Raw genomic sequence first — 72,089 nt, 5'->3', positions numbered from 1 at the left:
GAAAATATCAGGTAAACACAAATGGAAGACTATTTTACAAACTACTTGGCCTCAAAACTGTCAAGATCTGAAAAATAGGCAAAGCCTAACACCCTGTTATGGAACAGAGCAGACTGAGAGACTGGTGATTAAATATAAGGTGGTGTCTCGGTTGGGATCCTGGGACAGAAAAGGGACTTTGTTTACAAAAGTCAAACTTGGACACTGTCTGGACTTTAGTTAATGATCCTCATGCTAGTTTTGGACTTATCACAAATGGGTGACGCCGGCATATGGCAAGTCCATGTACTGTGCTGGCAGCATTTCTCTAAATCTAAAAGTATTAAAACTCTTTGGACACTTTTAAAAGTTTATTTAAATAATCCACAGCCCTCCGATATGATTCATCAAGGAAATAAAGAGAGAAGGCGTAGATAATATCACTAGTGAAAGAGGAGACAGCTACATATCCAGCGGACTTGAAAAACATAGGAAAATGCCATCGAAAAGTTTAGGTGCAAAAATAATGAGTACCGTTATGCTGAAAATAAACTAAAAAAAAAAAGTTTAGGGCAGGGATGCCAGACTGGCGCCCAGCCTTCGGCTCAGGTCATGACCCTGGCGTCCTGGGATGGAGTCCCACAGCGGGCTCCCTGCTTCTCCCACTGACCCTCCCCCATCTCAGGTCCGTTTTCCCTCTAATTCTCTCTCTCAAGTAAATAAATAAAGTCTTTAAAAAAAGAAAAAAAAAAGAGTTTAGGGCATTATTAGCATATAAAAATGCCACTGATTTCTGTATGTTGATTTGTATCCTGCAACCATAGGGAATTCATTTATCAGTTCTAGCAGGGTTTTTTTGTTTTTGTTTTGTTTAGTGGATTCTTTAGGGTTTTCTATATAGAGTGTCATGTTGTCTGCAAATAATGAAGACAGGTGGCCAAACAGACACATGAAAAGATGCTCTACATCATTCATCATAAGGGAAATGCAAATCAAAACCACAATGAGATACCATCTCATACAAGTCAGAATAGCTAGAATCAAAAACATGAGTAACAACAAGTGTTGGTGAGGATGCAGAGAAAGGGGACTCTTCCCGCACTGTTGGTGGGAATGCAAGCTGGTGCAGCTGCTCTAGAAAACTATAGGGAGGGTCCTCAAAAAGTTAAAAATAAAACCACCCTACACTCCAGGAGTCTCACTGTTGGATATTTACCCCTCCAAAATAAAAATAAAAATAAAAAATACTAATTCAAAGGATACATGTGCCTTTATGTTTGCCACAGTGTTATTTACACAGTAGCCCAACTATGGAAGCAGCCCAAGTATCCCTTGACTGATGAGTGGAGAAGGAAGATAAGGTATGGATGCACAATGAAATGCTGTGCAGACACAGTGAGAATGGAATCTTGCCATTTGCAACAGGATACATGGAACTAGAGAGTATAGCGCTAAGTGAAATAAGCCCATCAAAGAAAGACAAATACCATATGATCTCACTCAGATATGGAATTTAAGAAACAAAACAAGCAAGCAAAGGAAAAAAAAAGTAAAGAGAGTCAAACCCAGGAGAAGACTCTTAACTACAGAGAACATACTGAAGGTCACCAGAGGGCAGGTGGAAGGGGGGATGGGGGCAACAGGTGATGGGGGTTGTGAGCACACGTCTCACGACGAACACGGAGTCATGTACGGGACCCCTGAATCACACAGTGAACATCTGAAACTAATATAATACCGTGTGTTAGCCCTACTGGAATTAAAATTAAAAACCTAATTAAAAAAAAAAAAAAAACTTTAGGGCAATCATTTTGAAAGTTTAAGGGAAATAAAATTCCTAGAAAACATGTAAGTTATAGTGGATGAGATGAAATATGTACAGAAATGATTATTTAACATGAAAGAAGTTGAATCAGTAGCTTAAATGCATTCTTACAAAGAAAACAAGAAGCTGGATATCTATAGAAGTGATTTCATTAAGATTTCTCACAATAAGCAAATCATTCTGTAGAGAATGAGGCAGCGTGCCTTCTTTTGATTATGAGAACAGCAGAACATTCTTTCCCAAACCAGACTTGGGAAATAATACTGAAAGTAGCAAAGAAGAGATAAAGATTGGCCAAGTGCAGAATGAACCTCAATTAATTTTTAAATCTTTAAGAAAACATAGCAATCCAGATAGTTCAATTCACACCCCAGAACTATTAACTTTGGTCACATTGAGTTTACCCAGGATTACAGGTGTGACTTCCAGTGAAGAAATCGGTAAATGATTTCTCTCCTATTACCTGACCGAGGTGGGTAAAATACATCCAATTAAGTCCTTCGGGGCTAAGCTGGACCGCACGATCTGAGTAGCACCTGCAAGCAGCCTTCCTGGGCTTCTCCTAAGAGGTGGGGAGAAGCACTGGGCTCTCAGGGTCCGAAGACTCAGAAGCAGGAAATACAGTCCTTTCCTCCAAGGAGCTTGTGACAGACGTAGGGACACAAGTCACAAACAAATTACAAGAGACAACAAATATCGAGAGAGAAACACCAACTCAAGAGAGACATGGATGTGTCGTTGGGTAAAATAAAACAAATGGTAGCTAACGGGTGTTCTCGCCTCTAGGCTTGTCACATCAGCTACTTCCCTACGCAGGAGAGGCAGATGACAGCTGCTCAACATACCTTGGAAGCCCCTACAGTGAAAAGAAAAGGAAAGGAAAGAGGGAAAGGAAGGGAAGGGAGGGGACAGGAAGAAAATAGGAGAAGAAAAAAAGAAAAAAAAAAAAACCCTCACTTTTATCCCCTTTGTACAACCTAGGGTACAATTATTATCTACTGAATAGATGCCAAACACTCTGCTTCAGTTGAGAGGTACCAGTGAGTGTGTGTTGTGGGGACGCTGGGTGTTGTGTAAGACTGAGGAATCGCAGATCTGCACGCCTGAAAGAGATAAGACATTGTATGTTAATAATAGAAATAAATAAATAAGAAAAAAAAGAAAGGAAAAAAAAGAAAAAGAAATATACTGGTGGAATAGTAGTGGTTGGGTGCATTTACTAGAGATTCAGGAGAGAGCCACAATTACTAATCCTTAAAAAGTATCGTGTATCTTGACATTGAACTACACGGAATGATGCATTTTTAAGTACTAATGTGATGTGACATGACACGTGTCAATAGCAAAGAAAGGACTGTATCAGTTACGTGATTTTAAAAAGTGGTTAGCACTAAGGGATCTGTGCATAAAGGCTGAAGAAGTTAGTAGTAAAAGATATAACTGGATTTACTTCAAATAACAAAAGTAATATATCTTCAGTATGGAAGGAAAAACACACAAAATAAGAAGATGAAAAAAATCAAGTATAATCCCCCTATCCAAAAAAACCTGCTCTTTTTATCTTACTCTATTCCATTTAAATCTCTCCCTGATGTACCTGTCTTACGGCACACTCATTTTTTTCTGTCTACGGGGATTTAGACAGGTAACTAGAATGATATGTGTGTATATGTATGCATGCAGCGTGGATATAAAATTGAAGGGCCTTCCTTTCTTCCTTTCTTTCCTTTTCCTTTTAACTAAAAAGCCATTTAAAATATAGATCTGTGGTAGAACTCTACCAATTACAAAGAAGTGGAATGATGAAGCCCAAGGCTAAAATTGTAGCCCCTGTCACTTGCTTATATCTTTAATCAGTAATTAAAGGGTTTTGCTGATTTCATTCAATAGTAGCTTCTTCCTTAATGGCCCGTAGCCATTCCGCGAGATCAATGATTTAATCATGTCATCCTGCCCCCAGCTTGATCTGAAATCCTTTTGTAGGATCCTTTACAGTTTAAAGAGGCTTATTTTCAGGTTAGAATGATCTGAAGGGTTCAAGATTAAGGTCTAAGAAAAGCTCATGTATTTACCCAGTATTGATCTGAAGCCTGGAATATACATATGAACATTGCTTCCGTCCATGACTAGGAGGCAGTTTCCAGAGCACAGCGAGGACGGCGTGTTACAGAAAAACCCTGTCTTCCAAACATTTTAAGGGCCCGATCATTTCTCTTCTTTGCTTTAATGCTCTCCCACAAATTAGGTTATCTTTAAAAATGCATATGCTTGCCATCAAAAGACAGCTTTATCTTGGTGTGGCGTTGATGCTGATATTGCCTTTGCTACCATCATCTGGGAGAGCTAAAAAGCTTTCAGTATTTTTATATAATTTGAAGGTGTGATTATTTTTCATAGGACTGCATTTTTTCCTTTCTCTTCAGAGAGGGCTCCTATAGAAAAATGGTATAATAATAGATCTGGATTGTCATAAAATATGATAATCACGAAGAATTTTGTGCTTTTTGTCAATGTCGCATAAGAACCAAAGTTCATCACTGCAAGCCTTGAGGCAGCAGAAGTGATCTTTACAGTGGTAGGTAAACCAGCAAAACTGGTAGGTAAAAATGAAAATGTTCCAATTTAAATTTAAATTTGGGCTTTTGCCATTGCTCCTTCCTCTTTATTTATTGCCACAATTCTTATTTATTTTTATTTTTTATTCTTTTTTTGCCATTTTATTTTATTGTATTTCTTTTCAGTGTTCCAAGATTCATTGTTTGTGCACCACACCCAGTGCTCCATGCGGTAAGCGCCCTCCTTAATACCCACGACCAGGCTCACCCAACCCCCTACCCCCCCCCTCCAATTTGCTTCTAATGAAAACCCTTCTCATTCCATTCACAGACCTGCTACGTGAATGCATGTTCGTGTGATGTTTATATCATCTCAGGGGGAAAAACATATGTTCTATGCAACATTCGTATATAGGTTTGTGTATATCTATTATGTGAATACATGTGCTTATGTATATAGCAACATATATGTATATGATGTATATATATCGCATATATAATGTATACACATATGTAATATGTATAAATATATATGTGCACAAATTTAACGTTGTACAGGATTTGAAAATATTATCTTAGTAAATTTTTGCCACAAAATGGCCTCCAGAGCTGTGCGTTAGTATCTGCACCTTATAACTGAGAAAAGACGGACTTGTGTAGATCCGTGACGTGTGCTCAGTGGCCCGTGGTAAAACGTCTTCCCTGACTCACGGGCTTCCTATCAACGCTATGAATGGCCTTTCCGCCCACCATGCATTTAGTTTTCCTCCCTCAGTCCCGTTTCCTCAGGTGTGGCTGGTCCGTGTGGGTCCACCACGAGCAAGAGTGAGATTTGTTCAATTAATTAATTAATTAGGTAATTAATTAGGTAATTTGTTCAATTAATTAATTGATGAGGTAATTAATGTAACCCTGATCATCACTTTTTTAGCCTGGATGTTTCCTCTAATAAACCATGAGTCCCATCGGCTAGGCACTGTCGGCGGGACTCAATGCCAGGATTCCCCAGCAGGGCTGTTCACCATCCCATGGGTCTCATCTCAAGTGTCCCCCATGTCCCTGGCCTCCTCGTACAAAACATGACCTCCAGGTTGCATTTCCTCATTCAACTCTCACTGGAAAATGACCCTCCTTGCGTGTTCACTTTGTGTGATGAGTCTGGACTCACCCAAGGGTACGTTCCCTGGGATTCCCAGCCCAGGAATGCTGTGGGCCTTGCCTGTGGCCAGAGTTCGGACAGATTGTTGTAGACTTGAAATAACATGATGTGTCTCCTTTTTCTTAAAAATAGGATTTCATCTATCTATTCGAGAGGATGAGCGAGTGAGCTAGCAGAGAGATGAGTAGGGGGGACGAGCCCACTCTGTGCTGAGGGCACAGCCCTGCGGCGCTACCCTGCCACCCTGCGATCAGGACCCAGTGGAAACCAGAAGGTGGACACTTAATGACTGAGCCCCCCCCCAGTCACCCCCCAGCCACCTTGTCTTTTGTTTGTTTTTAAAGAAAGTATAAACCTGAAATATTTTGAACCACAAAAACGAGACGCCTTTTGGAGCCCGCGTCTTCCCTGCTGGGTCCTATTGTCACTTAAGACCAGCACGGGCGGCATCGCTCGCGTTTCCTCGGGAGAAAAAGGAGGCCCCACGGAGGAGGAGGTGTGTGCGTGCTCTCAGTGGTTCTTGAGAGGACAGTTCTCACTCACCATTCGCACACATGCAGGAGAAGCTCACGTGTTTCAGAAACTTGCCGGAGTTACCCGTGTCATTGGAAACAAGATGAACATAAGTCCAACGTGACCCTTCCTCAAGAGGGCAAGGAACCAGGTTGGCCGCATGCTGTAGGCCGCCCCCAACAAGCCCCTGGCCTGACTGGCTAGCGGCTGCGCCCCTGGGCGGGAGCGGGTCGGGTCCCTGCCCCAGGCTCCCATCCACTCAGGCCCACAGCGACTCATCATTGCATTTGTCTCTCCCTAAACTAAAAACAGTAAGATGACAATTTTACCAATATAGATGTTCTTATTACTTAGAAATTCCTTAGAAATATTTAAATATTTAACTGTTGGGAAGCTTTTCAGGATGCCCGCATCCCATGGATGGTTTTCCACATGCTCACACCCCACGGGATTTGAAATCAGCAAACCCTGTTGACGACGCCTCCTGGGTCTCCTTCAAAGGTCAGAGCTCTCACTGGAAACCCTGCTCTGAGTAAAGGGATGGGTTAGAAGGCAGAGCCTCACAGACCTGGATTCCTCAGTCTGGTTATATGGATTATACGGATGATACTTCCCACAGTATGTTAATTGCTTTTCTCCTCTTAGGTGGTGTTTCCATCATTCACCAGCCAAAAAACTACCTAAAAGTTTGTCTGCCGGTGGGAGGGCTGAGGCTCACATGGCAGGGCCTTTTGCCTCCAGCCAAAGTATCTCCCGAGTCCTGGCCCACACTCATAGGAGGGATCTCAGCACACTGGGCGCTGTGCGGATGGGAGGAGCAGCAAAGTGTGAGGTTATACCATATACTTTAAGAATTCGTTAAAGAAATTCCAGCTCTTCAGCTTGATGGAAAACAGGCCGAGGAGAACATAAAAACTAATTTCACGTGTCAAAGAAAATCAAGTGGAGTAAAGAATTAGACGCATGTTCTCAGACCTGAAGGATTAACCAAGACCAAATGCAGCTCTGGGAAAACGTTCACTTTAGTTTAAAACAGAACTATTAAAAAGCCTAAATCGTCCATGGTGGAAAAGAGGAAGTGAGTTTCCTTTTGGTAGAAGAAGAAAAAATTACGTAGTAAACTGCTGTGTGAAAAGCAATGTATTGGCCATTTTTGGTGTTGTTTTTTTCCATGATGTGCTAATCAGGAAACTACTTATATTCTCAACTTGGGGGGTGAGAAACAGACTCACAGATGCAGGAGAAATCGCCTTGGTTCATCCAGCTAAGCAACAACAGAAGGGCTCAGCCTCTCCCTCCTACTCTGACCTGACCCCCCCCCCCCGACACCGACCACCGCTCACCTGCAAGTCAGGGCAGATCCCAGGGACTGTTCCCCCAGGAGGATTTCAGAACACGGTACGGATGGGTAGACCGCACGAACTCAGGTTTGATACTTCCACGGGTCCCGGCTCCTGCTGAGCTTAAGGCTTTGGTGTCCCATCTGCGGCTTCCTTGGAGGTCAGCGAGGGCGAGGACAAGCAAGCTTTGCCGCATGAATACTGCGGGCTGACGATTAAATAGGGTAGCTCAGTCATCAACCAACCATCAAAAACTCTAATTCCAGGTTTGTAATTTTGGAAATTGAAAAGTAACTTTACTAAAATTCTTTTTTTTTTTCTTTCTTTCTTTCTTTCTTTCTTTCTTTCTTTCTTTCTTTCCCTTTCTTTCTTTCTTTTAAATACCTGAGGCATAATATCAAGAGTTATACTGGCCTGAATCTGGCAAAAGGGACAAATAAAATCTGATCTAGATTGGGTTTCAATTTCACAAATATTATTAAAAATCGGCAGTTTATTCAAGTAACATCCAGTAGCTCACAGAGACAAGGAGTCAAGAGGGAAACAGGGCAATGAGTTTATTCTATGTTTGATTAATGGATGAATATGGGCTTGCTGTTCTGCAAGGGAAATTGAGGTGAAGTTGAAGTTTGTGGGAAGAGAAAGCCCGTCTTTGAACAAAAATGTTAAGTTATTGAGAGAATTAGAGTCTTTGGGGAGATATTAATGGCTCCCAGAGTCTTATTTTCACTTGGGATATCTCAGTGAGAATAATGACTGCAGAGCGGTCTGGTATCTGGGAGCCACGGGGCAGAAGGGGTCTCGAAGGGGGGTGGTTCAACATCTCCAGAATCCAAACATTTCTAAGATTTGCTACAGATTATTTGCACAGCACTCAGCCCATAGAACAAACTCACCTGCTTAAATCGTATCAGCTACCTCTGGCAATACTGGGGGGAAGCACAGAAGTACCCCGGGACTGTGCCCTCAAGCCCCTGTGTTGTAGCGAGAGGAAGAAACGAAACAAAATAAGAGAACCAGGATATCTCAACAGGTAAAGGAAGCGATCAATGATTGGAGATTGAGTAATAGTAACAGGAATGTCCAGTAATGGACCGTGTCTTATGTCACCTGTGGTGCCGGCTCAAGGATCAAAAGTGGGTATTATCCTCATTCTGCTGGTGACGTAGAAGAGGCACAGCGGCTCATTCGCTGAGAGCCGCTCAGTGAGTTGTCGCCCTCGGCCCGCAAGAACGACAACCAGCCTGGCATGGTGTTAATGCTTCGTCTCTTTATTTCGATAACTTTCTTAGCTTATATGTGTCAGGGTGACCAATAAGGGGCCAAACAATGGGGAGAGCCAATGAGAGTCCTGTTATTATACTGATTAAATTTGAAACAGCCAATGACTATGTCCTCCTTCAGGTGGGCTTCACCAGAAAGTTCGGTGTTTACTTGCAGCATATTTTGCTGGCAGTGAGCCAAACGCCATCTTGTAATGGCGGGGACTTTCCCGGCCGGAGGCGGTCCCCGACATCTCCCCCTTTTTTGTTTTATGGCGGAGATCGTGCCTGTCTTAGGTCGTCAGTAGCAGAAAACATCCTTACCCGTCATCAGACACAAGATATCGATGATCTCTGTCCTGTCTTAGGTTGGTATGTTTCTCTACTGATCTTACCCGTCTTTGACTACCGATCTAGCATGCTTAGCCACATCTGGGGAGATGCCCCAGCCTCTATTGACATAAGGGCTTGTACTATAGCTCGGCTCTGCTCTCGCTGCTGTGTTCTCCATTGGCGAACTTTTCTGAATAGAAGCAGAATGCCAATAAGAAGGAGGACAAGAAGACCAATTGTGCCAGCCCATTGTTTGGTAAACTGGAACATATTGCTGAATGTTTGAAATAGCTCTGGGAGGGAAGTTGGTTGCACACACGTACTCGTGTGAAATTTTGAAAATCGTCAGAAAATCGTCAGACCAAGCACCCTGCAAATACTGGGAGAGCTGTCGGGAGACATTCTGTAAGTCACTCATATTAGCATAGGCTATGGGAGTTACACAAATTGCCGGGAAGGGCGCTACACATCCCAGTCCCAATAGGGCCCCCAATATGTCCACTTGTTCTTGAACCAAATCCACTCTCTGGTTGACTGTCAGGATTCCTGCTTGCAGATGTGCATTGATCTGAGTCTGTGTTCGAAGGGCAGCCGCCTTTCCTGCTGCAAGGGTGTTCACAGCTTCCGCAGTGGGTCTAGTTGCAGCAAGCGAGACTGCTGCTGCCGTGGCAGCTGCTGTAGATATAGGCAATGCTCTCACGATGGCGGCTGTGATACCAAAGTCTCTCTTCTTTCTGGATAGCACCACCGGTAACTTGTCCTCTGGAATGAAAACTGGGATAGGAGTAGGGATACGCATAATCACAGCCAGCTTGAAGGCCGTGACATTCCAGCACTGGGAAAGATAGCAATTCTTAGTGCAATTCAACGTGCTTGCTAGCATTTGTTACGAGGAAAAGGAACGGTGGCGAGACGCATATGGGAGTGGGCTGATAAGTAATATTATTGGGACAAGACACATTAACTGTTGTCTCAAAGGTACTAGAGTCATTTTGTTTATAAGAACAGTTGAGGAATTTGCCACCATTTAACATGGACACTGCTGAGATATAAGTACATGCTCCTAACAAGTTACAGACCTGCCATGCATCAAAGGGAGAGGAGGGAATATGAGAAAAGAATTAGTCACTGGTAAAGGATATAGCCATGCTTTAACCACTGCTCACAGCTCTCTGGCTTGAGTCTGCCGCAGGAGGTGTAGCATCCCCAGCGTTATCATCAGCATCTTCAGCATCATGACTGGTGTTTGGAGGCAAGCCTGCACGCACCAGCCGCTCTGGGATCCAAATTGGAGCCTCTTTTTCCTGTGGAAAAACACATACAGACCCCCTACTCCATACTAACACTGGATCTGGTCCATTCCACTTTCCTGTGAGGATGTCCTTCCAAAGTACTAAAGGCTTAGGGGGAGCAGCAGCAGCACTTGCATGTCTGTCTGCAGCTGATTTACCTGTTTTATCCAACGTTAAAAAATTCAAAATAAAGAGAATGGTGTTGAGCTTATCTTTAGGGGACCTGAAGGTGTCCCCTATTCCCCCTTTTTGTTTATAAAGCGCATTTTTTATTGTAAGATGCGCGCGCTCCACAACACTCTGTCCTTGTGGGTTATAGGGTATTCCATGTATCAAGTGAATGTCAAGTTGTTGTAGGAAGGCTTTAAAGGGTTGTGAGGTGTAGGCTGGACCATTATCTGTCTTTAACTGGCGTGGCTTTCCCCATGCCGCGAAAGCCTGTAGGCAATGGGCGATAACATCTCTGGATTTTTCCCCCGTATGCACTGAGGCGAAAATTATTCCAGAGCAGGTATCTACAGAGACATGAACATATCTTAACTTTCCAAATTCTGAAACATGTGTGACATCCATTTGCCATATATGATTAGGTAACAGACCCTTAGGATTAACCCCCAAAGACGGTGCAGGTAGTAAAGTCACGCTGCAGGAGACTACTATGTCCCGTGCCTGTGCTTTTGTTACGTTAAATTTGAGGCGAAGAGTTAAAGCATTCACATGGAACAGCTTATGATAATGTCTCGCCTGTTGCACCGGGTCCTCAATGGCAAAGACAAATTCTCCTCTGGTTAAGGAGTCTGCTAACCGATTACCTTGTGTCAGGGGGCCTGGTAAGGTTGTATGAGCTCTTATGTGGCCAACAGAAAATGGAACCTTCCTGTCCCAAACTAATGTTTGGATTTCTTGTAATGCCTTAGAGATAGTAGACCTGGCATTAATAGAACCCACATTTTCAATGATAGAGACAGCTTGCACCACATATCTACTATCTGATAAAAGGTTGAAGGGTTCTTGATGAAACATTTGAAATGCTTTTATCACTGTGAGCAGCTCGGTTTCTTGGGGAGAGGAGCTTTGAAATAAGAAAGTCCAACTCTCTTCTTTGGTAACTATAGCTCCTACTCCTTGCTTAGATCCATCAGTGAATATAAGCCTTACATTACTGAGGGGTTTATGGTGAGTGATCCTAGGGTATATGATTGGATTGGATAAACTGAACTGTAGCCATGGATGTGATGGGTAGTGGTTATCAAATTGAGCGCACGTTATAGTTATCAAAATGGCCCAGTCATCATCACAGGCTGCTAGGCACTTTATTTGTTCCTGCGTATATGGTGTTATTATAGTATCTGGTTGTTTACCAAACGCTGCTATACTAAGTTTAATCCCTTTAAGTATAATTTGCGCAATGGTGCTTGGGTACCAAGGCAAGACCTTTCTTGGAGAGTGGGCCAAACTAACCCATGATATGGGGCCAGATTGCCAAAAAACTGCAGTGGGAGCTCGTTTTTCGGCAAGGACACAAAATAGCAAAGGTTTGGAATAGTCAATTCTGTCTATCTGAGCAGCTTCTAGCCTTTTTTGGATCAGATTGATGGCTGCTTTTGCCCCCTCAGTCAACTGACGAGGAGAGGTGAGGTTAGGGTCTCCTTTAAGTGTCTCAAATAAGGGTGACAATTCCTGATCAGTGAGTTTTAGGTAGGGCCTGATCCAATTGATATCTCCTAACAATTTTTGAAAATCATTTAATGTGTTTAGGTGATCTGTCCGCAGGGTTATCTTTAAAGGTCTGACTTTAGTATTCTCTAACCTAGTTCCCAAATACACTTTAATGGGCGTCATTTGGACCTTTTCTGGTGCTATGTGTAATCCGAATCTCTCAAAATGTTTGAAAAGAAAGGAAAGGGCCTTCTCAATATACTGTTCTTCTTTATGGCACAGCAAAATATCATCCATATAATGATACACAATGAGTGGGGGAAATTGTGTTCTCACCTCCTTTAGGGCTTGATCTACATATAATTGGCACATTGTAGGGCTGTTGGCCATGCCCTGAGGCAATACCACCCATTCATAGCGTTGATCCGGACTAGAATGATTAATGGCAGGTACTGTGAAAGCAAAACATTGGGTGTCCTCGGGGTGCAATGGGATGGAAAAGAAACAATCTTTAACATCGATTAGCACAGAGGGCCAACCAGAGGGCAGGGCTGAGACTAAAGGCAGCCCCAGCTGTACCGCTCCCATGGCCACCATCCTTTCATTAACCGCTCGTAAGTCATGTAACAATCGCCACTTCCCGGACTTCTTTTTAATCACAAAAATAGGCGTATTCCATGGTGATGTGGAGGGCCGAATATGCCCGGCGGCAAGTTGCTCTTTTACCAACGTGTGGGCAGCTTCACATTTTTCTTTAGGCAGGGGCCACTGAGAAACCCACACGGGTTTACTGTTTTTCCATTGAATTTTTAGAGGTTCAGTGGCCCCTAAGAAAAACCCAGCCCTGGCCCACCTATTCTTTGAGAGAAGTAATTAGTCAAGGGAATAGGTTCAGGAGTGCCCTGCAGCTGTTTCCCTAGGCCTCCCGTTCCAGGATAACCAGACTTAGTCACTAAGGCTTGAGCTTCCTCACTATAGAATAATTCTGTAGTCAACTTCAGGTTCATTTGGGTCAAAACAGCCTGTCGCCACAATGAAATGGGAATCTTAAGGACATATGGCTGCACAAGTCCATGGTGGCCTTCATCATCCTTCCATGGCAGTGTAGCTGCACTGCACATGGGGCTATGAGCAATCCCTAATCCTCGAAGTGTTTGATCAGCCTTTTGCACAGGCCAATCCTTAGGCCAATCAGCTTCATTGATGATACTGCGATCCGCTCCAGTGTCCAATAAGCCTATGAATTTCTTGCCTCTTATCCAAAGAGAGTAAAGGGGTCTATTTTCCATGCCTAGCGTGACGCATGCTAGAGGAGCTCCAGATGAACCGAGCCCCTTTTGTTCCCACGTAACCTCATGGCTTCCAAAAAGCTTGTGACAACTAGGCAATACCAGGATCTGAGCTATCTTATCACCTGGACTAATAGCTGTAATTCCACGTGGGGAAGATACCAGGATTTTCACTGTTCCTTTATAATCAGCATCTATAACTCCGGGGTGAACAATGAGTCCTGATAACGCCGTGGAGCTCCGTCCTAGCAAGAGGCCCACGGTGTCCTCAGGTAATGGACCCTTAAAATCTGATTCGACTACCTGGGTCCCCATCTCTGGAGTCAATATAAGTCTGGTGGTGGCACGGATGTCCAATCCTGCACTCCCTGTTGTGGCTCGCCTTGGCTCGTCGGCGGATAATGCGAGCGAGCCACCTGTTGGAGCACCCCATACATTTGAGGGCCCTGGGGTGTGGGGCCCCCCTTTCCGTTTTTTGACCTTCTTGGAAGCAGAGAGTTTCCTCGTATATCCCTTATTGAGCGACATTCATTTGCCCAGTGGGCACCTCTCCCACATCTTGGGCAGATACCTGGTTTTTTAGGCTCCTGATAAGACACCTTTATCTCTGGGCACTCACGCTTAAGGTGTCCTGGCTCCTTGCAGTAATAACAAACTCCAGGAATACCCCTATGTTTATATTGTTGAGCTCCCTGTAATCCTTGTAAACCTTGAGTGATAGCTGCACCCATAACCTGCCCTTGAATAACACTGTCATTGATATCCCTGCAAACTTTAATATATGTACTCAAGTCTTTGCTTTTCCAAGGTCTGATGGCTTCTTTACACCACTTATTAGCTTGCTCATAAGCCAGCTGTTTTATCAATGGCATGGCTGCCTCTACCTCCCCAAATATTCGACCAGCTGTTTGCATCAGCCTCGCTACAAAATCAGCATATGCCTCATTTGGTCCTTGTATTACCTTAGACAGCTGACCCTGTAAATCCCCACTGCCTTGAATGGTTTTCCATGCTTTAGTGGCCGCCGCGGCTATTTGCAGATACACTGCAGGGTTGTATTGTATTTGGGCCTGCTTTCCCATGTACGGTCCCATTCCCATTAACATTTCTAGGTCCCACTGAGGATTTCCAGCCGCTGCATTACGGCGGGCAGTGTCCTGTGAGTATTCTTGCCAGGCTGTTTTCCATACTAGATATTGCCCTCCTGACAAGGTTGCGCGGGCTAGATTGCCCCAGTCCTCAGGGACTAAGTTCATTCCCGCTATGGTCTCCAACAAAGATACTGTAAAGGCTGCCTGAGGGCCATACTGCATGACTGCTTCCTTTAATTGCTTAACTAGTTTAAAATCAAGAGGCTGATGATACCGCTGGTTGTTTTGGTCCTCTAAAACCGGAAAGGCAGAGGCCAGGCCATGATCTCTCCAGCTCGAAACCCTGCCACTACCGCATGTGGTGCAGCAGCTACAAGCTCCTTGGCACGCCATAGGATTATACGGCGGAGGGGCACTAGGCATTGCTGGAGTCGACAGTTTCAACTGTTCAAACTTGGAGTGCATTTTACGGTCTAACTCTTCCCCTGACATTTCTTCTTCCTCTTCACTAGAACTACCCCCCTCTGAGGCACAAGAAGACCGCTCTTTAGATACTTCAGATCCCATTATGAACACAAAGACAACAGACCCAGACGTTAAAGACACTAACCAACACATTGACTTCTTACACGCATATACTTCAGTCGACCTTTACTCCCCGCTTTACCGCGGAAGAAAATCCCGGCTCTATGGCCGCCCCGCTTCTTATTGCGGTCTTGTACAAGATTGCCACCACTTTAATAGTGGTTCCTTCCCCGCTTACCTGCGGTTTTTCTCCTTGCAAGGTTTACTTACTCATTAACTATTCCCGGGTCTCAGCACCATTTGTCGCCCTCGGCCCGCAAGAACGACAACCAGCCTGGCATGGTGTTAATGCTTCGTCTCTTTATTTCGATAACTTTCTTAGCTTATATGTGTCAGGGTGACCAATAAGGGGCCAAACAATGGGGAGAGCCAATGAGAGTCCTGTTATTATACTGATTAAATTTGAAACAGCCAATGACTATGTCCTCCTTCAGGTGGGCTTCACCAGAAAGTTCGGTGTTTACTTGCAGCATATTTTGCTGGCAGTGAGCCAAGCGCCATCTTGTAATGGCGGGGACTTTCCCGGCCGGAGGCGGTCCCCGACAGTGAGTGAAAACGTTGAAGTCGTAAGTGAGGCCGTCTGACCCCAAAGCCTGTGCTCTTTGCAGTCCACCATGGGATCAGGAGCTTCTCTGACTGGGAGGACCACAGACTCTGCGGCTGTTGGCTGCTGGAGGCCAAGCTGTAGACCACTGTTGATGGACACGCTCTCGAGGCAGGCCATCCTGAATTCCCCCCTCAGAACCATCTCCATCCAACTTGCTGCTACAGGTAACTCTCTTGGGCACAGATGGTTCCCTACATATTGCGAACCCCTAACAGACACTGGATGAATGCTCATTTTCTTAGGGTGCCCTACAGAAAGTGCTGCCCACAAACGCCTTGTCCTCCAAAGTAGACACCACCTTCAATGATAGGTGTGGGGGATGTTGCTACACAGAGGCTGTTTTTTCCTTACTGCTTCTTTTCTTTCTATTTCTTGACTACATTTAGAGTGGTAGGAAACAGAATGAAAGTTTTAAAAGCTAACTAAATTTTTTAAAAAATCTCAAAACTTCCAAGTTACTGTTCAGAAATTGTTTTTATTTTTCTTACTGTTTATCTAGGCATTATTTCATAGTATTTACTCAGTTCTAAGTATAATCACATAACAACTTCAACAGATAGTAAGCTCTCTCTAACTCATCCACACAATGGGTGACCTTGGCAGGAGTTGCCTCTAAACACCACAAATCTCTCTATGGAAGACCAAAACGAGCCAGTCTGATAAAAATTTAAGAGGATTTTATTTTAATTTATGTGGCTATTTAGTATAAAAATATTCATGTAAACTCCTCAGAATTGTTTTTCAAGATAATCTCATCCTTACCAGAAGTCTGGTAAGGATTGGCTTTGAAAATGTCTCTTATCAAAATATTTCCTACAGGTATTGACAGAGTTCTGTCTTTTAAGTCCTTCAAACAGTCTCCTTTATTCTTTGATTTACTCTCAGACCAGAAATTCATGAAGACTTAGCTATCTACCTTCTGACAGCCAAGTCTGGTCTGATTTGTTTTGTCTTCTTTGCATGACAAAAATAGCTTCTCTGGTTGCATTTCCTTCTAGGGTGTTCTTTAAAATTCTGCAAATTGGTTCTTGTGAAGAAGGCACACATATTTCCTTTGTTTGAGAAGGAAAAACAAAACAAAACTAAATAAAACAAAAAACAAAAAACAAAAACCAGACAAACATGAAAGAGCCAAAGACAGGAACAGGGAGGGGCATAGAGAAATGGCAGAGTCTCATCCTCACCTGAGGTGTGAGCTGGTGAAGAACAGGAAGTGGTGGCAATGGGAGCCCACTCCACACAAGAGCACTAAGTTAGCTGAGAAAGACCAACTAGTGTGTTCAGCACAATGATCATTAACTTTGAAAGAAAAGAGGGAAGTGTATGAGAAGTAGAATCAGATAACCTTTAGCATCTTCATAGCAGTTTGGACAAACACCTGTTAGACACATGCCTGTGCAAGACCATAGGCTAGGTCTTTGGGGTGCCGGCACGGTTCTTTATCCTCCATGAGTTTACAGTTTAGGAATGGGGAAGGAGATGCTTACAGATGATGTTACCACACGGATGTGAGTCACAGAAGTTAGAAAAGCACATTAATGAGTCTCAGAGAATCCGCACATAACCTCATGCATTGCAAGCAGAGGAACAAGAAAGCAACCAAATGCAGAGCCTGGAGAGAGAACATAAGTGTAAGAGATGCAAAATAGTTTCACCTCATAATGGAGAAGGTGGAGGAGGTAGGACTAGGGAAGACCAGCCAGAAAAAGTTGAAATTTATCCAAACATTGTTCTTATTTCCCTCTGTTTAACACTTAATCGAGGAATGTCAACCTATTTCCTGTGATCACCTTGGTCTTTGGAAGATATAAATACGAGTACAAGAAACCGTTCCTGTCCACAGGTGCTCACACTATATTTGGAAAGACCATGGACACAACCGGTTGCACATTTCTTCCAGGCCCTCTTCTAGGCTCTTTGCCTGCATTATCTCATGAAGACTTATGAGGTCATTATTGTTGTCCCTTTCATTCAGATGAATAAACTGGGGTATAAAGTATGTAAGCCATGAACCCAAGACCATGTAGTCATTAGGGGGATAGAGCTAAGATTTGAAGTAAAACCATATGGTTTCGGAAATCTCCCTTTTCCTTCACTCACACATGTTGGTCTTTAGGTACATATATGACAATATAGTCCTACTTATCGACTTATGAGAAATACAGACTCAGATACTCATGCCAGCACATACCCACACACAAGGATGGAACATTCAACTGTTTTCTGTAAGGTTAAGCACAAACTAAGCATACAGGACCCGACACACTATTTGGGATTTCCCACCCGATCCGACTTTTGCCCATCACAGACCAGCTGCCTGTTGTAAGCCTGTGAAGTTTTATTCACTCTTCCACACATAACACAAATCCTGCTTACCCTGTGATATTCTCTTGAGCCTTCTGCAACAAATGACTTAAGTCCTTTCTTCTCCCAAATGATTGTGTATGTGTCATTACTGTACTCTTTAGGTTATGTTTTCATTGTATTTTACTCCTGACTGTCAACATTCAGAGGATACATTTTTGCTTCTCTGTCCTTATCAGATAGTATGGTCCCTGATACAGAACCAGTGCTCAGCACAAGCTGGTTGAGGGACAGGAGCTCCTCGGTGTTTCCTTACAGGGGGATGGTGGTTGTGATGGCCAACACTCTCTAGCCATCCAAACAAACATTCATTCCAAGCTCTGGTTTTGTTACTACACGTTTTAGATCTTGAAATGCTGCCTCCTCTTTCCTCATTATTTTTATTTTGTTTTTGTGTTGGTGGTTTTCTCTTTACCTTTAGTTCAATCCAAATCAATATTAAGTCCTATAAAATTTCAAAGCTGTTAAAAGGCTCTAGAGATAAGAAGAACAGGTGTCAATTCTAACCCCAGGAAGTTCATGAAATAGGAGGGGGACTGCTTGTTCAAACAGAGCATGGTAACTGCTAGGGAAGTGGACAGAGGCCAGTGACACACTATCTGAGGGGATTAGAAATAACTATTCACAAGAGTTGACACTTGAACAGCATGTTGAGGAATGAGCTGTTAACCAGGTTCTCAAAGTGGGTAGGGCAGTTTCCAAGTTCTTCGGGTCTTTATGTAGATCAGTCTTCCATACCTCAAACACACAGATTTTATAAAAATACTCAATGAATCCATATTGGCACAAAATGAATTTTTTGTTTTAATTTTTGAAGGAATTTTCGGGGCACCTGAATGGTGCAGTTGATTAAGTGTCCAGCTCTTGGTTTTGGCTAGAATCTCAGGATCATGAGATCGAGCCCCATCAGCTCCCCAAGGGTCCCCATCAAGCCCCATGAAACCTGCTCAATATTCTCTCTCCCCCTCTGCCTCTCCAACTACCCCCCTGCTCTTGCACACACACATACCCTCTGTAAAAAAATGAGTATAAACGTTAAAAATTTTTTAAGGAATTTTATAGCTCAGCTCTTAAGGTATTACTTATGGTTGTCTATGCACTCCCAGGAATCATAATAGGTAATTAAACTATGGAAGTAAGAAAAAATAGCATCTGAACCAATATAAACATAATGAACTTTTTAAAGATTAGGAATTATAAATATAGTAAACAGTAAAGTTGACATAATGCATATATTGCAAACATAGCATTTGTTGATTGAAATTTTGCTGGCTTTAGTTTCAAATTTTGGATGCAACAGATTTTCAGTACTCAGTCACTTAGGTGAGCCCCTAGGTTTTGCAAATCCCCTCCTAGATTGCCTAACAGGTGCTTAGGCTATGCCTGGAGGACGACGGGACTCTGCACAGCCCAAAGAAAGCATGCAATGGAATAGACATGCAAAATTGTCTTCTGCATGAGGAAACTGTGGAGGTTTTAATATTACTATAAAATAAGTATAAAGACCATTTCCCCAAATTCACAGATTGTCTCCTTAATGATAATATCTGGTTAATATTAGACTTTTGCTTCTCTTGCTATAAATATCTAAAATTTGGTTTCTGGATGGTTTCCTTTTCTTTCTTACTTACCTGCATTATCTTACACACTGTTTTTCTTTTAGAGATTCTAAGCATTCTGTGCCTCCAGCCAAATGCACAATGTATATACAATGTATATATTTACTTTGTCTCTTGACTCGGTGTCTGTGTCAAGCTTAGAAGTAGATCTCTTCGTCATGATGCTGTTGCTCCTTTTCCCCACATACCACTTGCCACCCCATCCTGCCCACTCCCTCTGACCTCATCTCCCGAAGCCCTGGCATTATATCTTTGGCCCATGAGGAGACAAAGCTTAATGTTTTTACTTCTGGAAACCACGTTGCTTAGCTTGGGAAAGGCTTTCTGATTTCAGAACACCAGGAAAATGGTCCCTATAGAAAAAAAAGAAAAATTATTTTCTAACATTCTGCTTTCATTGCCTTAAATAATCTTCTGATCAGAAAATCCACCGTAATCTGAGTGATATCAGTTTAAGACTCACTCCTTGACTTCTTAAAACATATTTCAGAACACTGTTTCTTTCTGTGAAGCAAGCTGTGTTTAAATGTTATTACTGTAATAAAGAATATGGTTGTGTCTCTCTATTTAAGAAGAGTCACTTAAAATTAAGAGCATACTACGTATTTTGAGTGCATTAAATTTTTGGATAGTAAAATGACATGCAAGGATTCTGTTAAACTACTAACACTCTCCATGGCATCACGTGATGAGATGGTTTTTACTCAGATAGGCATGTTTTTGGTGATTGTGTGACAGCACATGACATTTAAAAAGTAGCCTGAATTTCATAATAAAAGAGAAAACAATGGTTGTGTGGACACAATGATCAACTGCAGATTTATTATTATTATTTCCATGCTCTGTTTTCCAAGTGACGCAGTTACCAGTGCAGTTTCGAGGTCTCTCTTTATAATGAGAATCCTATGTAAACAGTCATGATTGTTATATAGGAATAATTCCAGAAAGGAGAAGGATCAGAGATCACTGTAATGTTGCCAGGCTTGTGACTTGAGGCAGTGCAGAGAAACTCGCTGTGAATGGATCACTTACCACGTGCGGGAGCGTTCTTTGATCCTGTCATTCTGTCTTCTTTCTTCTTTTATGAGTGCACACATCTTCTCTCTCTGAGTGCACACATCTTCTCTCTCTCTGACTGCACACATCTCTCTCTCTCTGGCCCCTCTCAGCCATTCTCAGTGACCACTGCCGTCGGAACAATGGGAAGAGCTGTGTGATGAAAACCATGGGACTTACAGACACAAGGAACCCCTACTGCTTCCTGTCCCATTAAGGTCCTCCACATGTCAAGGGGACAGGAGGCTAAGCCATCTCCTCCCATGATGACAAAATAATCTGCCTTCATATTCAGGTCACTTTTTGATCTTACCAGCATATTTCAAGGACCATATTCATATCTGAGGGCATAGACATAAAATCTAAAATAAAAGTTTTACTTGTGTAATGTTTTGCCTATATAATTATATACCTAATGTTTGATATGTTGATTTGAAATATTAATGACTTTAAACTTTCACAGTTTAATATGGCTTGCAGAATGTCAAAAAAAAAGTAAGTATGGTTTTGAGTTTGATTTAAATTTTTTAAAAATAACACTCTACCAGGTCTTCATTGTACCAATCATCAGTCCCTCAGTCCTAGAAGAAACCAAAAAATGAAGATTTTTTTTTAAATGTGCAAGAGCTTAGTTAGAAAATTAGAAGTGCAACTACTTGACTTATTAATCAATAATAGTGTTGAAGAGGCAAGATGACTATAATTGTGCAATTAATGTAATTCAGCTCTTCAAGCACACTTGTGAAAGATCACTCACAGGCAGTGTACACACCCCAGGAACCATGAGTCCCGGCTTCGCCTTTGCAGAAGTGACTTCGGACTGCTTGCCACACACTGGGGTTTCCCCTAGAGCGAGTATCTGTTCTCCTGTTCTTTATTTTCCCGAAATAAGAAAGGCGTGATTTTTAGATATCATATTGGAAAAAAAAAATCAGCATGCTGAGGCTGTGGCAATCAGATTAAAAACCAGGAAAAAAAAAAACTGGCTATTTATTATCAGAGTGAAAAAAGGGGGAGTTATTAGTGGCTGAGGTGTTGAGGAAATGGGGTGGCTCAGTGGCTGTAATTATCGCCAAAACCATATAGACAAGGACAATATCATCTGCCTTAAACATAAAGACCTCTTTCCAAGGACCCTTTTATCCCATTTACTTCGGATTCAAACATTCACTTCATGTCACTTGCTTTTACAAAACACCCACGTTGGCTCCTGTTGCCACTGACTGAGAGAAACCTGAGGAAAACACTCGCTTTGGGGGACGAAAGAAGCTGAAAGGAGAGGACTGTTTGGCATCAGTTTGGAGTCGCAGGTGCGGGGACCAGCGGGAGCCCCCGGCACCCCCCCAACCATACCCAGTATCTCCGCATCAGCCCCAGAGCCCTGGGCTGTGTCTGCAGAGTCCGGGCCTGGTCTTGGGTTAGTCTGTGCTTCTGTTCGCAAGATACATCCCAAGCTCTCAGAAAAGCCTAGAAGAGGTATTTTGGCGGTGGGGTGGGGGTGGGGGGTCAGTCTGGGAATGCTCACAAAGATTTCCATGTCAATTAATGCTAATTGCGTCTACTTTTTGTGCTATTTTGGCTTACAGAAGGCTTCATAGGAAAGTTCTGCTTTTTTGGATAGCAGTGGAACCCTGTGTCTGGTTGCCTGTTTGTAAAAACCAGTAACATGCTCAAAACCAGTCCTCTGCTGACCTTTCTCCTACCCGATCACTGCGATGCTGAGGTGGAGACTTTTCTGTCTGACCCACACGGATTTTCAGGTGTTCTGTCCCCACCCCTTCTGGCCAGCAGCTGCACAAACCCCGCTTGAGCTCTGTGACTCGGCTTGGACGGAACACACAGTGCGGCAAGTCCCAATTCTATTCCCTACATGCACACCCTATACATTTTCAAGGTCCAGACCACATGCTTCCTCCAGCCTGACATTCACGGACACCATTAAACAGGACTGTGCTTCCCAGCCGCTGCCGGCCGTGTCTCTGCACCGCCCGAACGCCTTATGTCTGTCACCCGCTGTTTGCAGCATCACTACCGATGTGTCTGTATTTTGCTGTTCTCCTCCTCGGCGGTTCCGGTACGTCATTCCGCACATGTGTCGCACGGGTGGTTGCTGGTCAGAAGATTCTTGTTGGGTGAACGAGTTCATACAAGTAATTATAAGAATCCTCCCATGTGAGGTTTTACATATATTAAACTATCCGAAGGCTCCCACCTTCTCTGACGTATTCCTAACAGGGTTCCTATAAACCTAGGACTATAAAAGCAGGTCATGAAAACTTACCCAGAAGAAAACTTAGAAGGGTGAAGAGCCTTACAGATTGCATCGTTCAATTCCAGCTACACTTTCCGGGAGCAGAAATGAACGCCCAGAGACGAATGACGGTCTTCTTAAGGCACGGAGGGATGGGAAATCCTTGTAACTTCACACGGTTACTCTCAGGGAAGATCCCAAGGTTCTGTTTTAGAAGAACTGGAGAAGTCTGGATAAGTTGTTACACACCCACAGGTCCTTAAAAGCCAGTAGGAAAGAGAGGGAGGAGCCACAGACAGGCCTGCGTCTGGGTGCCCGTGCACTCAAGCGCAAATGACAACCTGGCCTTGTTTCCTGGTTCCTGTGCTATGGCCGCTCCCCCGACTCGGGCTGGTGGACCCACAGCCACCTCTGGGGCCAGCGTCACAGGACGATGGGCCATCCCGAGTCAGTCCAGCGGATGCTCAGAGGAACTGCCCTGCACAGCGTCAGGGCTTCGTCAGGACTCCAGGCCTGCCCGGGCCCGTGGCCTCCTTTCAGTGGACTTTGGGAATCTTTATAACTTCTGCCTATAGATCCGACCTTCCGTACTGTGATCGACTCCCTCTGCACATCCCAACGCAGAGAGCTGGAGGCCGTGCACAAGCGTCCTCGGAAGCCAGGCCACCAGCTGCTTCAGCACATGTTTGGACGTGTGGTGATGACTGCCAGCAGGGGCTTCGACCACGGGCCCGGGGCCCTGGGGTGAGTGCAGAGGCGTGGGAGAGGCTCAGAGGCCTGGTCCCGGGGGGTGGGCGGGGGGTCCGGGTGGTGGAGGAAGGGCAGGACACGTGCAAGACCCCAGGCTGAGGAAGTGGCGTCAGTGGACACAGGAGTCCCTGAAAACAAACAGTTGGCTTTCGTGTTCACCAAGGGCCATCCTGAGCCCGACATTAGTGACTGGCTTGTTCAGTTTAAACCAGGACGCTGCACGTAGGTTCCTAACCCGCTGCTGCACGCCCGTCAGTTCAGGGGCTTGAGACAATGGAGGCTATAGACGCGGAGACAGACGGTGGTGGAAGGCACCTGTCCCAAACCCCCTGGTGGACCAGAGGCGAGCGTGGACCAGTGGCAGCATCACTATGCCCGTGCGGACACGCCCATGTCAAACCTGCCCACCCTGAAACTACGGGCCACACTCACTCAGTTCTCCATCCCCACGGGGGTGTTGCTTACCTACCAGCTTCCATTTTAGGTGCAGGCGTGAGATAGTAAACTCTCCGAGCACCTGCTTGCCTTCAGTCCGTTAGGTTCCGACTCCTGGTTTCAGCTCAGGTCATGATCTCGGGGTCCTGGTATCAAGCCCCATGTGGGGCCCACACTCGGTGGGAGTCTGCAGGAGAGTGTGTCTCCCTCTGCCCCTCCCCGCTCAAATAAATAAATAAATAAATCTATCTTTGAAAAATGGGGGAAAAAATCTGTGAATGTCATGGACCCTTCATTTTAGTAGGAGAAAAAGCCAATAGATAACTCATAACTCATACTCAGATAAAATAGTTTGAATTTGAGAGCACGGCTGAGAATGGCTGGAGATCCGTCAGGTGCGTGGGGAGGAGACAATCCTGTGGGGTCAACACCAGCAGCAGTGGCTGCGGTCTCCCACCAGCCATGGTCACAGATGCCGCAGGTTGGCACACAGGTCTTGTTCATCACAGGCCTCCCTTTGCTTTGCTTTTGGAGAAGTTGAGAGTTAGGTGTGCGGCCCAAATCCTGGGTGCCCGTGAAGAACGTACAGTATGGTTTGTTGTACCAAGCTCATCACAACGTTGTATATTTTTCAAGTCAAAGTCCTGTTTTTAATTCCATTTATTTAGAACATCTCCCACCCTGTAAAGTTCATTTGGAGAACATTTCATGCTCCGTATAAATTCATCATTGATATCAGACATGGCCAACTTTACAGACAGTGCAGTTGCACATTTAAAAGTGAAAATGGGCACTGATTTGTAGTTCAGGAAGTGCTCGTCATATTCAATTTCTGCGCCTTTGTAAGTCTCTTACATTTTGCTTGCTTAACCAAAACTATAAATATGCCCTGATTGTGCAAGCAGCAACTAGGAACCCTCCAGGAGACAATCAAGTGGGTATCTGGCGCAGCCCCACTCCCACTGGCAGAGCCCAGGTTACCGGATTCCCCACGGACCCCACGTGGAACACTCTTTCTTCCCCTCGTAACCACCACACTCTGTGATCACAAGCTCGTTGCGTTGACACTGCTTCGTTCCTTGCACTGACTGTCTCTTCCCGCCCCCTGTGTTTGGAGACACATCTACACTGAGTTGCCAGCCCTGTCTTCTCAGGAGCACCTTCAAATTCCAAAAATCTTGGTGGCTAAAATTAGCATTAAAGAAAAAAAAAAGTACCTGGGCAGGATCTGCTAGTCTTGCTAAAGAAATGGAAATGGGAGTGACCACTTCTTTACCATTAATGTCCATATGGTAAGAAGCAGAAGATAGTGCTTGAGAGGGATTTTGGCCACTTTTTAGACCAGCTGTAAATTATGTCCAAGTGGGAGCATTACCTACAGGTCATAGGGAAGAACACAGAGGTGGCTCCCCTTCCATGAGATAAGCCTCAAATGCCTTAAATACAAAATATTTACAAGAAAGAATTATAGGGAGGTGCCTGGGTGGCTCAGTCCGTTGGGCGTCTGCCTTCTGCTCAGGTCCAGGTCTGGGGTCCTGGGATCGAGCTCCACATTGGCTCCCTGTTCAGTGGGGAGCCTGCTTCTCCCTCTGCCTGCTGCTCCTCCTGCTTGTGCTCTTTCTCTCTCTCTCAAATGAATGAATAAAAATCTTTTAAAAAAAAGGAAGTATTATAGAGTTAAGTGTAGAAAAATCCACATTATCGAAAGTCTTTATCATTTATATAAAAGTTACATAACTTTATAACTCATTTCAAAAGAGGTTTATCCTTGTTTTTTTCAACATGCAAATCAGCATCATAAGAGATGGACACGAATGGGATTTAAAAGTGACCCTGAACCCCCCAAATGCAGCAGTCCTTATTTCACACTGACATTTGTTACATCAGACGGAGGCGTGGAGAGAGGGAACGGCTCCCTTGAAGCGTATCTGGCGCGCTGACGTTTTTGGTTTGAAGTAGTCACTGTGGCTCTGACTCATGGCGCAGAGATTGGCGCGTCCGACAGGCAATAGTTTTCAAATTCTGATTTCGGAAGGACACGGATCGGAGGTAGCTCCCGGGACAGCGCTCTGGAAGCTCTTTAATGGACACTTCTGGGGACCAGGAAGAAAACTCTGAGGCGTTATGTGCAGATAAGGGTGCTGCACGTGGGGACTGAAGTGGGTCACTTACTGAGACGTTTGGGGAAAAATGTCAGTCTGTGGGGAAGCAGGTAAGCAGGGTTAAGAGGAGGAGAGAAACCACCTTGGGAGGACGCGTGTTTGCAAAGAGGGAGCGTCGAGTGAGCCCCACTGAAAGCAACGTCCCCCTATTTCTCTAGCTGGGCTGTGTGTTCCGTCCAGGATTATAGTTCCTCAGTCTGGGACAGAATTCAAAACACAAAGACAGGAGAATAAGAGCAGTTTTTATTAAGAACAGGAGCAGGATGTACAGGGTTTAATTAAAGCCACTTAGAAAGCGGAGAGCTAACACAGACCCTGTCTGGTTTTTCAAACGACTCTACCCTGCCAGCTGTCTCCCTAACGTGTTATTAAGTTACATAACCAGTGCGTGTTCTCGCTGTAACCCTGAGAGCTTTGCCGTGCAAACAGGATCGTGCACTGGCTATGTGTTTGCACGTGAGTCTGCAGGAACGCACATCGCTCCGGGGGAGGGAGACCTGATGGCACCTTGGAAATTGTTCAACGTGGGGGCCGTCCCTCGTCCTAGGGCCCAGCTTTCTGTTCTCGTCCATCTCGGTGTTGATTCATTCAAACATTCAGAATGTCCGTGTCCCCAGTCCTCGTGCTGCTGGGCTGGGCTGTGAGGGCGCGGAAACACGGCCCGGCCACTTTCCACACGGAGCCCATGGTGGGTCAAGCAGACACATGCACACAGCAAAGCAGGTTGTCCCAAGAGATGTACGTGGGTCCTTTGTGAACACAGAAGAGGAGGCCAATGTCTTAATCAGTTTGGGTTACTGCAACAAAACATCCTAGACTAGGGCCTTAAAGAACAAACATTTATTTCTCACTGTTCTGAAGGCTGGAGGTCCAAGGTCAGGGCACGAGCCCAGGCAGCGTCAGGGAGCGACCCCTTCCTGGCTTGCCGATGGCCGTCCCCTGCGGTGTCCTCACGGGGAGATGGGATGAGGGAGCTCTGGGGTCTCTTACGAGGGCTCCAGTTTCATGCGTCCGTGGCCTTCAGTTCATAACAGCTATCCTGACAGAATTTCTGGGTGACATAAACCTTATTTGGATGTTGAGAGAAGCAGCTTGCGTAATAGAAACAGCCATGATCTTATAGTCAGAGACTTGAGTTTAAATCTACCTGTGAGTCACCCGACATTTGAGAAGAAAATTTCTCCAGACCTTCTGTTCACATCCGTGCAACGCCGTCTAGCAGGTGTGGGCCTTTGACGGCTTGAACGTGTGACAGAAGAGGCAGAGGGCGCACGGTAAGTGCTCAGGAATGCGCCACGGAGCTAATACTGGTTATGATTCTAATAGGCAGAGGTTAACAGGTAGAGAGCATAGGGGAGGGAAAGAACGTTCTCAGAGAGGTAACAAGCCATGCAAACCCTCAGATGAGGCAGGGAATGGCCTCTGAGCTAAAGGGCCAAGATTCAGCTACCCCGCCTTCCACTCAAGCTGGGGGGCTGGGAGGGGGGCTGAGCCCTTATGAGGGAAGCAGGTGGGGATGATCCTGCTTTTTACACTGAAGGGAATGGACGTTGTTACAGGGACAATAAGAAACTTGAAGAAGAAAGCGGTGTGATCAGACTTACATGTGAGAAGGACACAGGGAGTTCCGTGTGGAGCGGTCCGGGTCGGCGAAGCCAGGGCCGGGACGACAGCCGGCAGTCACGGGACAGTGGAAGGGCCGTCTGGGTGGGCAAGCCTGGCACAAATCAGACAGCTGCGTCATGAGCATTATTGCGAGGTGGCTGCGGAGTGTGGGACAAAGACATCGGGAGGGACCCCGGTGTCCAACGCATCCCACTGCTGGAGCCGGTGCCTAAAGGGAAAGGAGATATCGTGAGTGAGGGGAGAAGATGACTCCGTTTTGGACAGGTGGAGTTAGAGCTGCTGTCCGGTGTCCAGGTAGCAGGAGCACAGGAGAGAGTTCTGGTTATGCTCGGGGCCGCGTGGATGGGCCGCGAGCCCGTGGCCACGAGGTGTGGGGCCTGGCTGAGGCAGACCCATTGCGGTGGTGCAGGAGGGATCTTTCGTACGACCACAGTGGAACCAGATGAAATTTATGTTTTAAGGGCACGTCACAGCAATCATCAGTTTGCAGTCACAAAACCGATTCAAGGTTACCACGGATGTTACCAGACAGGATCTGAAAGAAGCTTCGATCACTTACCCCTTTTCATTTTGTGCCTAAACCACTTGCTTACGAAGGACCCATAATTGCTGCATTACTACTCTTTGGTGTGGAAGATCACTTCTCACTAGTGGTATTAAATATATGACTATGTTTTAATGTTGGTGTTAATAAAGTCATATTTATTGTGGAAAAACACATTTCCAAACCATAAAAGTTGAATAATTGATATCCAAATCTCTTGACAAGGACAGAACTCAAGCCTGTCTCATGGTAAATCCCACACCTGTTACCCCTGTCCTGGCGGCTTTCACGTTGGTTTGCTAAGGCAAGAGTTATAAACCAGAATCTGTAGTTATTTCCCGACACAATGTATAAATGTGTGTCTTAGTCTGGGCCCTATTTTTGACTTTTTGGTACGAAGTACCTTATAGGACAATTCACAGATGACTCAAAGCTCTTGGGATATTTGGGGAATTGGTATTCTAGTCAGGGATTGGGTAGAAGAGGAGAAACCCAAGGAAATAATTAAGGATGCCTGTCCATTGGTTCTGAAACTTGGCCATGCAATGCTCTGGGCCCATGGCTTTATTTCACATCATTTCATACGATTTAATTTTCCTCAATGCACTCGCTATTATTTTTGAGAGCACTAGACAATAAACTGGCATAGACATTGAATCTATCACCAGTTATTGAAAGACAGATTCTGAAAAGTTCCCGGCACCTGAGGGATGCTGAGAATCAGAGGAAAGTGAAGGGATGTGCGGAAAGGCCACGTGGACAGGAGGGCTATGCCTTTTTTTTTTAATTATTTTTTTAAGATTTTATTTATTTGACAGAGAGAGATCACAAGTAGGCAGAGAGGCCGGCAGAGACAGAGGGGAAAGCAGGCTCCCAGCTAAACAGAGAGCCTGATGCAGGACTCGATCCCAGGACCCTGAGATCATAACCTGAGTCAAAGGCAGAGGCTTAACCCACTGAGACACTAGGAGCCTGAAGTCTATGCTTTTGAGCCCAGCTATTTTTAGTGGATTGATGAAACCGTCTCCATTATAAGAATTTCATTTTTCCAAGGGATGACATATTGTGTTCTCAAGGTTAATAGGCTGGGTGGCAATCTGGTTCTGAGGTTAATTAATATAATAATTAAGAAGAAAACATTTCAACCATGTCAGCCTGTGTCTCATTTGAAAATCTAGAACCTGCAACAATGAATTTATTTCTAGTAGTAATTTCTCCCTCTAGAGAGCCTACGCCTTCTAGTTGCATGCAAATTAAAAAGCTGTTACTGCCAAGAGGTTCATGCGCTATCCTTGATTAAAGGTGTCCATCACTTTTATCAGTGGCTGGATTATGTCTTCCTTCTCGTGCCTTTGTGTGTTTAGAGATGAGTTTGCTGCATGAGTAACAAGTTCCTTGCCCTGAAAGAGTCTGTCACTTCTGGGGCTGGCATGACTGCATGCAGCTTGCCAGATGTCGAACGAGAATCCGACCAGAGAGGTTGTAGATACGGCAAGAGGAAACCAAGGCTGAAACGTAAGCCTTTTGGTTCATTCACTTATTTACTTCCCCATGTCATGTACATATTGCCACTTTAATGTAGAAATAAATGGGAGAAATATGGGAATTCATCAGTTTTTCTTTCAAATATTTGTGGGAATTCTGATTTGAATTTAAAAATACAAATTAGTGACAGACAAACAAATGCTGTATTAAATTTCCTTCCCGATACCAGTTACATTTCCTTTAAAGCTGTTGGCCCTGGGAATCACAGTGTCTGCTGAGAACAGTCTCCGCAGTGCGGTCACCTTCAGAGATGCCTTCGGACAAACTCGACTACGGCTTTTCCAATGAGAAGCACTTTTCCCCCGTGGGTATGCAGCCATCTCGGGAGATATTTGGGATTGTCTCAACTGGAGGTAAAGGGGTGCCCTGGCACCTAGTGAGCGGAGGCCAGGGATGCTGCTGAACACCCCACAGGGCAGCTCCCTCCCCAGTCCCCACCCCCACAGGGAATGGTCCACCCCAAGATGCCCGTGTGCCATCTGCATTATACCTTTGCAGGTACATTACTGCACAGAGTTAATGCTCTAGTCCTGTCCCTGTTAGAGTTTAAACTTAGAGTGCAGGAACCTGATAACAGGGATAGGAATATGCTCCGTCTTAATAGGGCCAAATTAAATAAAAACTTCCATCTGGCTTCCATGCTGAGGCCTGCAGAAGCCTAAAGAATATATTTATTATGGGTTGTGCCGCATCTAGCAGGGGAGAGCTCCAACTGAGTATTTATTGAATTTGGCACAGGCACTAGTTTTTATTGGATGTTTTCATATAATTTTATTAATTCAACTTTAACCATATTCCAATATTTTTGGTGAATATGGGACTTTAAAATTAGTGGGCCATCTGTTTTAGATGTTGCAGGGAATTTGCTGCCAAAAATTGGAAAGATGCAAAATATAAGATGTGTCCATTGTCCCAGGAAAATAAGTAAAATAATTAAAATATTGCATTTATTCTTGTCCAAGTTAGTTTTCAAAATTTGAAATTTTAATTTTTGCTAAGAAGCCTTATGAGCATTGAAACCAACACAAAGCACATTTTGATGTTTCAGTGTTTCTACGGAGATGTCTGTATGTGTGTTCTCAAATGTGTGAATTCCTCGAGATTGAGAACACTCTTCATTTGATACAGAATTTACTAATAATGTGGAGTGCATCACGTATCTCTTAAGTCGCCGAGACAACTGTTAATATACAAGACATGTGCGCATGTGTTCACTGCAACTCACTTACACAGGCCGGAGACGTCTTGTTGCTTGAAATGTGCGGATTCGGCCAATGGACTTGAGGCGTACCATAGTGTTTAAATACATGGCGTCCCATGCAGCTCCCTCGGGCTCAAGAGTTGTGAGAAAGGCAGGTGATCTGCTCAAGTCTTACTTCTGTAGGCGTTACCCTGAAGAGCTTCTTAAGTACAACCCCGGCCCCTCTCTGTCTGCCTCACTCTGCGTGCTCTTTCTTGCATTTGTTACTTCCAACAGTATTTTCTATACATGTTCACTTATTTTCTGTGTCTTCCCCATCATACATGTGTAAGCTCCCTGAGAGTTCATGTTATGTCAGGAAAAAAAAAAAAAAAAAAGAGATTTAGGGAATCTCTGCACCCAATGTGGGGCTCAAACTCATGACCCTGAGATCAAGAGTCACATGCTGCTCCAACCAAGCCAGCCAGGGGCCCCTGTGTTATGTCGTCTTAGTTGCTGGATCACCAGAAACTAGAGAGTGTCTTGCACTAACAAAATGCTAAAAGAAAGTATACTGAATACATTTTAGGGTGAAGTTTCACTATATATATATAGATATCTGCAGAAACAATTGTGTTTTAAGGTATTGACCACTTGCTATGTGTCCGGCACATAGCTATGTGTCCAGTGACTCATGTGGTGTCTATCATGACCCACTGTAGCCCCGAATTACAGACCGGAGAACTGATACTCCAGTTTAGTAGTACGTCCATCGAGAAGAGGCAAGAGAGAGGCCGTGACATTTGAATCTGGTACTTGGATCCTGGAGCCTGAGTCTCTAACCACCGATGCGATGAGATGGACCATCAGGTTAGAGCTCAGCTGTGTTTGTCAACAGACACAGGTAGTAAAACTTTGTCTGCTCTTACAGCAGCTGTGTAACGTGTGCTTCATGAAGAATTTGTGATATGACAATGATCATGTAGTAGGATTTTGTGTGTCCTTTCCCCACTCAAACACAACTGATTTAGCTCAGGCCACAGGTGAACTCTCCAACGGTGCATCTTCCAACGAGGCACACAAACGCTGTGAACTGAGGGTATATGCATATATTTGATGTCAGAATTACTGAAGTGCCTCTTTCTTTCTGTCCTTTCTGGCGTACTGAATTAGAGGCTCTGCCGGGTGGGGCCTGGGTCGTTCTGATCCTACCTGTTCAAACACCAGGTAAGGAGGAATTCTGGAAACATTATACCAGTTTTACTGAGACAGATCCAGCAAACGTGACTTTTATAATTCTATAATCAAATATATTGCACATTCCCTTCCAAACAATTTTGGGTCAGTGATTAATTTCCCAGATGCAAACGGTTCTCTCTCCGCAAGGTCCTCTGTTGTATCATTCCTAGAAAGTCTGGGGAGGCCGTGAATACTGACCCCGCCTGTGTGGATGATAAGTTGAAGGCTGTCAGTGCTCCTGGCTTTTCGTGATCACAAGCAAGAGTCTGGGGCTAACAAAGCATTTTAGAGACTAGTAAAGTGAATTAATTCTATTTTTTCATCCAGGTTCAATCAACCAAAGTTCTTTCTGAGGCTTGAGTATTTCTAGCATGTTGCAGAAGTGAAAAGATGGATGTTTAGGACTTGCTAGAACATTTTGACTTGCATGTCTAGAAAGGTTCATTTAATCCCTTATTAAGTGTTCTTTTAAATACCCACTAATTGACATGAAAATGTTAATTGCTGCCATCCCCAAATGAACGCATCGTCGCTTTTTAAATTTGGAGGACGATTGTTCCCTTGCAGTGTCTGGTTAGCTCAGTTTGATACAAAATTGCCAAGCCCTCCAGTTTCGATCTGCTTCTCAGTTCCCATCAGTGGTCTTCAGAATGTGATTTATTATTCACAGTAAAATCAGAAAGGGCATGGAGGGAGCCGGCGAAACTGTGGATGAGATTGGGAAAACAGCACAATACACAGGCTGTCCGGGGGTTACATACCCGCATCCTCTGAGTGAGCACAGGAAGACAGGAAATCAGTGCCATCAGTTGATGTTTACCGGCACGACTGAACAAAATCTTCCCAACTTCTTCACTAATGGATGCGCCTTTGGCACTTCACGTATAAGTATTTGAGACTTCCTTGCCTCCGTTCACACAACTTGTATGTGTTTGGGGCGGGGGAAGAAAAAAGAAAAAAAAAACACAAACAAACTTGAAATTTCACTGTGTATGTTTTTGTTTTTATTTTTAAATTTTATTTCTTTATTTGACAAAGCGAGAGCACAAGCAGGGGGAGGGGCAGAGGGAGAGGGAGAAGCAGGCTCCCCGCTGAGCAGAGGGCCTGATGTGGGGCTCTATCCCAGGACCCCGAGATCATGACCTGAGCCGAAGGCAGAGGCTTTAACCCACTGAGCCACCCAGGCGCCCTTATGCATGTATTTTGTTTGTTTGTTTTTTTGTTTTTGCTTTTATTTTAATCAACATATGAGTGCCCTTGTTTATCTGAAAAATAATGCTCTACTAGAACAGATATGTGTTGATAAAACTCCTTTTCCGTCTTGCCTTTCTGTTGGTGCACTTCATGAAAGTTTCTGTTTTATTGTTTTTTGTCTTGATTTTTTAGTCAGTGTTCACCTTTATTTATTAATCAATTTTACTGAGCTGTGTCAAAAGAGTTGAAGTACCATATAGTGATTTAATTCACAGCTTTTTGGTTTGTTTGGTTGGTTTTGATTTTGGCTAAAAATTTATCTGTTTACAAAACTATCTCCATTAGTAAAAACAGAAGAAAAAAAATGAAGCTGTGAGTTTTCATCACTGTTCTCTAATTTGAAACTATTTTAATTGAATTTGTGATTATTAACTGCAGACCCATTTGAAGCTGACAGGGAAATGGTACAGGAGTAAAATCTTCAAATCATCCGACTTGTCTTACGGTGGCACTAAACCTTGCTAACTTAACCTAGGAGAAACGATGATGTCGTTTTAGGAATAATCGACATTTTCTTGGTGATACTTCAAGTAAAATTTGTACATATATCAGTGATTCTCCAAGTGGTGTCCACATGCCACCCTGCCCTCCAGGGGACAATCCCTGAGAAACTTTTAGGGGCCCTGTGAGCTAAGAATTATTTTCATAATGACACTAAAATGTAGTTTGTCTGTTTCACTGGGCTGGCATTTGCTCTGGTGGGTAAAACTGCAGTGTTTTAACAGCGTCAAAACGTACTTTACTGCTAGTTATTATGTTCACTGCCACACCCGAGACAGAGAGGGAAAAAGTCCGTTGACTTGAGAATCTCCTTGAAGAAGCAGTAGACATTATTTATTAAAATTTCAGACTGTGATGTCTTGTCAATACTCTGTGTGACGGTGCGGTAATGGTGCTTTTAGCATTTCTGCTACATGAAACAATGTCACTCCTGTGACTGAATTTCCATCTGAACCAACCACTTTTTTTTTTTTTTCTCCTAAGGTTACAGTTTTAATTGGAAAGAATGATGGAGAAACACATTTAGGGTTGAGTGTTTGACAAGTGTGTCTTGAAAATGAATAAAGTATGCTTACCTTATCAAGGAAAAGAACTAGAATATTCATTGCCTGTGATAAGCTTTGAGCTTTCAAGGAAACAGTAAGATATTTGGAGAACTTGCATCCATAATAATAAAAAATAATGTAAAGATCATTCAAAATGCAAGATAGACAAATGGAAATTGCAAAAAGTTTCAGATTTCGCTTTGCAACCAGGTAGCAAACTATCAGTTGTTGAGTTTGGGTAGAAGCTTAAAAAAGGAGCCTTCAATTATCTGAAAAGGTCATTAAAATACTCCTCTTTTTTCCCCTCCTTATTTGTCTGAGATCATGTTTTTTCTATATGTTTAAAACAAAATTACATAAAAAACAAATGCAATGGAAAAACAGAAAAATCCACCTGTTTTCAATCGATCCAGGTACTAAAGTGATTTGTAAAAACATGATAACATATGTATTGAAGTTGGTAATGAATTCTGGAAAAACCTGTCCTTTCATTAAAATAACACAAGCATATCTCTCTCTTAATTTCCATGGCATGTAATAATCAGCTATGTTTAGCTACCTTCATGTTATTGTTGTGACACAAAAAATGCTTTTTGGAATATCAGCCAACCAGAGAAGAGACAGACAGACACAGGGTCTGTGGGAGTCAGCCCGAGAAAAGAAACAGGCATTTTGTTTTATTTATTAGAAATATTTTTTGGTCTTAACATTATTTTTGCATTTCTTCACAGCTCTTGGGAAAATCACAGACCCTGAATCTTGCCTGCCATAGAGAATCATTACTTTGTGGTCGAAATTTAGGTTTTTTGCTCAGGATGGGCATCACACTTTGCTAGGAAATTCTACATTGGTGACATTTCCATCTATGGCAACCACAACGAGGCTGCAAGCTGGTCAAAAGTTAGTGATTTCACGAGGTGGAGCTGAACACACTTTGGGCTTCAAAAAGGTCTCAACCCAGACTTTTATTGCCTTCTCTTTCATCCCTGGGTTTTAACTTGGAACAGATCATCAGGAGAACTCATTCTCGAATTTTGTGTTAATCTAAAAGATAGACTTTGGATGGAGGACAAGGGGCGTTAGAGAGGAGTAGGGAATTTGGGTAAATTGGAAGGGGAGGTGAACCATGAGAGACTATGGACTCTGAAAAACAGTCTGAGGGGTTTGAAGTGGCGGGGGGGTGGGAGGTTGGGGTACCTGGTGGTGGGTATTATAGAGGGCACGGCTTGCATGGAGCACTGGGTGTGGTGAAAAAATAATGAATACTGTTTTTCTGAAAATAAATAAATTGGAAAAAAAATAAAAAAAGAAGAGATTATGCTGAGTGAAATAAGTCAAGCAGAGAGAGTCAATTATCATATGGTTTCACTTATTTGTGGAGCATAACAAATATCATGGAGGACAAGGGGTATTGGAGAGGAGAAGGGAGTTGGGGTAAATTGGAAGGGGAGGTGAACCATGAGAGACTATGGACTCTGAAAAACAATCTGAGGGGTTTGAAGTGGCGGGGGAGTGGGAGGTTGGGGTACCAGGTGGTGGGTATTATAGAGGGCACAGCTTGCATGGAGCACTGGGTGTGGTGAAAAAATAATGAATACTGTTTTTCTGAAAATAAATAAATTAATTGGAAAAAAAAATAAATAAAAGATAGACTTTGAAGGTACAGATATTTACAAACAGCCAAACGTCTGTATCTTGAGGATACACATAGGCTGCTGATGGTGCCCACTCTGGAGTCTGAGCGGACATTCCAAGAAAGTCCATGATCTCTCAGGAATGCACCTGTAGATCATGGGACTCGGCTTCAGTGACATTAAATGCCACCGAAATGCCACCATGCTTAACTCTCTGACATCCCAATTCCTCACTGGCAAACAGGGAAGCCCCATCTGTCTTGCTGGGGTTTTGTGGGGATTAGCATAATTGACACCACTCTAGGACCATGGTCTTCTCTCATTAAGGAGTAAAGGTTATCAGAGTAGGGTTTGGGACATTGCAATAGAACCTGGGAACTACTGTAATTTAAAGAGCTAAATTCCTTTTCCATCTATGAGGTCTACTGGGTGAGCAAACGTCTTCGTTAGGAGGGAGGGTTGATCCATGGCTCATGGCGCCTGAGGGTGAGCTGTGTCAAGGACGAAAGTTTTGTGGAGTGATAGAGCCTCCGGAAGGAGGACCAGCATCCTCCTACTGCCAGCCTCCAGCTCCTGAGAAGAGCCTGCTGCTGAGGACAGAGTTGGGGGAGGAGACAGTCAATGGGCAGCAGGAAGAGGCATGTAGGGGAGACTCTGGGACCCACATATCCTCTTCTCTACTCCCTTCAGGCCTGTGTGTGCCTGTGTCGGGGGTGGCTGGTGGGGGAGGGGAGATTGTGCTGCATTGCTCTCCTGTAGTTAGGTGGAGCGACGGGGCAAGTTCCTGCAGCAGACCTGAGAGTGTAAAGGTAATTGTCAGTTAAGGCAAAAGCTCCATGACAGCAACGAAGGAGGTCCCAGGTTTCATGTGGGGTGCTACAGACTAGTGGCTCCTGTCTGAGCCTGGGCTCCTGGGTGATTAGTTGGAACCAAGACATGTATGGTGAACGAAAAGTAAACTTATGAGCATCGGTCCACTAAAATTGGGGCAGGGTCATTTGTTACAGCAGCATAAGCTAAGTTAACCTAATACATTTCAGTGATTTGGGACAAGGGACCAACTGGTCACCAAGCTGGATAAGTTGAAAGCACGAAGAGTCTGAAGCGGAATCGTGATGCCTTTAGTGACGCACACAGGTCAGACACGACAGCAAAGCACTTCCTGAAGCATTACAAGACAGCAAGCGGAATTCTGAGAAGAGAACGTGTAGCTGATTAAACAAATGGATTGAGAGTTGCCCCTGGGGTGATGTGTGATTTGAGAGAAATAAAGCTAGACTCCGACAGACCGGAGTGAATCCCGGCGCGAGCATTTAGTTGCAGGAGCACGGAGAGTTACTCCACATCCTCAGCCTCAGACCCTCCTTCAAGTACAAGTGACACTTGGAAACTCTGGGGTCATTGTGAAGATTTCCATAATCAATGTACACGAACATCCAGAAGATTACTGAGACTATGATGAGCATTTACATTGATTTGTTTCTGTCTCGATCACCCTTTCTTCAAACAGGTGACAAAATCCCTACCAAGAATTCTTCTGTACTAATTCTTTTTTACCTTTTTTTTTTTTTAACAGAATGTACAATTTTGAGATAATGCTTTATTTGACACAAGTACAGGGACAATAATCTTTACATGAAAAACTGAAAGCTTGCTGGGGCACCTGGGTGGCTCAGTGGGTTAAGCCTCTGCCTTCAGCTCGGGTCGTGACCTCCGGGTGCTGGGATCAAGCCCCGCATCGGGCTCTCTGCTTGGCAGGGAGCCTGCTTCCTCCTCTCTCTCTGCCTGCCTCTCTGCCTACTTGTGCCTATTTGTGATCTCTGTCAAATAAATAAACAAAATCTTAAAAACAAAACAAAACAAAAACTAAAAGCTTGCTTCCCTCTGCAAAGGAGTTCTGACCAAATGTTTCTTTCTTTCTAGAACACTTCTCTTTCTAGAACACTTTTCTAGAACACTTCCTCTGAAGCCACTCTTATCACTGCTAGTTATGCTTATTTACAGAAGGTGGCCTTGAAATTTTGGTTCTAATTCCCCTCAGAGTATAATGTGTTGCTGTTTTTACATTTCCCATCATTTGAAAATTAAACATGTATTCTGATACTTTGCTTCCCTGCTTCTTCGTATTGTCTGAGTCAACAGCTCAAGTCCTACTCTAGGCTACTATGACCAGAGGAAATTACTGGCCCCATCAGATAACAATGGAGGGGGAACCATGCCCCACCTGAATTAGGGAAACGTGGCCAGCTGGAGTCTAGCCCTTCGTGTGCATGACTTCACTTTGTGTGTGGGTTCTGCCACTCCATGGGCTGGGCAGAGAGAAGACAGGGAGGTCCTTTGAAACCCTGGGAGCTGGTAAGATGTCTGTTGTCTCCAAGAGGCCACCATAGTTCAAGAGTTCCTTCTTCCAGGAAATGTAATAATTCTGATAATTGTAATAATAGTGTAATAAGCATGACTCATGTACAATGCATGCTTGGTCCAATAAGCCCATAAAAAACAGAATGGTCCTACCTCAATGTGAAGCTGTGTATTTCATGAAATGAATATATTTTGAGAGGCCTTTTACTGAGGACAACATATAACCTCAAGGCAAGAAGCTCAGAGCTTGTTTGTGAGGAAAGTACGTATTTTTAAGTCAAATAATTCTGAGCTCAAACCTGTGACCCACCATCTACCAAATGCATGAGGTATCTCTAACAGGGCCTGGAGAGAGACTGAGGAGGGATACAAAGAAAGGACAGGAGAGGGGACAGCAGGTGGTACCTGGAAGAGTTAGGAGAAGATAAAGTTTGACTCTAAATCACTACTGATATAGGAAAGAACATTAGAGTTCGAAGTCAATGGCCAAGTCAAAGTTTTTGAGATATCTTTGATACAAAACTGTGTTTTTCTTTTTATAAAGTATGGGGATAGGATCCGGATATCCTATAGGATGGGATAGAGGTAGACCCCCAGCTGCACTGGGGTCATGAGGAGTGGCCAATAATATACTTTTGAATTTGGGTGAGTGTCTAAGGAATTTTGGAAGCAAGGTTTTCAGGACCTTGAGGGAGCTACATGTTGTTGGGAAAATGTCACTTATTACTGTCTCATAAACCCGGAATCATGAGATCCTTCTTATGTATCCTGGTGGGTCATATGCTTGGGGAGTGATTGCCAATATGTAACTTGTGGGTGTGGTGATAAAGCAAGTTTCCAGAGGAATTTTCTCAGCTCAAGAGAAAGACTTACAAGACCCTGGGGATTGGGCTAAGATTGACTTTTGCCCTCAGCAAAGTATTAACATCGAGGTAGTTGAGTTCCTAGAGGAATATCACTCTGCCTGTTTCAAGGATGCAACAATGGACTGTAGGTAGTTAGAAAATCTCATAATTTTTCTTTTGCCCCTGTTTCCCATATCAACTACTAAGGTTAGCATCCAATAACAAGAGAATGAGTACCCCTATTCACTGAAGGTGTGTATGTGGAGTTCAGGAGAGAATGGGAACATGAGCGGGGGTGGGGGGAGGGCTAGAGCCTCATTTTCAGGCGTCGCTTGCTCTTCTGATTAAAGGTTTAGTTACTACGATGTATCATCCATTACCTTCCTTTAAACTACGTGTCTAGTTTAAACTAGAGACAACTTTTTATCTCTTTCAAATTTGGGAGGGGGTTTGGGAAAGCATAAGTGTCTCTAAAAGAGACAACTTTTTACGTCTTTCAGTGATTATGAAATAAAACACTCTCAAAACTTAAAATTACAAGGGAATTCTTCAAGAGATAAAGCTTCCATTTTCTAAATATGTTTGTGATACTTAACTTTTGAAGGGGGTGGGCAGGGGAATGCCATTATCAGAGGGAGCTCTAACACTCAGGAACATCAAGGAAATGTCATGTTACCTGTGAGTATGTAGAATTGAGTAATATAACACATAAGTCACTGACAAAATTGCCTGAATTTCAGTTTCAGGTTTCTCCTAGAAACAAGAATAATCTCCCAGCCAAATTATCGAGCACTTACTATAGATTATATTTATAATTATTATAATAATAAAATAAACAGTTAAAGCTTACCCAAAGAGACATTATATGGCTACTGATTTATTACAATCATACTTGAATATGGATTTTCATAGAAACAAATGGTAAAGCCATATCAAAGACGAACAGCTACACGATGGGTGAATGATTCCTGTAATAAGTCCTTGGAATCCAGGGAAGGAAGAGAGTGAAGCTTTCGCAGGGTTTGGCTTGAGAGAGTAAGAATCTCTTGAATGTGTTTGTGGACAGAAGGGCATGGGAGAAAGAGAAAAGGAAAGACACGGCTCTGGACAGTGAGTGCTGTGGGACTCCCATGACTCCCATGAGCTGGGAGGCCCGTTGAGCTGGAATGTACAGAGGTGGTTGGAGTGCGTCTCAGTGATGCGGGGGGGCTGGAAGCCATGACTCTGCACCCTTCAGGTGGGACAAGGAGGGACATTGTGGGTTTTGTGCAGCAGCCTGGAACAAAGGCAACTCGCCCATGGAGGAAACATGTGTGCCGTGGAAAACTGTGCATGAGGTGTCTGAGACTTTTCTGAGTGGCTCTAGTTAACGACTCCTCTGATTTAATATGAGCTGTTAAAAAGAATCACTGCTTTTCAACCAAATTATCATACCACTAAAAATGTTCGTCAGCCTGTCAGTGCTGTGCCTGCAACGTGAACCCTCTGATGATTTAACTTTCCTTCAATATTCCATCTTCTCGTCATAAAAGTGTAGATAAATAACTCAAGTGCAAACAGAAATTCTTTTAACTCTTTTCAGGGAGCTGCTGTAAGGGTCCAGGCCCCCGTGCCCCCCGACTCAGTAGAACAGCTTAGCATGAGAATATTGGCTGAAAAACCCAAGCATTCTGCACTAGCAGATGGAGTGTGTGGCCATTTTTGAAAGGGAACAAATGTATGAATTTAATTAGGAAGGGATTTGACAAGCTCCTTTCCTTTGGTTGCATAATTTTGGAGACAATTGGGATAAAGTGCATGGGTGGGTTTTTTTTTTTTTTTTCCTTTCAAAGATAATACGGTTGTAGCATTTCCTGATTTCTTCCTTTTTTTCTCATTTTCTCTATGCCTGCCTCCTAAGTTTAGGAGCTCATAAATGATGTTGTTTATGCAACTTTTTTCCCCCTCAGATCTGTGGCAAAAATCGGTTGTGTCTGTAATTCTTCTAACAGGAGACTCAGTTGGCACGCGAGCACTTAGTTTCTGGCTGGCCGGGTGCTACCAGCAGCAGCCTCTGAGACCACGTGCCTTGCGTCACCTTGAGCAGTCCGTCAAGGGTGTTGTGGAGTGGAGGAAATGCAATCTTTTCAGGGGCAGGTCTCAGTGCATTACATTATTTTTATAGAGGTTATTTTAGAGGTACAATCCTTGGCCATGCCATATATTAAAGGAAGAACTAAGGACAAAGGAAATATCCTTAATCTCAGACCAGTTCATGATACTGAACAGCACAGGTTCTGCAAGGGTCTGGGTGAACAGAGCTTGGAGAACTCTTGGTAGGCAGCAGCCTTTTTGTAATGTAAGAGAATCAAATGGGAAACCTAGGGCATGGAGGTGCCCAAAATAAAGATACTTTTAATTCAGCCATTTATCTAATCTGTAAAATAGATTTCAAATCTGGGCAATTAATTGCAATGATATGTATAGAAATACTGTTTAAGTCCCAAAACAGAAAGTGTTACTGCATGATACGAGACTTACCCAAGCCAACGGCTTGGAGGTGTTCTCAAGAACCCAAGCAGGGACTCCTGTTCCTCAAGGACTCCAGCACCTGAACTGCATCTGTCAACCTGGGTCTTTTGTTCTTTCCATGACCCATTGTCATTTCTTCATCTGTCTTTTGAACATTGGTCCCTGATGGGACTGAAAACATGCATGAGTTGACATCCTGGGTGGGCACAGTGAGCAGAGCTTGCTAGCGGGTTTCCAGATTCAATCGCATTGAGGGAAATGACAACAGGGTCAAAGTAAAAACACAGCCTAACGCAACTGACCCACCAGAATGAAGAAAGAAGGGTTATTTTATGTCCTCATTGAACAAATATGTATCAAGTAATTGCTATATACGAGGCTGTTGCTCAGTGCCTTAGAGAGCAGGTCAGAGAGAATTCTGCTCTCCTGAGAGAGAGCTGGCCAGCGGAATTCTATAATAAAAGAGTAAAACTACAAATACGTGTAATCAAGACAAAGAAAGAAAATGGGACAGCACCAAAGAGAAAAACAAGATGTAAGTGGTGAGTGGTTAGGAGGACATGACTGTGATAGTCATATTTAAGATGAAGTCAGAAGGCAGAGAAGAGCAAAGAGGGGGACATTCCAGGCTGCAGACACGGCACGTGTCTAGCCTGTGAGAGGGGAAAGTGAGTCCCATTTCTGAAGAAACACAAAGATAAGTAGCATTCTAAAGATCTGGTTGCACTGTGTGTTTTTGGGCATTTTAAGAAGATTTTGTGTGGAGGTATACTAGGAGGAGAATTTTTTGAAATTTTTTTGAGTGAGGTTGGTGGTTATGAAGTCGGAGAGAAATTGATGGATTCGAGGTTTGCAAACACATGGTTGACAGGATGTGTTGAAGTTAAAATAGAGGTTATTCAGAAATGCTCCCAGATATTGAAGCAAATTTACAGGAAATGATTTGAGATTTGTGCTATTGCCAGAAGCAAGGAATGTGGTGGTTTGGCACACCTGGGTTGGTGAAGTAAGTGTCTGACTCCTGATTTCGGTTCAGGTCATGATCTCAGGGTTGTGAGATCGAGCCCCACATCAGGCTCCAGGCTCAGCAACAAGTTTGCTTGCGATTCTCTCTCTCTCCCTTCGTCCACACTCACCCCTGGGCATGCTCCCTCTCTCTCTCTCAAATAAATAAATAAATCTTAAAAAAAAAAAAAAAGAAAGAAAAGAAAAGATATGCTGCAGGGAGAGAAATTTTAAGAGGTAAAGGCATGGATATGTTTAAGAGGGTAGAAATTTGGATTCAGTTTCAGACATGGTAATTTTGAAAATCAGAGAAGCATATTCGTAAGATATTCACTTGGCGCTGATATGAACTCCAGAGTTAAATTTTGTATGAGTATGAGATGTGCCTTTTGACTTATTTATTTATTTATTTTGAGATGTGCCTTTTGAAGTTGTCAGTCCCTAGGTGGTGCTTAAAGTCATCTGAGGCATTATAATAAAATAAGGACAGAATGTCAGGACTTAGCTCTGAGGAAGAAGAAGATTCAAAATTCTATTGACTTCAAAAGTCCCCAGGAAAAATAGGAAGATGGAAAAAAAGAAAAAAGAGGAGAAAAAAAATAACAGGAAGCAAAACTGGGAACATGTGAAATCATGAAATCTAAGAACAGCGATTTAAGAAGTAACGATAGTCAAGTGTATCAATAATTCCTGAGAGAATAAACAAGAGGAAATGACAGGGTTGAAAATGTGATTTATTGAACTTGACATCCTGTAAGTCATCCTGTGTTTTTGACAAAAGCCATTTCCATGGAGCCAAGAGCTAGAGGGATTAAGGGAGTAACAGGGATTGTGTAGAAAACCCATCAAAGATGGGATCAGGAGGGAGACAAACCATAAAACACTAAATCTCACAAATCTCACAATCTCACAAAACAGGCTGAGGGTTGCTGGGGGGAGGGGAGAAGGGGAGAAGGGGAGGGCGATGCGGTTATGGGGACATTGGGGAGGGTATGCACTATGGTGAGTGCTGTGAAGTGTGTAAACCTGGCGATTCACATATGTTTATGATAAAATTTAAAAAAATTAATAAAATAAAACCCATTTGAGAAGCAAGAAGATAAAGTAGATGCAAATAGAGAAATAGGGAGGTCAACATTTGGAAGAAGGACAGTAGAGCAGTTAGTGAATGACATGTTAAGGCCAATAGAGAACTGTGTGTGGATTGTTAGAAGGTGTGCATGTGAGCTTATGAGGACAAGCACGTCAGGCGCGAGAAGTCAAAAACACGAGTTTCAGGGACTTAACAGGAATCAGATGGTATCCTCAGCATCTGCGGACAGGTTAGCTATTTATCAGGGGAAGGAAGAAATCCGATGGGTGCAGGGTGGGTAGGCGGAAAGATATCTAGAGAAATGACTTCCAAAATTCTTGCAACCACTAAAACCTTTTTCTTTCCCTTCACAAGCCCTATCGTTTGAAATATTTTATGAGCAACACTGATTTTGTTAATTCACTTAACCATTTTTTTTCCCAAAAAACACCGAGTCAGCATTCAGCATAAAGTAAAATTTTGCTAAATATTGAAATACTCATTCTTACAAGTTTAGGCCATTCTTGGTCATCACTATTGCTAGTTTGTCTCTAATGCGAGTATCTGTGTCTCAGAGGGAATTCTGCTACTCAGAATGGAGAGAAGAAGGAAGAGGACAGATACTTCATTAAAGGCTGTAGATGCCCACAAGATAAATGGATCTCTAACAGGATCTAGCCCAGCATCTCCTTCAGAGCAGCAGATCAATAACCAATAACGGGAAAAGCAGAGCCTGCTAAGAAAAGAGCAAGGGCAGAGGCACAGAGCACAGCAGTGATTTCCCCTGGGTCTTTGCCTGTAGTCCAAAACTGAAGCCAGAGTCGATAGTGACATGACCCTGGGAGCCATCTCCCCTAGTACATGGAAGTGCTCCCAGAAAGATGGCACCAATTATACTTCCAGTGCGTCATCTTTCGGTGGACCCACTAAATGGTGACCATCATGTGGTGTCAAGTCCCCAAGGGCTGGGACACATGCATCTTGAAAGCAGTGAGTGCAGGAAGGAATGGCTGTTTAAAATGACTCTCAGTGTCCGACTTGGGAGAACTTGTGATTTCTTTCTCAAAACTCTAGGCTTGGCAGGGTTATAGGTCTTAGTTCCATACAGGAGAAAGATTTCCCAGCAGGGAACATTGTATGAGTCCCATTAAATTATAAGCCATGACAGCTCCCCAGGAACTCACTCTTCCCCATGGAATGGTACCAGCAAACAAACGAAGGAATTCTTTTAGGGTGACAGATTAAAAAAAAAAAAATTCTTCTCCTTTCCAAATGTTAAAATTGGTAAGTTACACCAGCAATGCTTGATAATTAGTTATTTGTAATTTTTCTATATGAACTTCTCTTCAGAGTTAAAATCAAAGACTGTACTCCAACAAGAGTCATTCTGCTATACCTTATGTATAAATTCCAGGATTGGTTTTTCATTTTAGACATGACAGTTGAAGCTCTTGAAGAGTTCCTTTCATTTCACAGTCCTTAATATGAAGATGGTGGACTTGAAACGTGTTTGGAAAGTCATGTACTGTAATACCCTACCTACAATCACAGACACACAATGTCTGCATTGTTCAGTGATGATTTCAGGAACATACAAAAACCAAAATTGTGGAAAGTCTTTATTTTCTGGTGTCTATTATGAACTAGGTTATTTTGGATATTAAAATGAATAAAAAATACGAAATTTCTTTTGATGGAAACTGTGAGCCTATTTTTAAATCGTATTAACTGACAGCGCAACATGTTCAACATGGTCTTTAGTAGGTGTCCTCACGAAGCAAAAGCTGTGTTCCTATCAAAAGTGAGTAACAGGAAATAATTACATTAAAACAATGTATAACAATACTGAAATAGGAAAATGAGCCCTGGATAATCATAATTCCATTCCTTTGGTGCCATGATATTTTATAATCCGCACCAAAGAGTAGTTTATTTTCAGTCATATTTTTCCCCAGAATTGAAGGATTGAAGTGAATCCATTGTTTTTCTAATTTTAAAGGTAAACAACTGTCCATTAAAAAATCATGAAAAGTAGAATATATATATATATATATATATATATGTTAAAATAATGGAAATAAGTTATAAACTACTATTGATAGTATAATGTACTATCTCTAATATGTTTTTATTGAAAGGAGGAACAGATAAATACTGTTTTGCAAACTGCTTATTTTTTCATTGAGTACATAAGTAAATGTGCATATTAAATATAGATCGGCATTCTGAGTTTTTTTTTTAAGATTTTATTTATTTATTTGAGAGAGAGAGCATAAACAGGGTGGGGGAGGAGCAGAGGGAGAGGGAGACGTGGGCTCTCTGCTGAGCGGGAAGCCTGACAGGGGATCCCAGGACCCTGGGATCATGACCTGAGCTGAAACTTAGGTGACATGAGGGCAGAAGCTTAACTGACTGAGCCACCCAGATGCCCCTACACTCTGAGCTTAAATTGTAGCCTCATATACCATTAGAGATGCATACTATTAAGCATTTACTTACCCTCTACACATGGAAATTTAAGCAGGTTGTTTTATTGCAGTTCTAAACATCCCTGCATTACATGTATTTCTACATGTAATGTGTGTATTTGCCTTATTGTTTCCTTGGGACACGGTCTTAGAAGTGGTGGTTTGTAAAGCTCTCTCGGACCCCACTGCCTTCTAAGATGTCTCGACAGGTCATTGGAGCTTCTGTGGTTGTGCAGTGATGCAGCCCTTCTCAGAGCATTGTGGGAAGTTGGGCTTTCCTACTCTATGAGTTGAGGTCGAGCGGTGACTTAGCTATGAGGTCCTCTTCCTGTCTGCGATGGCTGGTCCTGTGCCGCCAATGCCACCAGACAAAATACACTCCAATAGCCTGGAAAAGAAAGACAAATTCCTAATCACAAATGCTCACCTCATTGAACTCATCACTTAACTAATTTTACTTATCAAGCATTTCAAATATACATAATATACAAATAATATAAAACAGTGTATGTATAGGTAAATGATATAAAACAAATTGCTAATCCATTGCTCTATAAGTGTAATATCCTTTCTATGATAAATAATATGTAAATTTATACCCATATACTTGCTGTAATAATAAAAACAATAATGACAAAATACCAATTAATTGCAAATGTCTTATAAGATAGAGAAACCTATATAAATTTTCTGGCTTTAAAAAAAAAGGAAAGAACTTTTACTTCTGACTGCTAGAAGAGATGAAGATTTTTCCAAATTGTCTTCTCTCAAGCAAAGAGCTAGAAAACCATAAAGTTTTAAGATGCAAATACAGTCAGATGTTGGGTAACAGACAGTATAGTTCTATGATCCTAGAGAAAAGGCCGAAAAATTAAATTAGTCCCAACATTGTTCTGGTTTTGTTCTTTAGATGCTTTCTACATGCATTGCAGACCTGGTGGGCCAAGAATATTCCTGTACAAAAGAATACTTACTGCATAATTCAATTTATGTTAAAAAACCTATTAAAAAATGAGTCCACTCTACAATAACAGAAATTCAGTGGTTCCCTGGATGTGGTAGCAAGAGACTGACTGAGATGAGAAGCAGAAGATCTTGTGTGTGTGTGACGGCATGCTCAGACAGGGGTGGGAGTTGGCTGCACTTACCATGCTACATTTACACTGAACTCATTATACTATAGACAGGGTATGACTTAGAAGGATTTTAAAAATCAAAAACTAAAAGTGAATATAAGTCAACAATGAATTCAAGTATTAAACAAATAAAAAGACTAATAAATTCTAAAAACATAAATAAGGAGAAATTAGTAAATTATGCCAGAAAATTAGTAGAATTGACAAGCCCAAAATGATTTTTGAAATGTTGAGTGAATCTCCAACAAGAACAAAAAGGAAAAGAAAAAATTCTGAAATTGACTAAGGATAAATAGCCAAAATTACGCATTTAAATATTCAAAGTAAGTGGTGTACATAGATGCTAGCAAACTTTAAATGTTCATTTTCTAATATAAATTTAAATTAATGAAGTAAACAAGAAACATGTTAAATATTAAAAGTGGCAGTAAGCATAGAAATTATTTGTAAATGTTGCAAAGAAATGCCTTAAAAATAACATGCACATATAGAATTACAGGGTAATTCCAATAAAACTTTATAAAACATGCAATTCACATTCTACTTCAAAATAACCTGGAGCGCTGAGAAAAAATTGGAGCTCTCTTAGATTCACTTTATGAACCATAATAAAAATGTGAGAAATGGTACAACCTAACTCAATAACATGGATTCAAAGTCATAAAAACTTACCAAGTGTTGCAAAAGCAGCAGGAAGACCCCTGAGATTTATTGCATAAATAAGGAGAAATTAGCAAATTATACCAGCAAATTGGTAGAATTGACAAGCAGGAGCACCAGCCTAACTGAATATGTTGGCCCTGGGATTTTCCCATATCCCGTTTCTTAGGCGAAGAAAGCTCCCTTGTATGTCTAATTTCTGAGTGTTTTTATTCTGAAAGAGGTTGGATTTTCTCAAAGGGTTTTTATGTATCTATTTGGATGGCCATTGGGTTTTTGTCCTTCTTTTTTTTTTTTTTTTTGGATATAATGTATTCTAACTGGATTTGGCTGTTGCGAGAACCTTGCAACCTGGAATCAATCCCGCATCGTAAACCCCATGACCTTTTTCATGTTTTGCTTGAGAGACTGGCCGGCACCTTCTTGAGAACTTTTTGGTCTGCAGTTTTCCTTTATTATGGTATCTTTGCCTGGTTTTGGAAAGGGAACATACTACATTCAAACAGTGTGTGGGCAAGTGTTCCTTCCTTAGATCTTTGGGAGCATTTTTGTGAGTCATCGGGACTAATTCTTCCTTCAGCAGAGATTGCCATTTCAGTCGTGAATTCAGGTGTGAAGAGATGCCACTGGAGCTCTCTGGTTCCTTTGTGGGAGGAGTTCCTATTGATGATCCGACATTCTCCTTCTGTGGCCATGTTTGCCCTTGGTATTTCTTTCTGAGTAGGTGTCAGTAGTTTCATTTCTCCAGGGATTTCCTTTTTCATCCAAGTTGGCGAATTTGTTGGCCTACAATTTTTAGTAGTATTTCACCACAATCCTCTTTAATTTCTGTAAAGTCAGCAACAGTGTCCTCTCTTGTTTCTAATTTTGGTGTTGCATGTCTTCTCTTTTTCTGGATTGGGCTTGTTAAAGATACATCAACTATGCTGCTCTTTTTCAAGACCCTGCTTCTTATTTTAAGGATTTTCTCTATTGTTTTTCTTTTCCTTATTTTTTAAATTTCTGTTCCAATATTTATTTCCTTCCTTGGTTTCTTAAGGATTACTTTGCTTTTGCTTTTCAGTATCTTAAGGTAGAAAATGTTAGGTTATTGATTTGAGGTCTGTTTTCTTTTTTAATATAAACATTTGCCACTGTGAAATTTCCTTGAAATATTGTTTTAGCTGAATTTCATAGGTTTGGTATGTTTTGTTTGCAATTTAACTTTTCTTAAAATATTTTACAATTTCTCTTATAATGTCTTCTTTGATCAACTGGTTTTTAAGAAGTATGTTGTTTAATTTATATATATTTGTGAAATTTTCAAATGTCTTTCTCATATTGATTTCTACCTTAATTATATTGTAGTTTAATAATACACTTGTCAATTGATAAGTTTGATAATATACTTATCAATATCCATATCAATATTTCAAATCCAAATCAATATTTCCAAATTTATAAGTCTTGTTTTACAGCCTAGAATAGATGTTACCCTGGGAAATGTTCCATGTGTACCTGAGAAGAATTTGTATTCAGTTGTCTTTGGATAAAGTATTGATCTGTGATGTTAGTTTTGGCTGGTTTTTATAGTGTTCAAGTCTTACAGATCTTCGTTAATAATTTGTCTAATTGTCCTGTCCATTATCAAAAGGGGAACGTTAGTGTCTATAATAGTTATTACTGTTGATTTTTCTGTTTCTCTTTGAATTCTGTCCATTTTTGAAGCATGTATCTTGGAACTCCGTTGTTAGATATACATACACACATATACATACATACATACATATACATATACGTGCATGTGTGTATATACATATGTATATGTATGCGTATACGTGTGTGTGTGTGTGTATGTAATTGCTTGCCTTCCTGATGGACTTCCACTGCAAAACATCCTTTCTCTCTAGAAACCCTGCTGTTGTTTTATAATCAAGTGTGTCTATTGTAAGTTTAGCTACTCTGAGACTCTTTTTTTTTTTTAAGATTTTTATTATTTTTTTTTCAATTTATTTATTTTCAGAAAAACAGTATTCATTATTTTTTCACCACACCCAGTGCTCCATGCAATCCGTGCCCTCTATAATACCCACCACCTGGTACCCCAACATCCCACCCCCCCGCCACTTCAAACCCCTCAGATTGTTTTTCAGAGTCCATAGTCTCTCATGGTATGCTTTGTTTGCCTGGGATCTCTTTTGTTTTGCTTGTTTTTTAATCTCAAATCCTGATTTTATTTTATTTTTTCCTTAAAATTTTTTATCATGTTTTGTTAGTCACCATACAGTACATCATTAGTTTCTGATGCAGTGTTCCATGATTCCCTGCAATCCATGCCCTCCTTAAAACCCATTGCTGGGCTCACCCATCCCCACCCCTCTCCCCTCTAAAACCCACAGTTTGATTCCCACAGTCCACAGTCTCTCACGGTTTGTCTCCCTCTCTGATTTCCCCCCTTCATTTTTCCTTTGCTGCTTCTAATGTCCTGTATTCATGATATCTCTTTCCATTCTTTTGTTTTCAATGTATTTGTTTATTTGATTCTAAAGTACATCCCCTACACAGCAAGAAAACTATAAACTTCATTGAAATAAAATTATAAATATATAGTCTAACAAATTCTTCCTTTACAAGATAAGGGATAGCTACCTCAAATAATTTGCTAAAATCATGTTTCTTCAGGCAAACAAAACAAAACAACACAGACATGTCTTCTAAATATGACCCCCCCATGAATACTGACAGTACCTTGTAAAACTGTTACTCTGGGGTCATTGCCTGGTGCTGGTGTTGTGAGGTAATTTCTTTCTCTCTCTCTTTCTTAGAGGAGCAAAAATTTTAAATTAGGAGAACAAATGTTTCATCGTACTCCTAGTCCTCCTGATTACCACCTGCTCGGCTTTCTTCATAGCCCCTACAGATGACTTACACGCTATATGTTTTCTGGATTTGACTTATTTGTCAACGGTCTGTATTCTTCCACTAAAACGTTAGCTTCAGGAGACAAGAGCTTTTTTCTATTCTGTTCCCTTCTGTGCCCCCTGTGCCACAGATGGAGCCTGAAGCATAATAAAAGCTTAATAAGAAATGTGTGCAGTAGGTGGATTATTTGAAGATGAAATAAATCCTCCCTTAAAAGTAATGAAGTAAATCAACCAAAATCCTATTAGAATATTAATGTTCTATAAGGTGGTTAGGTTAAAATCACTATAACAACTACTGAATTTCTTATACATAAAAATTAACTTTCACTGGGCAGCTTCGTGGCTACTGGTTAAGTGACTGCCTCTGGCTCAGGTCAGGATCTCAGGGCTCTGGGTTCCTGCCCCACAGAAGGCTCCGTATGCAGTAGGGAACCTGCTTTTCCCTCTGCCTGCCACTCCCCCTGCTTGTGCTCTCTCTCTGACAAATAAATAAATAAAATCGTTAAAAAAATTAACTTTTACAAAAACAATGGTTCATGGCAGCAAGAAATATATTAGACATGCCTAGGAATGAACCTAACTTCAAATATGAAAACATGCAGGGGAAACTTCAAGTCGATATCAAGAGGCATCTAAAAACTTAATAAATAGTTGTACTACACTCTTGAGAGAGAAGAATAAATACTATCATTCTCTCAAAATTAATCTATGTATTTAATGCAACTACATTCAAGATCCCAGTGAATATTTTTGGAAGCTTGAAGAAAATCCCTGAAGCCCACCTATAATAATGAATCAATAAAAGCATCCAAGGAAAGTGATGATTTGGTGGTGGAAGTGGCAAGATTTGCATCCTCTATGTCATATTGTACAGGTAAAGATAATTAACAGTATGTTCTTGTGTGAAGCTGGTGTCTCAGTAGGGCAGGCGGGTCCCTGAAAGGGCCCTGGGCCCCAGAGCCATCCACTGCACACAGGAATTCACAGGATAAAGTCATTCTCTTAAATCAGTAAGAAACTATGAATTATTTCAATCCTTGACAGAAGAATTTAGATTCTGAACAGACACCATTTTCTAAATTTATTTATAGGTGGATTAAAGATGTAAATACATAGAAACTCTAAAATCATGATTTCTAAGGTAGGTAAAGATTAGTTTCATCTTTTAAACCTAACTCCAAATCTATGGAGAAAAAAGATGGATACTTCTGTGTATGTAAAGTTATGAACTTCATTTGGCATAATGCACCTTACCACGTTAAAAGACAAATGGATTGGAAACCATATGTACTGAATGCGATCAGTAACGTATAAGTACCTCCAAAATACATAGAATCTTTGTAAGTCATCAAAACAAGTATGGGCGCATTGCGAGGGAGAGAGACTGAAAATATGTCAGGAAGCCACTTTTCAGAAACCGTGAAGCGGTACGGTATGGTGGAACGTAGGGAACTCAGGGACTCGTGAGTGTGCGGCACTGCTGAAGCTCACAGGGGTCCTGGTCGAGGAAATTCCGATGCTCTTAGGTTCCCCTCAAAGGAGAAGGTATTTGAATGGAGCTGTCATCTTTGGCAATAACAGGATGTTATTATAGGATAATATAACAGGATGACGTCGCAACCTTGAGTCCCGCACCTGATCAAGGAGTACCACACACAGTTGGGATCTTCATCAGGGACCCCACAAAGCAGGGGTGATTTACTGACAAGGTGTTGCATTTGCTTCTGCCCCATAACCAGCTGGCTTCCCCTAAGGCCTATGTCCTTGGCTAATCTAATCAGAAAGATATAAAAGGCATCATTGTGTTCTTTTCGTCATCATCCATTGCCTACCTGAAACACTCCATCGTATGAAAAAGGAATTTCCCACATCACACAAGTGATCAGTAATCATATAGTCCAATTTTTAGTAATATAAAAAGGGGCATTTAAAATGAGATAAAAGGCAACCATAAAGAAAAGAATACCACCTTCTACTGATGAAGAGGAGAAGCGCCAGCTCTCATTAGCTGTTTGTTTTGTCTCAGCAACGTGCTCTTCAGAGCCATTTACAAACACGTATCTTAATCCATCAAAAATTGCATATTCGTTGATACATCCATTCTACATGACAAATTAATGAAATAGGAAAACATAAGAATATGCAGAAAATTAAGTCAGAAAGATATTAATTGTATGAACAAGCAGACTTAGACAAGACTTTTCTAGTGCTCTAGAGCCAGACCCACATATGGGTATAAGTGAGAGGCAATGCTGGCCAAGCGTTCGGTGACATCACTGAAGCTGATACACTGGCACAGGAAGTACCATACGCATTGCATGACAGCGGGGGAAGAAACATAGTTTCAAAATTATATGAAGCATGTTTTCATTTTATAAAAAAGATAGTATTTAAAATGTTTTAAGATTACCTCTGAGATTTGTATCATATTGCTTTTTATTTTTTGATATTTTAAATCACCAAACTTTAATTTTAAAGTTATTTCTCAAAGTGCACTTGTTACGTAAAACAACATTTGTTAAACAAGCACAGCTGTGAGCTAGGAGAGATACATGTTTGCCCCAGAGGTTACATATGAGCGAGCCACAGTCATATGAGGGACAGCTGATGAAATTGGTTTTGTGACTCTTGCTCTATTTCTGTAATTTGCTATTTACTGGGAAACTCTTACTACCACAGGGTTTACCGCTATCATTAACCAACAAATGGTCCAATTTTCAAATGCATAATGTTCTCACATGATTACTTACAGAGTCACAAATGTCCCGATTTTGAATCTCATTTTAATTCCCATTCTGTTCAGTCATGTTTCCCATCTCTTTGCAATTTTCCAAGAGATCATGCTGTCTTCATGTGATATTCAACTACGTTGATAATCTACCAATCATTATGATGAGGAAAATTGATTAAAAAGTGTTCTAAAAATAATAATGTAGCATGCAAGTTTCATTTCATTTTAACAATTGTCTCTAACAATTTCTGTGTGAATTCACATCTTGTCTGCTCCCAGGAGAATAATTTTATTTATCACCGAAGAGGGCTGCATACAGATGCAATATTCACCAGAAATAATAACATGCCTCCAGAAGATAAAGCAAAGCCCAGCAGCGGAGGAACATCACGAACATAAAACCAGCTGATACGGAAGCAACACGCTGCTGTTTAAAACATTTTCTCATGTATATAATTTGAGCCCCTGTTTCAATAGGGAGGCTTTATTGTTAACCACGTACTGTAGCCAGTAAAAGAGAGCTGGGGAGAGTTCCCATTGATAGTAAGGGACGGAAAGGATTAAGCTAATAAAACAACAATAATAATAATTAAACACTGAGACTCAGAGGAGCAATCCGACGTCAAATTCCCCCAGCCCCCAGCAATGGGGAGGTGTCCTGGGAAGCTCCCCTCCAGCTCAGGCCTTCTTTTTTTTTTAATATTTTATTTATTCATTTTAAGAGAGAGAGAGAGAGAGCAGAGGGAAGGGACAGAGGGAGAAGGAGAAAGACTCTCCGCTGAGCAGGGAGCCCGGTGTGGGACTGGATCTCAGGACCCTGAGGTCATGACCTTAACTGACGGAGCCACCCAGGCGCCATCTTTAATGTTCCTTAGCGCCCGTCATATGTGTGGCCGTAAGAGATGACCTGAAGACTATTTTAAATCAAGTCAAGACATCAAACTAAATATATTTAATTTAATTATGTAGTAAGTTAATTTGCTCCTGTAAGTGTGTGCAAGAGAGAGAAAGAACGCCTTCGCGTCGTGGAACCTCTATCATGGTGACAGACACGAAACCACGGGGTGTGATGCATTACGTGCTCCACTGGTCATGTACACAGCATGCTGTGGCTGTATGGAGAAACTGGCTCACACACACACGCGCGCGCACACGGTCACACAGGTACACCCTCACATGCACACGCAATGCCCACTCTCATGCCCACTCCCACGTGCACATGCACTCACACACAGGCACGCACTCTCCCATACATGCCCCTACACACTGCCCCAGGGCAAGTCAGAAGCTCCTGTTAGCAGAAGCTCTACAGGCAAGATGTGATTTGGATGGGCCTGGACAGGCGACTCGGTTCTCCTCGTGCACATGGAGCTGCCCATTCTCAGGCAGAGGGAGGTGTTTCGGCACAGGAGCAGGTGTCCTAGCTCCCTGCTCATGAGACTTGTGTGGAATTTCAAGAAACACGCAGCTGGGAAGGCAGAAGGGCCAGGACTTTCGAAGGGAGGGACGGCTCAGAAGCACCCAGCACTGCCTCCGTAATCCGAGCCTGCCCTGCCCCTGCCCCACTTTTCTCCTCGGAATTTCTCACCATGTGACAAACCATGCAGTTAATTTTCTTCTTTCATCTGCTAAAACCTAAGCTCTGCAGGGGGTTGGCTTGTGCTCCGTTCATTCATGAATCCTTAGTTCCTTAGGTGGTGCTGCCGTGTAGGAGGTTCTCGATAAACAAGTTAAAATTAAGGATAAAAGCACGAGTAAATGTACACTCCGGGTTCAAATTCTGTGTCATGAAGTAGCTGCGTAACCTTAGAGAAATCTGTCTGAGCTTGATTCTCTCACTTTAGGAAATGGGGTACGCCTCACCAGTATACACGAGTGACCGTCTCGTACGGTTGTTGGAGACAAATTATACAGGCCGGCCGTCAGCCGAACGAGCGTCCGGTGGCTGCTAATGCGACGTGAGGGTGCTGTGGTGGCCACCGGCACAAGGACGAGGTCACCAGGGGGTACACGGTTGTCAGGTTTCGCGGTGGTGGTCACGGTGACGCCAGTATTGTCTCTCCGAGGACTGAGAAGACAACGCTCCTAGAATCGGTTACAGTGTCACCTCCGCGGGACCGCACCTGTCACCCCACCTCCGCGGGACCGCACCTGTGACCAGGGCTCCTAAGCATGGGCCAGGGGTCCTCCTTTTGAAACAATAAGTAATTCATGAAGAATTTAAACCTGTGACCTTCAACTTAGTTAGCATGATAAGTTCCTGGTTCATACAAACACTGAACTGGGGAATGCTGGCTAGGACACTGTGTACACAGGACACCACTAATACCCTGCATGTCAAATACCTCAGTCCCTTTGAGGAGTGGAGACCACGGCACATCAGTCCCACTAATGGTACGTCTGGTGATATGTGCGCAATGATGGGAACCCTCTTTTGTGATGTATTTTATGTACTAAAATGTACATAAAATACATGTAGAGGGCATTGACCTTTACATGGCCCAGGTAGAAGCCTGTGGACTCATGAAGCAGTCTTTTTTCCTGGTCCATACAAGCCCCTTTGATATGCTCTACCAAGTGGAGTCTCTCTCAAAATTCTTTAAAAACTCAAAGCAAAAAATGATTTTGGTCTAGCAACAACAGTTTCACTAAAATAAGCAGTTCATGTTTTAAATTCATGCAGCAGGGGGCACCTGACCAGTTACGAGACGGACCTTCAAGGATCAACACCAGCTTTCGGCGGGGAGCCCACATGCCCCGCCGCCAAGGATCTGCGCAAGGCTTGGTGCTACCTGCCTGTCCCCAAAGCCACCATCCAATTACTCCTCCTCAACTCTCCCCGGGGCATCTCCCCCACCAGTCAGAAGCTTCTGCGGCGTTTTACTTCTCTTTCAGCAGAGAGATGGGCGTGCAGTGGGCACCAAAGAAAACAGAGTGAAGAGATTAGCTGTCCTGGGGTCACTGAGCCCTTTAGAGGGAGACATGGCCAGAATTCTTACAACATCCGAGAGGCTGACTCGTTGGGAAGGCGGTAGGAATGAGCGTGTGCATTCAGTTTCTCCGCTTCCCATCATTTTCAGGTTCCCTTCAGAGGAGCGTCCACGCCGCCGCCAAGGGCGTGCGAGAAGAATGGCGTGACTCAGGTGACACAGAAGGGCTCGTGCACCCCGTCCGTGTGGAGACGTGGGCTTCCGGCACTGTTTTGACAGCAAACCTGCAGGAATTTAAAGACAGAGTTCATCTTTGTCTCGGACCCTGAGACTCGGCCTGTCTGAAGCTCAGGGTCACGGGAAGATCTTCTCTTTCTTTTCTCCGCAAAGGGCACTCCCCTGCCTTCCTCTTCTGCTTCACCTTGGCCCGGGAAGCAAGATGCAGCAACACGGGCCACGCTAGGGGTGGCCCCTGCTGCTGCTGTGCTGGACCCGCCACAGAGCGTCCCCGGGGCAGGTTGGTGGCTTCCTAATTGGCCACGGTGGCTCGCTCTCCCTCACGTCCTGCTCCAAAATGAGAAGCGTCGGATGCGGACAAAGTCCCTCCAGGGCCAGTCCCCGTCGGAGCCACGCGCCGTCGCAGGTGGGAAGCCTCCCTTCCAGCAGTTACTCAAAGGTCAGAAAACTCGGAGAATCAGAGAAAAGAAAACGTCCACGGGGGAATAACTGAATGCGTGTATGTGCAGAAGGCCAGGCCTTTTCAAAGATAAATATCACGGATCGAGAGAGCGCTCGGGGACCTCTGTGTTTCCAGTTTACTGTGAGATTTATAAAGTCCAGGCTGCCTCATCCAGCTTTCAGGGCTGCGCTCAGACTTCCTCGGGGCCCACCGTGGTCGGCCGGCTCTCCCTTCGCCTTGCTCTGGATTTCTGGGGCCGGGGTTCTCTTGACCTGGGTTAGTAGCACGCTCACCGCTAGGTTTTTAAACTGTGGCCATGAAGACAAACAATGCCTTCCAGAAGTTTTCAGCCATCAGAGAACTCTAGAAAGTGGTTTTTTCTTTGTTTGTTTGTTTGTTTGTTTGTTACTTACCTGTGACCAGACGAAAACAGAAAGCCAGATCCAAGTCTGTACTAATGCCACCCTTAGCAGTAACAACAGGAAGGAAAAGAAGTCGCTGGGTCACATCCGGTCGCTGAAATTCGGAAAGGGGTGACAGGGACGGACTAGCGTGGAACGTTCCCCGGGAAGTCCGCTCAGAAAACGCGTCGTGTGCTGTGGCACCTGCAGCCTGTCCTCAGCATTGCCGAGTGTGAATGTGCGTGTGCACCCACAGAGCTCACACTTTGCAGCCACACAGGACACCAGGTGCGACTCCTGACTCCACCGTCACCAACGTCTGTGGTTTCAAGGCTGCTCACCAGAGGTCACTGAACTTCGCCAAGCCCCCACTGGCTCCCTTCCATGACGGGCATGAGGACAAGGCCCCCTCTCTCGGCATAGCCGGGAGAACGGAGCAATGGGACGCAGGCGACACAACTCCAGTGTGCGCATCCCACCCCCGGTTCTGCATTTTTCCTGAGACAGACCAGACAAGAATGACACAGAGCGAAGGCTGAGGGTAATGACTAACGTCCTGGCTTCAGACCCCTGCGGGGACGCCTGGACCAATTCAGTTCTCCGGGCTTCCGTCTCCCAACAGGCAGGGAATGAGCCCAAAACATAAACCAGAATCCCCTTAGGGCTTAATAGTGTCTGGAGAGGGAAATGGAGCTTTCTGTGAAACCAGGAACATTCTAGATGCTTAGGGTCTGGAGAAGGCTTGATCACGATGGCATGGTGTCATGGATGCCTGTGTTTTAGGTTTTGAGAACGAACTGCAGGCCAACAGACAAAGTCGAATTTTAGTGTAGGCTTCTTCAAACGTATTTCCTTGTGATGGAAGACCAGATCAATGTGTCAATTTACTCGTTTCTTAACAATCAAATGCCAGTGATAAATAATTGTCATAATCTCAATGTTGAGCTCATCAAAACCTTGCAGTAATTGGAAACATATTGAGTACTTAAGGATTGTATAATCAAAATGATTTTCAAAAATTGGCCAATACTCCCCAAACCTTTGTCCTGGCAGAGTAAGGATACCGTCTGACCACCGCATCTAACCCAGAGACGCTGGTGGCATTCCGTGAGCTGCGATTCTTGATGATTTACCTAACCTTTGAGTTGTGCTTTGGTTTTATCCTCAGGTAAACCAGATGACTTCACTGTGTATTACCTTCAGATTCAGAGGAAACTGTGACCGTTTTAGGGGTTATCTTCAAAAGGGAATCTTCTTTGTCACATCCAACCTCCTAGAATGATAACTCCTATATGGTAGCTCCACTCCTGGGGTGTATTGAAAGACGGTTTCTCCCCTACATTACTGTACAGCGACCGCATTGCCATTTAAATTGCTCTGGGCCCGTGTGCCGGCTCCAGCCATATTTTTAATGCTCAGTCGACCAGGAAGCTCAGAATTTTCACTTCATGCCCCTCATCAACAATGTGATCCCTGATTTCCATACAATTAAGACAAAAATGCCTCTTTTATAAGAGTTGCTTTATTTCTTGGAAGGATGTATATGAAAAATAAGAAATGATTCAAGTTGGCTGATGAAAAATTTAATTTCCACTGCATAGAAGTATAAAAAAGAGCCAATTGTCCACATTTAAAAGGTGTAATTTGCATTTTCTCTCAAGGTACTAAGGAACATGGAGCAGTGTATTCGGGTTCTGATTTTAGTCCTTCTCACCCGAGTTGGGCCATGCAACTTCCCCAGAGCTTCACGAGTTCTCATACGTCCTCTCGTTCGCCAAATCCGAGCACTGGAGAAACCTAAAAAATAGGTTTTATGAGGAACAAATGCCATTAATGTGAAGACTATATTCTTTTTTTTTTTTTAAAGATTTATTTATTTATTTATTTAACAGACAGAGATTACAAGTAGGCAGAGAGGCAGGCAGAGAGAGAGGAAGGGAAGCAGGCTCCCTGCTGAGCAGAGAGCCCGATGCGGGGCTCGATCCCAGGACCCCGAGATCATGACCTGAGCCGAAGGCAGCGGCTTAACCCACTGAGCCACCCAGGCGCCCTGAAGACTATATTCTATTGTTTATTTTAATTTAATTTATTTATTTGACAGAGAGAGACATAGTGAGAGAGGGAACACAAGCAGCGCTGAGCAGAGAGAGAGGAGGAAGCAGGTTCCCCGCAGAGCAGAGAGCCTGATGGGGGGCTCCATCCCAGGATCCTGGGATCATGAGCTGAGCCAAAGGCAGACACTTAACGACGAAGGCACCCAGGCTTCCTATTCTATTCCTTTGAGGCAAGATTTTAAGGCAGAAATTTCTAAGTATCTATCTTCCAGAAACAGGAGCCAGAAGGCAGCAAAAGAGAACATAATAATCTCCAAATCACAGGTTTTTCCTAAAAATAATGTTTTTAGGGTCTCTGTCTACAAAAATTAAAAAGAACCTTGCCACTTGCTGACCAAAATAAGGAAAAGAAGAATGTCGTTGGGAATCCGTGTGGCCCACTGGCGTTTCTCTGGGAGAAGTGGAGCAAGGAGAAGGTCGTTCTTCCCCACCCCCCTGCTGGAACGGCTCTCTGGGCCAGTGGGCTGCTTTGCCCTGTGGCAGGTTCCGTGGGGCAGCAAGCCGATGCTATCCAGAAACCACGGGGATGCCCCAATGCAAGGCCTGTGGAATGTTCCCAATCCAATTCTCGTCCTCAGGCTCAGCCCAAAACCCGTCTGAGTAACATTTTGTGTCACTTGGCATTGCATTTCATATAGAAATGGAAGAGAAAAACAGGCCACCTTTCTTGCAGTGTATGGCACTAATTTACTAATTTTATTTAAACCAAAATAGAAAATGTATAACTCTGTGAGGTGACGGGTGCGACCTGAAGCTGTCACAGCAGTCATTTTCTGATACATGCAGACATCCAAGAGCCGCTCGTGACCTTACATTTACACAGCGTTATACCTCAGTAGAATGGGGGAAAATAAACATGTAATCTTGCTTGAAAAGGCAAGACTCACAGATTACTAAAGATTTCCATTTACTTTGGGCCAGACGCATAACCTCTTTGAGCCAAAGTTCCTTAAACTCTAGGGGACAAGAGTCCTTCTAGGAGTCCCAGGCTGTGGAACATTCCAGAGCTGAAAGTTTAGATGCAAAGTGGTTTCATTGGGAATCGTGTTCTCTCCAAAGAATAAAAGAAAAAAAGAGAAAAAGAAAGAAAAGAAAAGAAAGAAATTAGTTATAAACAATGAATGGCAAAATTAGAAACAGCGCGCACACACACACACACACACACACACACACACACCCTGCCAATCGGCAGGCACTCAACACTGTTTAACATCTTCTGATGTACAGAGGGTCCAGTCTGTACATCACAGTCTGTGTGAGTCTGCATAATGTCCACCTTTCTTTTTAGCGTATAAATATACAAGGAAGCAGGCACCAGCCCCATTTACTTACATACTTAGAAAACTTCATGATTTTCTACAAGTGTCCGAAGATATATTTGTTTTATTTCCTTGAAACACAGGATTTCTAAGGTTTTGCCCTGTATTCATTCAGAGATGTACTTAACAGACCCAATTTAGACCAAGGATGGGTCTCAGGTTTTGCCTCCTGTGTGGCCACCAGAGATTTATTTATTTTTTTATTTATATTTTTAACTGCCTTTGCCCCTGAGGATCTCATTAAAGTGAGAAACAAGCACGGTGAGGACTCAGGCTGCCTGTGCTCTTCTTTGATCCCGGACAGGACTCACATTCTCCAACACGCTCCCACCAGCCTGGGGAGAGCCTGGGGACGCTGCGCGGCAATAAAACAAACAAACAGAAGTTTTGTTTGCATTCAGGGTCACTGGGAAGGCTGACTGCTCCAATAGATTTCCCTCTCTTTACTTAAAAAAAAATCAAGGGTCTCTACAGAAAGGTAAAGAAAAGCTCTGCATGCCAGGAAAGGGGCTGATGCCTGCGATTCAGACATTATGTAATGAGTAGCCTCTCCAGCCCTGGCAAAAAGCTAGGGATTGAGATATTGCAGGAGCGCAGGGTCTGGGTCAGGGCCTAGCAGCATAGTGCGGGCTGCTGGGAAGGGTCATAAGGCCAGCATGAAGAAATGGCAGTATATTACTCACAGTAGCGGTTGGTCCAAGCGGGGCTTCTCTCTGCCACGATGAGTGATTAGAGGTCAGGGTGAGGGCCCAACAGAAGGACAATTGGCCTGAGCTGACTTTCCACAGGACGCTTCCTGCCCCAGGACACACGGCCGGTCAGTAAGAAGGAGGCAGCTGCAGAGATGTTCTGAAGGTTCTAGAACCTCTGTTTAAAGCTTTCTGTGTTCCCATGAGGCATCCCTTTGCCCTTGTCCCTAAGGACATAAAGATGCTCATTTATAACTCATTGTGAAAAGAAAAAAATGAGTAATAACTCAAGAGCTTCATTTAACTAAGTTTAATACTCGTATGTAAATGATGTGGTCTCAGGGTTGGTTTTAAATCCTGTCTAAAGGATTTCCAGGACTGACTCACTTTCCTCTCTCTCTTTCTTTCCTTTTTTCCCCCTATCTCTATGTATTCCCAGGGAGTAGAGCAAGGCTAAATCCTGAAAATATGAACTTCCTGAGGGCAGATTCCCTGTCTTGCAGTACTGGGGCCCCTAGACTGCGATTTGTCCATAGGAGATCTCCAGGTCACATCTGTTGGACGACTGAAGGACTAGCTCAACTGAAAAAACAAACAAACAACATCAACAGCAAAACACGGATGGCAAGCGGACAGCGGAGACAGAATGCAGGACAAGGTGCGAACCAGCGCAAACGGACGTGTGCATTTTACAGTCTCCAACCCTGTGTTCAGGCCACGCCCCCCAGGTTCCCAGGACTGGCTTCTCTGGCCACCTTGCTTGTCCTCTTCCGTGTCAGACCCAACATGCCCCTCTCCCACCTGGGGAGTTTGCAGTGTGGCCAACGGGATCTCAGAAACCACACAAGCCTGAGCTTCTGTTGTCCTCTGCTCATGCCACTTTAACAACACTGTAAGCTGAGCAGCTTATGAACAACAGACATTTATTTCCAGAAGTCTGGGGTCACAGTGCCAGTGTGGGTGTTCTGACTCTGCAGATGGCTGCCTTCTTGCCATGTCCTCACACAGCAGGAGGAGAGATGAGCTCTCTCTCTCTCTAGTCCCTTCCTGTAAGGGTGTGAATCTCATCACGAAAGAGGAGCCCTTAGCACCTAATCATCTCCACTGACCTTGTTTCCTAGAGCACCACCCTGGGGGTGAGGGCTTCCACAGAGGGATGTGGGGGGACACAGATAACCACTCCGTGACATTTTCATTTCCTTTAAATTTAAAATATGTCCAGAGGAAGCCAGGAGAAAACTGTGTAATACGTCTGTTTCCAGAAGGCAGGATTGGATGGTATCTATGTCCTGGTGCTAGATGTCTGTGGGAGTTGGAATGCTGGCTTTATGCTTGGGGTTTTCTCGAGGATTCACTTTCCTTGACTATTTTAATTTGGAACTGGCACTATGTGGCTGACACCCAGTCGTGCGGAGAATAATGGTGCAGCAGGAATAGTTCACATTGACTGAGCTCTCACTGCACCACAAGGACGGAGGTCCGTGCCTTGTGTGAAGTGTGTCCCTGCATGTTCAGAGCCTTCCTGTGGGACATGTGCATCGCGAGCCACGTGGGAGGGCCATACACACTGACAGTGGCCTGTGCTTTCACAGGAAAGAGCTAAATTGAAAGAACTGAAGAGTTGGGTTCTGCAGGGACCCATTAGGTGACTGAGTGGAACCAGGACGGTGCCAAGACCACAGCTGAAGACCAGACACGTCTGCTCCCTCCATTTCTTGTCCTCTTTGTCCTTTCTGTCAAGGTAAATGGTGTCTTTAGAATTAATTCTTTGATTTTCTTACCTTCAATTTACTTGTCTTCCTTAAATCATGGAATCATAGCCTGGAAAAATGCCCAATAAATTCATCTTGTCCATACTCCTTGCCTGGGCACAATTAGACCAAAGTGTATGAGAAAGTCCACATGTCCTGCATCTCCCACACCGAGCTCTGGACTTTCCTTCTGGCAAGTCCACATGTCCTGCATCTCCCACACCGAGCTCTGGACTTTCCTTCTGGCAAGTCCACATGTCCTGCATCCTCTACACCGAGCTCTGGACTTTCCTTCTGGCAAGTCCACATGTCCTGCATCTCCCACACCGAGCTCTGGACTTTCCTTCTGGCAAGTCCACATGTCCTGCATCCTCTACACCGAGCTCTGGACTTTCCTTCTGGCAAGTCCACATGTCCTGCATCCTCTACACCGAGCTCTGGACTTTCCTTCTGGCAAGTCCACATGTCCTGCATCCTCTACACCGAGCTCTGGACTTTCCTTCTGGCAAGTCCACATGTCCTGCATCCTCTACACCGAGCTCTGGACTTTCCTTCTGGCAAGTCCACATGTCCTGCATCCTCTACACCGAGCTCTGGACTTTCCTTCTGGCAAGTCCACATGTCCTGCATCCTCTACACCGAGCTTCAGACAGAAACACCAGGACACTTTAATGTCCCAGGAGTTCCAAATGTGCTTTATATATGTTATGAGATTTTCTGATTGACTATAGAAATGAAGAAAAAATAAGCAGATAAGGATTTCTTCAAGTTAAACCAGAAAGTCAGTGATAGAGCAACAGAACTTCTGCAAATGTATTACTGATCAACATTATTGATCAATGCCAAGTAAAACCTTTACTTTCTAGTCAACTCTAGTATAGACCTTCTAAAGAGTCTAATATTTAGTTGGCAACATTGTCAAATAATATAGAAATACATTTTAATTATCTGTGTATTTTATCCCGTGGATCTTTTTTTTTTCCAATTTATTTATTTTCAGAAAAACAGTATTCATTATTTTTTCACCACACCCAGTGCTCCATGCAAGCTGTGCCCTCCACAATACCTACCACCTGGTACCCCAACCTCCCACCCCCCCGCCACTTCAAACCCCTCAGATTGTTTTTCAGAGTCCATAGTCTCTCATGGTTCATCTCCCCTTCCAATTTACCCAAAAGCACATACCCTCCCCAATGTCCACCCATGGATCTTTTATAAGATCACAGTGGCTCCTTCATCTTTTTCCCTTTTCCTCATTAGCAGGCACTTTATTCATTTGGTCTTGATATCAAGGTTAAACAGAACTCCACTACACCTAAACCTCTACATTCACAAGGTTAAATGTAACATATGCTCCAATCTTGGGCCCCAATTATGCTCGTAACCATTTGTCTCATGCATTGTAACTCCCAAGTACACTGTCAGGGGAAGAAATTAGAAATTTAACAATTTTTGAAAGAATCAAAATCCAATTAGATAATCATCTGATTTATATTCTGAATCTGCAGAGTGAAACACTATGTAGAAAAATGAGTTGTAATTGTTTTGGGAAATGTTCCAGAGACACCGAAAAGACATCATTTATAATAAATTATCATGACTTCCTTTTCCTTGTTGTTACTTTCTATATTGTAATTACAATATTGATTATCTCTGAAGGATTAGTCCATGACTAAGTGAACACAACCTGCTTTGCCTGGTTGAATCAGCAAACACTACACGTTATTGATTCCTAACGTTTTGTACCAATTACTAAACAGAAAGTAACCGGTCACACATTCCGAGCTTGGCTGTAGATGTTTTGGATTTATGAGGATTGCTTCATGCTAATGAGGAACTCATTTTCCCCAACACAGTTGAAATGTTTCATTGGTTAAATGGTTTGTGGAGGTGGACATTTTGGCTTTTCCTATGCGCTAAGAAATAAAAACTTGGAAGACCTATAAATGAACAGGTTTGAATACTCAACGCCTGTGTTCTAAGTATCTTAGACTTTTAAGGATGATTCCAATAACTTGCTTAGTATTTTGTCCCAGAATTTCCTTGAGGAAAACCTTAATCAGAAGCCTTGTTTATGCATTCCCATTACAAGACTGTGTATCCTTGAGTTCCCAATTCTTCCTAGGAAAATCGTGGCATAGCCTGAAGGTGGAGCATGGCGGCCTGACCGAGATCTTACATCACCAATCCCACGGAGCCCTCATAAATGTCTGCCCACTGAGGAAATGTGCTTTGTTCTGTTGGATTAAAGAATAATCTTTAATTCCGCAGGCTTATTTTTAAATGAGTTTCCTTTTCCTTTTCAAGGAAAAGGAATCCTTCCAAATCAAGCAGATCCATTGATGTTTAATGTAATGACTGCCTCTGGGGTGGAAAGAACTACCATAATTCAGGGTCCGTTATGCAGACCTCCAGGGACAGCTAAAGACTTTTCAAACGGTGTCCTCGGACCCATCTTCACACTCCAGCCACTTCCTGGGGGCACCGGTGTGTCTTTTGAATCCACATAGTTCCACTTCATTGTTTTAAAATACCCTTAGGATGTACTGAATATACAACTTACTTAAAATCATACATGAATACACCAAAGTGATTTGGAGTCAGAGGTCATGTTTGGTTTCATAGACAATGACATCAATCTTTTGAATGAGAACATTGTAAGTTGCCCAGCCACAAACTGTAGGCTTGATTCCAGATCCTCTCCAACTACAATGACCTTTTCCATTCAAATTATTTTTTCGCTGGCAGAAGATTGACTAGAGCATTGATCCTCTAAAATATTCTGAGGAGCCTTACATGTAAGTCTAGAAAGTGCTGCAAATCCTTACTCTAGGATCAATATAAATGGATGCAATGTGGTCATGTGTGTGCACACATGTATGCACACATTTTCACATGTCTGCATAAGCGTGTGGTCTTTGTTGGTGGCTATGCACATTGATGTAAGTCATTTACAGAGAAGATGGCAGCAGATAGCAAGAGTCTTTCCTATTTTTACACACTCTTAGCAATTCATTCAAAGTTAAACATTTAATAGAAAAATGAATATATGCAATAGGCATATTTTTCCAGTACTATAAATAATACAACATGGAATATTACAATACACTAAATTATGTTTATGGAATCCATATAGAATAGAAATTGGCACATATTTCTCCAAGAAAAGAGAAGACGTGTTTCTGATTTCAACTGTGTTAAATTGTGTATATATGTTACATATGTATATAATATATATATTAGCATGACCAGTGAAAATTGTTCTTTTTGGCTGGTAAAATTACATTAAACATTTTTGGGGGGAGAGAATGGAAGTATATTTTGATTATGGTGATGGTCAAATAGACCACATAACATTCATCAAGTCACTGAGTTCTACAGTTAAAATTGATGGATTCATTTTATGGAAACTTGTATTTCAATGAAACTGATTAAAATATGCTTGATATGTGTACTTATGTATATACTTTTTATATATATGTGTGTGTGTGTATATATACACATATATATGTGTGTATATATATGAAAATAAATAAATATCAACTATACATACATATATTGAAAATAAATATCAACTATACGTACATACATATATGTAAATATACATATATGTATATATATAACTTTGTGTGTATGTATGTATAGTATATACATATATATGTATATATAAATATACATATATAAATAAATAAATATCAACTATACATACACACAAAGTTATATATATACACACACATATATATGCATATATACACACACATGTGTGTGTAATATGCATATATATATAACTTTTAATTAAGTTTTTTATTAAGTTCAATTAGCCATCATTAGTTTATTTTTTAAAGATTTTATTTATTTATTTGACAGAGAGAGATCACAAGTAGGCAGAGAGGCAGGCAGAGAGAGAGGGGGAAGCAGGCTCCCCACTGAGCAGAGCCTGATGTGGGGCTCGATCCCAGGACCCTGGGATCATGACCTGGGCCAAAGACTGAGGTTTAACCCACTGAGCCACCCAGGCGCCCCCCATCATTAGTTTTTGATGTAGTGTTCAATGATTCATTAGTTGCCTGAAACATTGGGTGATGGGCATTAAGGAGGGGCCGTGATCTGATGAACACTGGTGTTATATAGTAAGTATTTAAAACATAATATCTCAGGGTGCCTGGGTGGCTCAGTTGGTCGAGTGACTGCCTTCGGCTCGGGTCATGATCCTGGAGTCCCGAGATCGACTCCCATGTCATGCTCCCCACTCAGCAGGGAGTCTTTCTTCCTCTGACCTGTCCCCTCTCATTCTCTCTGTCTTTCTCTCAAATAAATAAATAAAAAAGAAATTAAAAATAAAACATAGTATCCCATTTTGTTTTTAGGTAAATTCATTAATTTGAAAATGTAAGTGTTAAAACACTGTTATTTTGCAGCTAAACATTATTATGAAACAAATAAATTTAAAAACACCAAAAAAGAACACCCAGCATCATTGCATTTTAATTACAACATGGCCATTAAGGTTACTCAAAGTTTTCTGGAAATTGGTCTGTATAAAAATCATTAAATAAAAAGTAAAATAAAAGGACACCATCCCCTGCAGGAAGATGAACTTTGAGGTACTAAAGGGAGCAGGCGAGCCCCAATTCCTGTCTTCCCAGAACAGTGCCCACCAGAGCGCCAGGAGTCCGCCTGCCCGCCTGCCCGCCCTGGTATTCCACACCGTGAGTCAGGAGTCAGAGGGTGTCAGCAATCCCGCACGGGCAGCAAGACCCCGGTGTGCTGGCTGTCCCCGAGGCCCATCACAGACTGCACTGTTGGGAAGGAGACCATGCAAACAGGGGCGACCAGGTCAGTGTGTTAGAGAAACACTTAGAACGACCTCTTCACAGGAATACAGACATGCATCCTGGAGGTGCTGCAGGGGTTTGGGGAAGACTTTGAAAAGTAAGCAGAACCTAGATTCAAGCAAGGGAACCCCTTTAAAGAGAGAGACTCCTGTTTCCGCTGTCGGGAACCCAGCTGGATCAGTTATGAAGGGAGAGTCAGTTACACAAGCCGGCCCAGATCAACACCGCTTTCCTCCACGAACAGCCGGTGAGCCCAGGTCTCATGTGACAAACAGGCAATGCCAGTCCCTGGGGTGGGGAGAGGGAGTGTTGGGAGAACTTGAGCAGAAGGATCAGATTTTGATTTTCTCTTGAGGAGCCCCAAACCTTCCCTGCCTGCTAACACACCATTGCCCCACGAGTCTGAGGGAAAGATGGGTCTCAACGTGTCCCCCACTAGGGACCAAATCAAACCCTCGGTGATTTCTATCAGCTGTCAGGAGCGAGCAGATACTTTTGCAGGACCAGGCAGGAAAGCAGGCTATTAAATTACAGCCTTTCTGTGAGGAGCCATGTCACTCTCCGCCCCCTGCGTGCAGATGTTCTATCAAAGGAAGTCATTGTGACCATTTATCTTGCCAAACTTACAATACCTTCTCCAGAACTAATTTTTCCCTCAGTACTTGAGGTCTTTGTACTCTCTGTCTTGCTTCCCTGATCTTATATGGATCTAAGATTAATTTGCACTAGCTAGAAGTTCAACAACAAAATCAATTTCAATTGGGTCAGATGGGGTCACTCCGGGCTCGGCAGTGTGAGGAAAGAAATAGATGGTTATCATTCTAGAAGCACAATGCTGAGGTCTGGTATGAAGAGAGAGAAGAAGCGCATTCCCATAAAGGCAGGAAATAATTCTTTCCAAGGCACCGGAAACAAATAGGAATTGGGCTTATTTTCTACCAGAGTTTCTAGAAATCTTACATAAGCCGGTACACTATGCCCTTGAGGGAGCAGAGAAAATCAGCAAATGAGATGGAGCATAGTGTTCGCAGGACTGTGTCACGGCCGTTGGGGCCCTCACTGGTGCAGATGCTGGTGGGTCTCCTGTCCTTTCCGTTACTTGCCTGTGTAAAGTCAGAGCATATATTTTCTCTAAAGAAATATTCTCTGGCGTTGCTCACAAAGCATCTTAAGATAGGATTTCAGAGAAAACCTTCTAAAAACAAGACCAAACAATGGTTGTATTTATGTCTCCCTGTCATCGAACTGTACCATCTGTGGAAAGGAATTCAGCGAGTAAATTAAAACAAGGTCATGTACATCATTAGTTTTTAGCATTTTACTTGGTCATCAAGGTAAAACAAAAAAACCACAAATAACAAGGTTTTCTCTGTGTCTTCTTTAAAAAGCCTTAAGACATGTTATGGTTCTTGACACCTTAATTACTATAAAAATGTACCAGTGTCATGGAAAATATTTTTTATGACTCTTTACCTTCCTTATCTCAAAACGGATTAGTGGATGCCACTTGTGTAGAAATACCCTGTGGTGGGTACTCAAAGCAAAGAAGTGAACCGTGGACCTTGTTCTCAGTGAGCTGTGTCTGAACGATCCCACAGGTAAGAAACGGGGGATTGATAAAGTAAGATCATTTTCTATTGAAAAAAGATGAAGTGTTTGTTATGCATGAGTATGCTTGTAGGTAGCTGCATGCATCATTTTGCTTAATTGCCCTAAGCATATTGGGGGATGTCGTATGGTGGGTTTCAGTTGCACAGATCAAAAGCCGTCCCTCCCACCTCATTTAAGCACAAGGGCTTTATTCCAGGCTACGGAGTATCAGAAGGACTGAGGTGGATCATGAAGGCAGGGTGGACCATGACAACCCGTAGACCTGAGTCACCAAGGGAGCCCCTGGTCCCCCCACACTCGGGATGTCGTGACCCATGCCTATGGCCACAGGGCAGCCGACAGCTCCCAGAGTACCTCTACGGAATGAGGGTCTCAAACCCTTGGATCCACCGGCAAATCCAACATTCTGGTTCATTTCAATCAGCAGAACCCAAGTGCATCTGCAATTTCTGCTTCAACTAGTCTGAAAATTCCCGTTTCTCTCTTTCCAGCCTCTACACTCCTGAAGGGGGTTGGATCAGCCAACCAGCAGTATCTTCCACAGTGTATCATTCCATTTTTCACAGAAGGCACCAAATCTGGGGAAGTTCTAAATAAAACAAATGCATTCTATAGCCCCCAAGGAGCAGGACTGTGTGTCCAAGCCTCACAGCAGACCCGTTTGCTGCACGGTGTGCTGAGGGAGCAAACACGGAGATGGCAGCTCACGGCATCCTCAGGCCAGGAGAGGAGCATTCGTGGGTTTAGGAAGGAGGACTCTGGTTCTCGCTGTGGAGGGGGCAATGCTTCCTGCTGAGAATCCCCGAGATGTTCGGATGGGTGCTATGGTTGGGTGTGTTCTTCCAAAGCGGAGCAGAATCTGAGCCGGAGCGTGAGGAGGGGAGCCCTCCCAGGGAGGAAGGAGCATGAGAGCCACGTGAAGGAACAGAGGCCAGTCATCCTTCCAGGGGAGGCACATATCTTGCTGCAGTGAAGGCAGATGAGGAGGAGGGAAGAGGAAAAGGTGCTCCAACGTGCGGCCCTGGTCCTGCGGGGCTTTGGTCCCTGGCTCTGCTGCAGCGCCAGCATCAGAGCGGGCTGCGAGAGGTTTTGCGGGACAGTCTCAGGTGGACGTCTCAGGATGATTAGTCTCTTGACTTGAACTCTTGGTAATGGAATATGTTTCTTTGGAAATAGTGTCAGATGAGAACAGGTAATATTTGCACTAACTGTAATGGGCCTTTCAGAATGTGTTTTCTGTAAATCAGAATTGGCGGCTGAGCAGGTGACTGTGACCGGACACGTCTCCCCGTTGACCCGAATATGTGGAAGATGATTGTTGTGCCACAAAGTTAGGGTCTACGGGGTGTGCACAGAGCTCTGCTGATGTCAGAGTGACAGCTCTCTGCTGTATGCAAAGCCCTGCATCCTCTCAACTGCTGTGATGGTATAAAATGCAGGGGAGGGACCCTCTGGAATTCACAAAAGGGAGGAAATGATCAAGCAAGAGTGAGACGTGACTACCATGAATGCATCTGTGAATGTCTTCGTGGAAGAAAAAAACACCTAAAAGGCTGTAGTCTTGGAGTTGGTGAGTTATAAAAATGAGGGGCAGAAAGAGTCCACATGGGGACCTGCTAGAGTGATGCACACACAGTCCTAGGTTTCCTGTGGCTTTAAGGGAGGGGATTCGGGATCAGAGAGGAACCCAGTCCTTCGGAGGCCAGCCCCAGACAGTGTGGTCCTAGGGCCACGTTGTTGTCTCCTGATGAATATGAATTTTGCCCAAGAAAATTCTTTAGGGAGGCAGCAAAAAAGGAAGTGGACCCCCTAGACAAGAGAAGTACTTATTCACACAGAATTTGTGTGCAGGCATGTTGTTTCGTTAGAGACAC

Source organism: Neovison vison, chromosome 8, assembly GCF_020171115.1.
Source record: "Neovison vison isolate M4711 chromosome 8, ASM_NN_V1, whole genome shotgun sequence".
In the NCBI taxonomy this organism is placed as follows: Eukaryota; Metazoa; Chordata; class Mammalia; order Carnivora; family Mustelidae; genus Neogale; species Neogale vison.
This window is presented reverse-complemented; position numbering follows the sequence as displayed.